The sequence below is a fragment of the Panicum hallii genome, chromosome 8 (assembly GCF_002211085.1).
Source record: "Panicum hallii strain FIL2 chromosome 8, PHallii_v3.1, whole genome shotgun sequence".
Classification (NCBI taxonomy): domain Eukaryota; kingdom Viridiplantae; phylum Streptophyta; class Magnoliopsida; order Poales; family Poaceae; genus Panicum; species Panicum hallii.
In genome coordinates this window covers 458,881-514,832 of record NC_038049.1, presented here as the reverse complement: position 1 = coordinate 514,832, position 55,952 = coordinate 458,881, and the positions used below count along the sequence as shown (strand labels likewise).

At 47.3% G+C, this 55,952-nt stretch overlaps 8 protein-coding genes and 4 pseudogenes across 16 annotated transcripts; 7 read left to right on the top strand and 5 right to left on the bottom strand.

Moving 5' to 3' along the window:
* Nucleotides 1-2,872: 2,872 nt before the first annotated feature.
* On the top strand, nt 2,873-12,652 carry LOC112902290 (regulatory-associated protein of TOR 2-like). Of its 4 annotated transcripts, none has more exons than XM_025971290.1 (24): nt 2,873-3,499; nt 4,662-4,764; nt 5,250-5,332; nt 5,430-5,588; nt 5,677-5,793; nt 5,919-6,076; nt 6,159-6,313; nt 6,432-6,576; nt 6,649-6,727; nt 6,844-6,945; nt 7,286-7,411; nt 7,543-7,626; nt 7,715-7,825; nt 7,913-8,266; nt 8,345-8,525; nt 8,633-9,244; nt 9,364-9,690; nt 9,786-9,909; nt 9,990-10,114; nt 10,192-10,331; nt 10,429-10,530; nt 11,200-11,285; nt 11,442-11,526; nt 11,642-12,652. In XM_025971290.1, the coding sequence occupies exons 1-24, from the start codon at nt 3,173-3,175 to the stop codon at nt 11,975-11,977; spliced, it is 4,221 nt and encodes a 1,406-aa protein (XP_025827075.1). In that variant the 5' UTR covers nt 2,873-3,172; the 3' UTR covers nt 11,978-12,652. The 4 variants fall into 4 exon arrangements, with proteins under 4 accessions (XP_025827075.1, XP_025827076.1, XP_025827078.1 ...); XM_025971291.1 differs by having other exon boundaries at nt 2,874-3,499; nt 9,789-9,909; nt 11,642-12,032; XM_025971293.1 differs by lacking the exon at nt 7,286-7,411 and having other exon boundaries at nt 2,874-3,499; nt 9,789-9,909; nt 11,642-12,032.
* A 25-nt stretch (nt 12,653-12,677) lies between these two features.
* On the top strand, nt 12,678-14,073 carry LOC112902292 (pentatricopeptide repeat-containing protein At2g38420, mitochondrial-like). The gene has a single exon (XM_025971294.1). The coding sequence runs from the start codon at nt 12,704-12,706 to the stop codon at nt 13,931-13,933; it is 1,230 nt and encodes a 409-aa protein (XP_025827079.1). The 5' UTR covers nt 12,678-12,703; the 3' UTR covers nt 13,934-14,073.
* Nucleotides 14,074-16,248: 2,175 nt separating this feature from the next.
* LOC112902961 (double-stranded RNA-binding protein 8-like) lies at nt 16,249-19,216 on the top strand. The gene is made up of 5 exons (XM_025972160.1): nt 16,249-16,405; nt 16,535-16,599; nt 16,686-16,951; nt 17,620-17,833; nt 17,939-19,216. The coding sequence occupies exons 2-5, from the start codon at nt 16,554-16,556 to the stop codon at nt 18,715-18,717; spliced, it is 1,305 nt and encodes a 434-aa protein (XP_025827945.1). The 5' UTR covers nt 16,249-16,405; nt 16,535-16,553; the 3' UTR covers nt 18,718-19,216.
* A 909-nt stretch (nt 19,217-20,125) lies between these two features.
* LOC112902516 lies at nt 20,126-21,055 on the top strand (annotated as a pseudogene).
* Nucleotides 21,056-22,317: 1,262 nt separating this feature from the next.
* On the top strand, nt 22,318-24,064 carry LOC112902515 (annotated as a pseudogene).
* Nucleotides 24,065-25,719: 1,655 nt separating this feature from the next.
* On the top strand, nt 25,720-27,066 carry LOC112901975 (annotated as a pseudogene).
* A 286-nt stretch (nt 27,067-27,352) lies between these two features.
* LOC112902857 lies at nt 27,353-29,510 on the top strand (annotated as a pseudogene).
* Nucleotides 29,511-29,579: 69 nt separating this feature from the next.
* On the bottom strand, nt 29,580-32,640 carry LOC112902859 (probable staphylococcal-like nuclease CAN2). The gene is made up of 8 exons (XM_025972042.1): nt 32,233-32,640; nt 31,895-31,950; nt 31,491-31,605; nt 30,673-30,860; nt 30,395-30,451; nt 30,143-30,302; nt 29,986-30,054; nt 29,580-29,908 (listed from the first exon to the last, which is right to left on the bottom strand). The coding sequence occupies exons 1-8, from the start codon at nt 32,551-32,553 to the stop codon at nt 29,798-29,800; spliced, it is 1,077 nt and encodes a 358-aa protein (XP_025827827.1). The 5' UTR covers nt 32,554-32,640; the 3' UTR covers nt 29,580-29,797.
* A 244-nt stretch (nt 32,641-32,884) lies between these two features.
* On the bottom strand, nt 32,885-35,636 carry LOC112903144 (cation/H(+) antiporter 15-like). The gene has a single exon (XM_025972359.1). It carries the CDS (start codon nt 35,415-35,417, stop codon nt 33,012-33,014), a length of 2,406 nt encoding a protein of 801 aa, XP_025828144.1. The 5' UTR covers nt 35,418-35,636; the 3' UTR covers nt 32,885-33,011.
* Nucleotides 35,637-39,474: 3,838 nt separating this feature from the next.
* On the bottom strand, nt 39,475-43,980 carry LOC112902545 (probable protein phosphatase 2C 73). 2 transcript variants are annotated; one of them, XM_025971669.1, is made up of 6 exons: nt 42,898-43,980; nt 41,932-42,318; nt 41,617-41,734; nt 41,298-41,521; nt 39,868-40,754; nt 39,475-39,803 (listed from the first exon to the last, which is right to left on the bottom strand). In XM_025971669.1, exons 1-5 carry the CDS (start codon nt 43,075-43,077, stop codon nt 40,341-40,343), a joined length of 1,323 nt encoding a protein of 440 aa, XP_025827454.1. In that variant the 5' UTR covers nt 43,078-43,980; the 3' UTR covers nt 39,475-39,803; nt 39,868-40,340. The 2 variants fall into 2 exon arrangements, with proteins under 2 accessions (XP_025827454.1, XP_025827455.1); XM_025971670.1 differs by having other exon boundaries at nt 39,873-40,754.
* Nucleotides 43,981-44,124: 144 nt separating this feature from the next.
* LOC112902543 (F-box/LRR-repeat protein 3-like) lies at nt 44,125-47,826 on the bottom strand. Of its 3 annotated transcripts, XM_025971668.1 has the most exons (9): nt 47,068-47,826; nt 46,498-46,626; nt 46,252-46,356; nt 46,039-46,166; nt 45,770-45,936; nt 45,564-45,693; nt 45,191-45,485; nt 44,849-45,100; nt 44,125-44,530 (listed from the first exon to the last, which is right to left on the bottom strand). In XM_025971668.1, the coding sequence occupies exons 1-9, from the start codon at nt 47,749-47,751 to the stop codon at nt 44,471-44,473; spliced, it is 1,950 nt and encodes a 649-aa protein (XP_025827453.1). In that variant the 5' UTR covers nt 47,752-47,826; the 3' UTR covers nt 44,125-44,470. The 3 variants fall into 3 exon arrangements, with proteins under 3 accessions (XP_025827453.1, XP_025827450.1, XP_025827452.1); XM_025971665.1 differs by having other exon boundaries at nt 45,770-46,166; XM_025971667.1 differs by having other exon boundaries at nt 45,770-46,163; nt 47,068-47,825.
* Nucleotides 47,827-50,617: 2,791 nt separating this feature from the next.
* Nucleotides 50,618-54,247, bottom strand: LOC112903089. Of its 3 annotated transcripts, none has more exons than XR_003230724.1 (4): nt 53,303-54,247; nt 52,956-53,074; nt 51,119-51,250; nt 50,618-50,971 (listed from the first exon to the last, which is right to left on the bottom strand). XR_003230724.1 is itself a non-coding variant. In XM_025972304.1 (3 exons), the coding sequence occupies exons 1-2, from the start codon at nt 54,119-54,121 to the stop codon at nt 53,027-53,029; spliced, it is 867 nt and encodes a 288-aa protein (XP_025828089.1). In that variant the 5' UTR covers nt 54,122-54,245; the 3' UTR covers nt 50,618-50,971; nt 52,999-53,026. The 3 variants fall into 3 exon arrangements, 1 of the variants encoding a protein (XP_025828089.1); XR_003230723.1 differs by having other exon boundaries at nt 52,999-53,074; XM_025972304.1 differs by lacking the exon at nt 51,119-51,250 and having other exon boundaries at nt 52,999-53,074; nt 53,303-54,245.
* Between the last annotated feature and the right edge of the window lie 1,705 nt (nt 54,248-55,952).

The window sequence follows — 55,952 nt, the reverse complement described above, 5'->3', positions numbered from 1 at the left end:
ATGCTTTCGTATATGAGTCCGTTCTGCACCAATTGTCACTCCAAACCCAAAGAAGACTTTGACCAATATTTCAAACCAAAGAACTTGATTTCTTCAATGGTACTTTGCAACCTTGCAGAGATTTTTAGAGTTACCTTACTCTAAAGGCACAGCAGACAGAGGATAACCAAACCTGACCCCGATGTTATTGACTATCAACATCATTAATCCAAAATTTAGGCAAAGTTTAAATTGCAGGAGAACATCAAGGTTAATGCGGGCTTTTTCTTTTACCAACATCAAGTGATCCCAGTTGATAAGCAACTGGATCACTTGACTTATCTGATTAGTTATGGAAACCAACACAGGGCAGTCTGCCATTGTCATACACAGATACACTGGTGCGGATGAGTGAGCAAACTAAATTAGTAGAAGAGCCTTCTGTCAGGAGCAGGTAATCACTGCAAGAAGGCTCTTGACTTATCTATTAAATTTACTTGCTGGTGCAGCGGAGCCTATCTGGATATCATGGCCAGCGGCACGCTGAGCTTGGTGGCCGTCGACGCAGCTGTGAACGAAGCCAGTCAGCCAGCGCCCCAGGCCATCACGCATCGCATGCGTGGCTTGCTCGCGACGCGCGAGGTCAACCAGCCAGCCCACGGAGCTCCTCTGCGGCCGCCTGTTCCTCTGCCAACTCCGAGTCCTCCGCTGATTGTGATTACTCCCTGAGCTCTCCGTTGCAACTGCAGGTCTCTCGGTCAGCAGGACGTCGGGTTGAACGCAGTCGACAAATATTTACTGAGAGGGCTTCTATGTATGGCGCCCAGGATTTTCAAACGCACAGGGGAAAACGCATGATTCTGACTGGTTGACATTTGCTCATCCTTAGATTGCAAGAAATTTGCCAATGGGGCGGAGTACAGCACAGGAAAAGGAAACATTATTAGATTCCCTCCAAGATCCATTGCGTCTTTTGTTCCAAAGGTACACATGAAAATTTTTCCTTCATTATGCATTACAAAAATCATGGCATGATTAGCAGCAGCAGCATGATAAAACATTGAATAACTAAGATAAACATGACAACTGAAGTTCAACATCATGGCAGCTGCAAGGCTCCAAAACATGTAACTTCACTGTGGAGAGGACTCTAGGTTCGATATACTTTCTGATAGCCACGACCGCTTTGTGACCTTCCATGAGAATATCCAAGGCCAGTAGGGAGTATTTGCCAGATTTGTTGGCAGAACCAGAGCATCTGACACAACTCTGAGGGGCTTCCAATGTCAAGCACTCAAGTGAGATTATAATCTTGTGAAATGTCAACTCAACCAAGCTCTTCGCAGAGCTGAATCATGTGATACTCACGCTGCTAAGATTGTGATGCTGCAGTTCTTGCATCTGCCTCAGATCCACAGGATCTGCAAAAATCGAAACATTCTTCATGTATCGCTGTCATACCTGTGATACAAAAGGACAGAATTAAGCCATATTTCTACCACAGATACTAATAATATCGTACTAGTACGAATGGCAACTCACATTTAAGTTGAAAGTTTCCAGAGAAGGAGCAGCATAAAAAAAGGAAGCTAAGGAAGCTAAGGACAAATAATCATAGGTTGGGTAAACGGGTGCTCCAATAAGAGCAATGCTCAAGTGCCCGAGGAAGAGGAATTTGCTACACAACATTGGTACATAGGCCCTCCGCATAAAGAGGTCAGATTAATTAGACCTGTAGTAGTATCATAAGATATGCCTATAACAAATTAACAACCAGCTAAAGTTCTCATACCTCTAATTTTGAATGTATGGCAAGAGCTTCAAGATTTGGCATGCTGGATGGAAGTCCAGCACAAGAAAAAAAACTGAACCATAGCAGTCCATGGTTAGGCTCTTCATCTGCAAAGTTTCTCCGAGTCAGCACGAGCATAAAAAATTGAACCAACATAGTTAACTATTGCACTAGTGCATTCTAAAATATTTCATTTAAACGTTTGCACCAATGCTACTTCTGCATTGCAACTTTATCACGACTCGCAAGCTCACCTTTGCAAGTATATATGTAATCAGATTTAGCTTCACACCAACGTGCGTGTGTTTGTGGACGTCTGAGTCTGTACTGTATTTCTAAAAAATATAGGTTATGTAGGTCGAACATGATTACCACATTAGTGATGGGTGAGAATAATCAGATCAGCCAATCTAGATTACCAGTGGTGCATTCCGGATGTGCATATTGACTGGGAGTTAGATTTTGGAGATCCCTTGCTACAAGCACGTGGCAAGTTACTAGGTATAAAGATTGAGGGATAAACTGAAGATTCCATGGTGTACATTGCCGAACCCTGTTCCTAGGAGGTGGTGTTCAATAATTGGTCAACCTAAGTTGTTTAATACAATTCTATGTTCTAAGAGTACTATCTTATCTTATATGTATATATATATATGTATATATCTTATATGTATATGTAAATTTTCTTGCCGGAGGTAGTAGTAGGTGAACCCTACATATTTGCTTTTATAGGTCTATTTGCTTTTGTTTATGTTTTTACTGCAAGTCAATTCTAACATGTGTATTTATTTTTTCTGTATATATCTGTTCGATAAATAAAAGAAGCCGGTTACATAAATTACATATAGCGTCTGTCAGCTCAGTCTCTCAAAAATGCTTATAAAGATAGGGCTGCGTGCGTATATTTATAAGGATGAGCATGCGTGTGTGTTTATAAAGGTATGCGTACGTTTTTTTTCTAAAATTGATATAAGACCTCTTATCGTGGATGAAATAAATGGGGGCGAAAACTGTAAAATTGGATACGCGTGGCATGCCAAAACTACATATACTAGTAGTGGAGAAAAAAAAACATGGGAAAAAGAGAGTGATTTTCCGGCGGCCCGTCCATCTCTGTGCTCGCCTCGCCTCTCGCGTCGTCGGCCTGCCTGCTTCCTCCCGCACCGCACCGGGACGCCGCTTCCCACCTCCTCCTTTTCTCTCTCCTCCAGCCGCGTCCAAACCCTAACCCTAAACCCCTCCCACCCCAACAACCTCCGCCCAATCTTCCCCGCCCCACTGACCACCTGGCTGCCCCCTCCCGATTCGCCAAGCTGGCCGGATTCGATCGATGTAGGTGACCAAGCTCCCCGACCTCATCATGGCTGCGGGCTGAGGGGGCAGGAGACACAGCAAGCGTCCATGGCATTGGGAGATCTCATGGCGTCCAGGCTCGTCCACTCCTCGTCCTCGCCGTCGCCGTCGCCGTCGCCATCGACGGCCGCGCCCACGGCGCCGCTGCCGAATCACCACCACAACCACGTCACGGATGACCTCCCCGTCGCCAACGGGCCGGAGCCCAGGAATGGGCTGGAACCCGCCGAGGTGGAGAAGCCGGCGCCCGTGGCGTACCTGCCCCAGGTGGTGGTGCTGTGCGAGCAGCGCCACGAGGGGATCGACGAGGCTGCGGCGGCCGCCGCCGGGCCCTCCACCAGCGGCCTTGTCTCCAAGTGGCGCCCAAAGGACCGGGTAATGGATGCGATCCAGTATGCAGATGCTCTTTCTACCGATTCTGCTATTATACTTGATTGTTTGCTGGATTCGGTGTGTTTCGGCTTGGGGGGATTCATAGGGTTGCAATTAACTGATTAAGCTTAAAAATGGTAAATTAGGGGGCAGCGGCTGGTCGGGTGAAGTTGTTATATAGTACCTGCAAACTCAACATCGTTAATCAAAATTTCCGTTACAAAAAACGATTTTAACTGCGGCGCTGCCAGATGTAATGAGACCTCGAAAGTCACATAATAAGTAATGACACGTTCGCTAGTCTTGCAAGCATGACAATTGTGATGTGGTGGAGTGAGTTATTGTTTGCCACAGCTGAGTATCTTCTGCTTCTGAGGTGTATCGCACTGATTGGCTTTAACAATAATTAATACAAAATGGAAATTGTTGTAGCCTGCTATGACATCAGACTCGTGCGCATTCTTAATTTTTTGGACCAGTTAAGCATAGCATGGTGATGACCAGTTTTTGACCAGTCTGTTTTTGGATACCAAGTAAACAGTGTTACCCTGGACTTGCCTAACAGGTCCTGTCAATGTTGTGATGATTATGGTGGCTTCCACATACCTACATATACAACAAAATGGAAATTGCAGAATCCTCAAAGTATTTTTGGGATCCAATAGTTGCTATTGCATTCAGAATGAATGACTTGTCTCCCTTCCAAGTGACACTACTTATCAGTGACTGGCATCATATTGTTAAAGAAATACTTGGTTGCTGGTTTACTGTTGGTGAAACTATAAGTTAAAACATGGATCATGTCGTTTAGTACCCATTGTGAAGCAAAGTTTGCTGCCCAAGTTATTAGTGCCACTGGAGGCTTAAAGAATGCCTATGTGATTCCACTGTAACAAAGCTGGCTTGTAAGCACACAGTGGTTTTAGGGATGCCACATTGTGCATATTGCAATTGCATGAAGCACCAGACCAGATGGGGCATCGGGTATTTATAGCTGGCATGCAATGGTTTGAGTGTTGGTCTGCAACATAAATTACTATGTCATTATGGAATTTATAGCTATTTAATGTTTTGTTTTGTCAGTCCATGAGATGATTCTCCGTGTTTTTTGTATGTTGTCCGCATGTTTACATGACATTTACTAATGATGATTTTGGTTGTGCAGATGAAGACTGGATGTGTTGCACTTGTATTATGTTTAAACATTAGTGTTGATCCACCAGATGTAATTAAAATCTCCCCTTGCGCAAGAATGGAGTGCTGGATAGGTAAATGTTTATTTGAGTGTATATTTTCAAATTTCTTATTAGCTGAGGAAAAACTACAGTTATCTGCATCTGATTTTGCCGATGATGTTTGTGGAATTGAGCTCATCTCTATGTGAATATGCCTTGCAAGTTAGGATGCACTAAAAAATGATCTGTTTTTCACCATTTGATTGAAACTGTGTTTTTTTTGTAACCTTTTGCATCTCAGTGCCAAATAACCATAGCAATGAACTGTCTGCTACCTACTGTTCCCATATGACATTATTTTGCTCCATAGTTTTTAGATCATTTTATGTACCAATCCCAGGGATGAAAATTGTATAACTTTGTAGTGCTTGAAAAATTATTTGTCAAGAAACTGGAAAATTTATTTACTAGATTTTAGACATGGGAATTCATATTGGTTGATAGTTTTGTACTTAAATACTGTTATTTCCCTCGTGAATTGCCTTGAGATCTGCTCATAGATTTTTGTTTCTTTTCAGATCCATTTTCTATGGCACCTCCTAAAGCCCTTGAAAATATTGGAAAAACGTTGCACTCACAGTATGAGCGCTGGCAACCTAAGGTGAGGAACTTGCTTTCCTGTTTAACTTCTGTGGTATTTTGAATTTTGATGTTGATGGTTTGCATCTTCATGTCCTAAATACTAATGTCGCTTGCAGGCTCGTTACAAGCTTCAGCTAGATCCAACTGTGGAGGAAGTTAAGAAGCTTTGTAATACTTGCCGCAAATATGCCAGATCAGAGAGAGTCCTTTTCCATTACAATGGCCATGGTGTACCAAAGGCTACAACTAATGGTGAGATTTGGGTGTTTAACAAGGTAAATGTTACTAAGACACTGTACTGATTGCTGCATGTACTTATCATAGGCGTCTTTCATGAAATGTCTTTTTTGTAATTTTTTGCAGAGTTACACGCAGTATATTCCACTTCCGATTACTGATCTTGATTCTTGGCTAAAAACACCTTCCATTTATGTTTTTGACTGCTCAGCAGCTGGAATTATTGTGAAAGCTTTTCTAGAGGTATGCTGTATGCTTATTAATTTATATCTCTTATTCTTGAAGTTGAAGGTAATCATGATTTATGTGTCTATTTTGTTCTTATTCCTGAATTGTCTAATTTACGTAGTGACTTTTGTTTACTTCAGCGCCTAGACTGGAGTTCTAGCTCCTCTTCATCTTCGCAGAAGGATTGCATTCTTCTTGCTGCCTGCGAAGCACATCAAACTCTTCCCCAGAGTGCAGAATTTCCTGCTGATGTGTTTACGGCTTGCCTCACAACACCCATCAAGATGGCACTGCACTGGTTTGTTCTCCCTCTCTCCCTCTCTCTCTCTCTCTACTTTGCATTTTGTGCTTACATGGGGCCATGCCTATAAACTATGCAGGTTTTGTAAGAGATCATTACTCCGTGGTTCTATGGATCATTCTCTTATTGACCAAATTCCTGGAAGGCAAAATGACCGTAAAACTCTTCTTGGAGAGCTGAATTGGATTTTCACTGCCATTACAGACACTATTGCATGGAATGTTCTTCCTCATGGTACGCCATCTAGGAGATAGATATAATCTTTTTGAGAAAAAAGAAAATCAGAGAAGATCATTTGAGTTAAAGTAAATGTCTGGCTGTATTGGGTTTATGACAAAGTTTCACTGTGCAGATCTGTTCCAAAGGCTTTTCAGGCAAGATCTTCTGGTTGCTAGTCTCTTCCGTAACTTCTTGCTTGCTGAGAGAATCATGCGATCCGCAAATTGTTCTCCAATTTCTTACCCGTTGTTACCACCGACACATCAACACCATATGTGGTAGCTAACCTGACTAGTCCTTATGTTTTTGCATTAGCTATTTTGTGCATTTTGTAACTAGTGAAATCCCAGGGACGCATGGGACATGGCTGCTGAGATTTGCCTTTCCAAGCTTCCTCAGTTAATTGCTGATCCAAATGCAGAGTTTCAGGTTTTCTACTTGTTACTTAGCCCTTTAAGAAATACATCAGTTGTTTAGTATTATTTTGCCATTTGAATATAATCACTTCACTATATCCAATTCATTTGTCTGCTAATTCAAACCAGCCGAGCCCTTTTTTCACGGAACAACTGACGGCTTTTGAAGTGTGGCTTGATCATGGTTCTGAGGACAAGAAGCCCCCTGAACAGTTACCTATAGTTCTTCAGGTAAGACATTTTTATGTTACAGTTTCGTAAAGGTCAGTATCATTTGTAAAACCCAGTCTAACTCTGTTAGCTCTTTAGGGTGTGATTGGTTACTTGGTCTATTTCTGGCCTGGCTAGGAGTTATGCAGGGCCAGCCCAAGCCAGGCTTATGTAGTATTTTGTGGGTTTGTTTGGTTGGCTGCATATCTTGTATTGGCCTGCATAAGATTTTGTTTGAATGGCTGCATTGCTTCCTAGGCTGCACAGTTGTAGCTAGGCTGGGGCCAAAACTTGGCCATCCGGGGTGCTGTGCAGCCTGCACAACTGGAGACGAGCCTCATTTGCGTTTCCCACTATGCAGGCCGTACAGGGCCATTTGCACAATCGGAGCCTGGCTAACAGGCCTATTCAGGCTACCAAACATCCAAGCCTGCACTATGCAAGCCCGGATAGGTCCTTATGCAGCCTACCAATCACAACCTTAGAAGTACCTCATTTCCTTTCTCTTCGCTTCTATAATTTTAATTTAGTAAAATGTTTCGCATGCTTTCCCTTAAATTATCCTATCTACTATGTTTCTTTTCCCATTCCTTTCTTTCTTACATCAGTTTTGTGCAGGTCCTGCTTAGTCAATCACATAGATTTAGAGCACTTGTTCTGCTTGGAAGATTTCTTGACATGGGACCATGGGCAGTTGATTTGGTTTGTACTTGAGCTCTTCTGCATGTACCTTTTTACAAGTGCTTGTTATTTATATTCTATGCCAAACCGTTTCGCCGCATTCTTTTAGGCCCTGTCTGTTGGAATCTTCCCTTATGTGCTCAAACTGCTTCAAACAAGTGCAATGGAGTTGCGTCAAATTCTTGTGTTCATATGGACGAAAATTCTATCTCTTGATAAGGTATGCACTCTTGTTTGGAGTCTTGTGAAGTTCCTTTGTATTGTAAGGATCAGGTGTTTAACCTATATACTTTTCCCCAAATGGCAGTCGTGCCAGGTTGACTTGGTTAAAGATGGAGGACATGCATATTTTATCAGATTTCTTGACAGTTTGGATGCTTACCCAGAGCAGCGTGCAATGGCCGCTTTCGTTTTAGCAGTTATTGTGGATGGGCATAGGAAGGGTCAAGAGGCCTGTATTCATGCATGTCTTATAGATGTTTGTCTGAGACATCTGCAACCTGAAAATCCTCATGATGCACAGACAGAGCCTTTGCTTTTGCAGTGGCTTTGTTTATGCCTTGGCAAACTCTGGGAAGATTTTCCTGAGGCTCAGTTACTTGGTCTGCAATCAAATGCACCAGAAATTTTAATTTATTTGTTATCGGAGCCACAACCTGAGGTACAATGCCTTCATATTTCATCTGTTCTTTCCTTTGCTTTCTTCACAATATATTTATTAAATATTTGGTCTTGCCAGGTCAGAGCTTCTGCTGTTTTTGCACTTGGGAATCTCCTGGATATGGGATCAACATCATCAAATGGTGTTGATGATGATTCTGATGACGATGAAAAAGTAAAAGCTGAAATAAATGTCATTCGAAGCCTTCTGCAGGTCTCTTCAGATGGTAGCCCCCTTGTTAGATGTGAGGTTGCTATAGGTATGTGCATTAGAAAAACTATATCGTTTTTTGTAGGGCACCCTTTTATTATGTTGAACATAGAATATTCTTTTTAACCTTTTTGAGTTGATCTGATGTTTTTCCAGCGCTTACTCGTTTTGCATCTGGTCACAATAAGCATCTCAAATCTGTTGCTGCTGAGTATTGGAAACCTCAAACCAATTCATTGCTGAAGTCACTACCATCACTGGCCAATATAAGTAGTCCAAACAATATCTACAGTCCCAACAACATCCGACAAGGCAGCAGTGGCCTTGCTTCTCATATTGGTCCTGTGCTAAGGGTTGGCAGTGATAGCAGTGCCACTGGTCGTGATGGAAAGGTTTCTACGAGCAGCCCGATTGCAACAAGTAGCATCATGCATGGCTCTCCCCAGTCAGATGATTCTTCCCAACACTCTGATTCAGGCATATTACTGAGGGAGAATGCAAGTAATGGTGGCCTCAGCTACACTAGATCGAGGCCTGTTGACAGTGTCATTTATTCTCAATATATATCAACTATGTGTTCTGTTGCTAAAGATCCTTACCCAAGAATTGCAACTATTGGTCGGAGAGCACTGTCCCTTATAGGTGTCGAGCAAGTGGTCATGAAAAATAGTAGATTTAACAGTGGAGGTGCACATCAAGGAGAGACATCTGTACCTCCATCAAACTTTGGAATGGCACGCTCTTCTTCCTGGTTTGATATGAATTCTGGTGAGTTTTACTCCCTCACTTTCCTTGCTGTCCTTGGAGGCCGGAATACCTCAATATTGTGCGCTGGTTGTTCAGGGAAAGACAATAATTATTGAATTGAGTCTTCGAATATTTTGCAGGAAACTTCTCAATTGCATTTAGGACGCCTCCTGTTAGCCCCCCTCAACATGATTATCTTACAGGATTACGCCGAGTGTGTTCTATGGAGTTCAAATCACATCCTATGAATTCTCCTGAGGGCTTAGCTGATCCCCTTTTAAGCTCTGCTGCGACTCCCAGTAATGCTGAACTAAGCATACTTCCCCAATCAACAATTTACAACTGGAGTTGTGGACACTTTGCTAGGCCACTTTTAACTGGTTCTGATGATAATGAAGAAGCCCATGCTAGAAGAGAAGAGAGAGAACAAATTGCACTAGATTGCATTGCTAAGTGCCAGCGATCATGTACGTGGCCTACATTAGTCGGCGTTACATTATTTTTATTGATATTCTTGCTTATTTATCTGTTTTTTAATTATTATTGTGGGCCCTGGGAATAGCAGCTTGCAAGATGACAAGCCAAATTGCTAGTTGGGATACAAGGTTTGATTCAGGTACAAAAGCAGCATTATTGTTGCCATTTTCTCCAATCGTCATTGCAGCTGATGAAAATGAACAAATAAGGTGAAATTGTTATTTCAATTAACGATCCTGGTGCTTGAAATGCACTACTGCAGTTGTGCTAAAGTTCTGTCTCATGTCAGAGTGTGGAACTACGATGATGCACTACCAGTGAACTCTTTTCAAAACCATAAATTGTCCGACAGAGGGCTATCGAAACTCTTGCTTATCAATGAGCTTGATGAGAGCTTGCTTTTAGCTGCCTCAAGTATGCATCTCTTCTCTATGCTTTTCCTTGTATACTTATATCTTCTATCATTGCATTATCTAATTTTCATGTTGCAGGTGATGGAAATGTACGTATATGGAAAAACTTTACTCAAAAGGGAGGACAAAAACTTGTAACTGCTTTCTCATCGGTTCAGGGTCATCGAGCTGCTGGTCGCAGTATTGTGATCGATTGGCAGCAGCAATCTGGTTGCCTGGTAATATTCTATTATTTTCCCATTGGTTCTGTAATTTTATTTTATGTGCTGTAGGCTGTTCTAATACAGGAACTTGCTTCCTTTTGTTGTTCAATAGTATGCATCTGGTGACATGTCTTCCATCTTGGTATGGGATCTTGACAAGGAACAACTTCTCAGCACCATTCAGTCATCTGCTGACAGTGCAATTTCTGCCCTGGTAAGTTCTTGTTACCATGTGCTATATGAGCAATCAAATATTAGTTCAAGTAACTTCCTTTGTTATTTGAGTAGGCTATTTTGCACTTCCTTACTGAGGAAATAACCATAGATCTGTGATTCTGTGTTTACTTGATATTCCTGTGCTATATTAATCAATAACTTGCAACATTATCGTGTACCTGTATTTGACTGCTAGGCACAGTATCATATAATTCAGGGTTTGTATTTGATAGTTACATTGACAACAAAATACATGTAGTAGTAAAGAGTTGAGGTACACTATATTAATGCACATGCACCCTCCTAGACTCCTAATTGTGTGCAGTTGAAATTGCGAGGTTTTATGAGTGGAAGTGGCTTTTGGTGTTGCTTTCTGTATGATTGTCAACTTGTCTCAAGTAGGTTGAACAATGTGAGAAGAGGCAAATATAGGAATTTTCCAAAGGATTTTCTCCTGTTGTGTCTAAAACTATGTTTTTTTACTAACAAAAAATAAGTACTGTGCTCCAGTGTAATGGTTTATCAGCTTATCTTGTTATTCTCCTATAACATATTGAAAGTTCTCAAGAACACATGTATTTTCATTCCACAGACATGAAATTTTATGTTAATCTTGTTTGCATTATCTGTTCTCGAGCATGACCTTTGCTTGTTGCTTCTGTTTCAGTCTGCGTCTCAGGTCCGCTCTGGACACTTTGCTGCTGGTTTTGCTGATGGTTCTGTCAGGATATTTGATGTTCGCTCTCCTGATAGGTAAGTACAATAGCATCTACATCCTCTGTCCTTTTGCCAGCATACCATGCAAATGTTATATGTGCCCTATCCAATGTCAAATGTCATCCTTCCTCTTTCTTTTCTGTCAACCTATATCATTTTTTTTACTCTGAATATTCTTTTCCTATACTGTAGGCTGATCTATATGGCAAGGCCACATGCCCCAAGAATGGAAAAGGTTGTGGGCATAGGGTTTCAACCTGGGTTTGATCCATACAAGGTATGTACTACCACTTCTTTGCATTGCTATGTTTTCTATTCTCAGCTGTCAAAGCAACTGCGGGCTTGCTCAAAGCTTTACAAGACTCCCTTTTCTATCATCTATGGTATCACAGATTGTAAGTGCATCTCAAGCTGGAGACATTCAGTTTCTCGATGTTAGAAGGGCAGCAGAACCCTACCTGACTATTGAGGCACACAGGGGTTCACTTACCGCTTTAGCTGTTCATCGGCATGCCCCAGTTGTTGCAAGTGGCTCAGCCAAGCAGATGATTAAAGTGTTCAGTCTTGAAGGAGAGCAGTTGACGATAATTCGCTACCAGCCATCATTTATGGGCCAAAGAATAGGCAGTGTAAACTGCCTTTCTTTCCACCCGTACAAATCACTCTTGGCCGCTGGTGCTGGTGATAATGCTCTTGTCTCTATCTATGCTGAGGAAAATTACAAGTAAGATGAGGTCGACATCCCTTGACATGCATCAACAATGCAACCAGTAGGCCTTATCTCTTTGGCCAAGTGATGGGTCCACACCAAGGTCCAGCTACAAGATCCAAGATGATGTGAAGCCCGGTCACCGACAACATGGTGGTATATGACCGGAGCTCTCGGTTCATATTGCCTGTTGGGCGACGTGTGCAGTTTGTAAGATACAGCGAAGCCAAGATTCATTAGCCTCCTTGCAGAAGGTTTGTGAACCCCTACCCTGGTCCTGTCAATGAACTTGGAGGCTCACCCCAAATAAATTAATCATACCTAGGTTAACCGAAATGTAAATAGTCACCTCATTCGGGTTGTCCGTTCCTTTGCTTTTACCAACTGTAAAAAGGTTTGGAGATGGTTGATACCATAAATCAGGTGTGGTAGGGGCTGCTGCTGCCTGGGTTAAGTGGGGTTGTGCTGTGCATATGGGCCCAAGGTGGAAATAGAATGCATGCACATGTCTCCGAATAGATAGATGCATTTGTCCAGCTAATATAGCACTAGATGGGGTTGGTATGGCCTGAATGAATGTCCTCGAGTCACTTGCATTCAGATTGCCCTTTTGTAAATTACGGATCGTGTTTGTACAGTTGTCAGCTATCTGGTCTTGAGCCAGTGTAATGTGTGCGAAGATGTGTTTTCCTGAGGCCCTTGTGGTGTGTATATATATAATACATGGGGCTAGTGCTTATCTGTGATGATTGATCACTGGACCCTTGAGTGGACTGATAGAAAGGAGATGTATGTCTCTTGGCTCTTGGTGAGTGATCACCAGGCAGGTCCGGCCCATTGGCATTGGGCTCGCTTCAGAATTCAGAGCCATCAGGAACAGAAACAAAAAGGCTCCGCGTCATCTTGTTTTGTCAGAAACACGAGCAGAGTACAAGCTGCTGTGCCTGCACAAGGGAAGATGAGGCACGACGTAGCGCCGCCGGAAGCCACCGGCCACCACCACCGCCTGCTGGTAACCCTCGCTCGCCATGGCCGCTTCGCCGCCGTCGCCACCCTCTTCTCCACCGCCCGCTGCACGACCCGCGCCCTCAACTCCCTCCTCGCCGCGCTCTGCTCTTCCCCGGCGTTCCTCCGCGTCGCCCCCTCCGTCCTCCTCCGCGCCGCGCCGCACGCCGCCCCCGACGCCACCACCTTCCGCATCCTCACCTCCGCGCTCTGCCGCGCCCAGCGACCCACCGCCGCCGTCGACCTCCTGCGATGCATGCCCGGCCTCCTGCTCGACCCGGACCAGCGCCACTGCCGCGCGGTCCTCGCCTCCCTCTGCCGCTGCGCCCCCGCTCGGGACGCGCTAGCGTTCCTGGACGACATGCGCCGGTGGGGCGTCTCGCCCAGCCGGTCGGACCACCACGCCGTCCTCGACGCGCTCCTGCGGGAGGCGATGGTGGCCGAGGCGTACGAGGTCGTGGCGAAGCAGATGGACGCCGACGGGGCGCGCCCGGGTCTCCCGGAGTTCGAGCGGGTGCTCCGCGCCTTCCGCGAGAACGGATCGTTCGACGCCGTCGAGGAGGCGTTCGATGAAATGCTCCTGCGGGGGCTCGTGCCGGGCGCGCGCGTCTACGACGTCTACGTCGGCGCGCTGTGCGACAAGGGCGACCTGGCCGGCGCGCGCCGGATGCTGGGGTGCATGGAGCGCGCAGGGTGCCCGCCCGGCGTCACGACGTTCGGCGTCGTGGTCGCCGGGTGCGTGGCCGCTGGGGACATGGACGCCGCGAGGGAGGTGGCGCGGGAGGTGGTCAGACGGGGCCTGCGGTGGGATGCGCCGGCGCTGTCGGAGCTGGTTGGCGCGCTGCGTGGCGGCGGCCATCTCGCGCGGGCGCGGGGGCTGCTGCTGGAAGTCCTGCGTGACGGCTGCGCGGGCCGGTTGGATGCGTCGGCGTTTGAGCAGCTCATTGGAGGGAGAAGGAGCGTTGTGTGACAGGCCACGAGGGTCCATGCTCGGAGGCCGCCGTAGTGACTTCCTTCAGCAATTAGCAATAATCCCCCGCAATTAGCAGGCCTGCTGGCTGCTGTTGTGCATTTATATTTTGAAAGAGAGTTGTTGTGCATTTACAGTAAGCCCGTGCGTGCATCGTGGCCGCAGCTCCCCGCTTCTTCCATGACTACGCACAATTTCTAATACCTGAACATCACCGTTCGGTGGGACTTGCATTTAAGCACTGCCGTTCAGTTGAAATCCCTACCTATAAAAATGCTAGAGCCAAACACGCACAACCCCTATGCCACCACAAACTTCTCTGCTGGATCCATCATCGCGGCCGTTCTATCGGAATGAGTAAGCTTCCCCAACATTTTCTTCCCCTCTAACCCAACCATCTGATTCTTGCCAGTTTCGCTCAATTTCTTGGATGATCTTTGCTAGTACCCAGTCACTTCATACAGCTACATGTTCGTCCAGAAGGTATCTTAAATATTTTTTAAGTAGTTTACGCCGTTAGTGTCTTTCTTTTCTTTACAGGTAGCTTGTTAATCCATCCTACATAGTGGCGGATCTGAACTTTAAACTTTAAAACTTGGGTATACATGATCTTTAAAATTAAATATTTTTCTAGTACTTAACCATATTCTGAATAAAAATTATTATGGTTTAGTTTGAAACATATATTATTTTACGAGCTAAAGAAGCATTACTTAAACATACATCCCATTCCTCTTTAGGCAATAGCTTCTCAAAAATAAATAATAAAAATTTTACATATCTTGTGCATGTTCGTTTAGTAGTTTGAGTACTTTATTTATAGATGATGTTAGTTGTTATATAGCTAGCATATAAAATATCTATCAATGTAATATTTTGCTCCACTATATGATTTGAAGTATTTCAGGATATGTTTTCTAATACTTAGGTAGAATAAGATTCTTTTAGTTGGAATAATTTATTATGACCCTAACAAATATGCCTGTGTGTTGCTACAGGTGATACTATGAAGCATTTATTATCCTTATCGATTTAGATATGATTACGATATAAATAAATTTTGTATGACAACATCTCATTCAAAATTCTTTCAAATAAAATTTGACCTCTAACACTTCTTAACACTTTCATACATGCTACCCATCCTCCTTCATTAAAAAATCTTCCTCCCATTCTTCACGATGCTGGTTGTCACGACCTTGACTTTAGCAACGATGAGGGTGCCCACCGTATTAACATGCGTACTCGTCCCAACACTACGGTCTGATGACTTGCTAATTTACACTTGCTGACCTGCTAAGTATTTACGGTTCACCCCTATCCATAAGTAGGGTTAACAGAAAAGCTCAAAATTCACGAGCTATTTATATTTGACTTGCTAAAAAGTTCAATTCAAGCTAATCTATATTTGCAATCAAGCCAAGCTTGGATCTAACCTGCAGCTCGTGAGCTCCAATAATCCGAGATTGACGTTGAAACTCGAGTATTTCAGTTTTACGTGGCATGTGCATGCACCCTGCTACCTCTATTAATTAAATTTGCAACCATCAAAAGTTAAAATAATATAGCTAGAGGCTATAGTATTGCATTAGCTAGCGAACTACTGTGCTGCACAAGCAAAATAGATACAATATAGTATTTCTATCTTGGTACAATGATAAGAAGAAGAACCTTGTGTATCATCTCATTAACTACGAGATTAACTACGACTTGTTATTTTTGATGTTATTATTACATACACTAATCTTTTTTCAAGAGAAATCACTTTACACGGAAATCGAACGACCATCCATACTATTTTCAAGATACCAACTTAAATGAGACTATCAAAATAGAATGATTCAATTTTGAAAATAGGACTATCAAAAGAAAATAGAGGGAATAAAACTAAATATCTAAATATGCTTCTCTTTTCATTCATTTATCGAATTAAATGCGTTTAAATCTCAGTGCGTAGTTTTATTATACTATTACAAACGACCATGAAAACTTGGTAACCGAACTGATGAGTGTTATATGGATGAAACTCTTCTCACATGTACGGCACTCTTTCTATCTCTTCTCGTAATAACTCTGTCATATCAGCAATAACATTTAATATCTATAAAATTTCTACTAAGACCACCTTTGTACGTACGTCTTGTATCGCTACGGTAAAATTGTTCTTTTATACTCTCGCAAATGTTAAACGTCTCGGGCTCGGATCAACCTCGGCTCGGGATCCTCCAGCTTTAGTGGCAGGCTCGCTCCGTCGCTCGAGCTCGGCTCATAGACAGCCCTGGGCTCAGCCGCTCCCCGCTCAGGGCCTGAGGTTCCTCTCCTCCCTCTGTTTCTTAAACCTTTCCCTTCTCTCGGACTCTCTCCTCCGTCCTCCCTTGCTCTTCCTTCCCTGGCGGCGACGACTGGGCGAGCGGCGGCGCCATTTGTCCTGTCTTCGCCCAGCCCTTTGCCGGCGACGAGCGCATCCTCCAGGTATGCCCACCCCTTCTCTTTACTTCTGCTGTGCGAGACGGAGCACCCCAAACCCTAACAAAAGTATTTATATTCGGATCTGAATCCAGTTACAATATATTACCTACTAACTTCGATTTCGTTTGCAAGAATTATCGGGTGTACACCCATGTCCTATGCTGGGTCCGCCCCTGATCCTACCGGAGGCTTCCAGGGTAGTTCATTCCAAATTTCTGTTCTTTTTTCAACAACATTGCAATACTGCCGTTTTCTTAGTTGCTGTATGCTTGATTTCGCACAGGGGTTGAGAATTGCTACGTATTCAAGAGCCGCCTGCAAGAGTACACGCAGAAAGCTGGTCTCCCAACCCCTGAGTATCATACCCTCAAAGAGGGCCCGTCCCATGAACCAATATTCAAGTCCACAGTGGTTGTTAACAACACCAAGTATGATTCGCTGCCTGGATTCTTCAGCCGAAAGGCTGCAGAACAGTCGGCCGCTGAAGTTGCGCTTATGGAGATAGTCAAGTCTGTTCCAGCAACTGAAACTAAAAGCATCCCAGCAGTAGTAAGTTACTCGTTTACGCAGATATTGTTGCTAAGGAAGTAGAGATTCTAAGTTTTATACAAAATCAGCCTCCAACAAGAAAAATCTTTTCATTCCATCAACTTCAAGTTATATGTGAATGAGTGGCAATCTGCAATCTTTTGTCCTTTTGTGCTTGGGCAAAAACGAACTGACTCATTCACTGTTGTATGCTGCCTAGAACATGTACATGCTTCTTTAAATTACATATGTTTAGCCCTACTTAACTTGCCATGGTGAAGCCTTCAGGGAATGTATTGGAAGACTGCTAATAAAATGTATGTTCCTTGCTGTTGTTAGCTTTTTAAGTAATGTCGATTAGTTCAATTGTGGTCTTCTAAGTTCTAACAGCACCTGAGTACAATCATGAAAGTCTGTTTTAGGTTTCATGGCATTTCCCCAAATTCAATATGTTATTCCATCTGATTGTAACTATTGAAGCTCTCGGTTATGCTAAGATATCCTCTAAATATAGTAGGGAATTAGTCAGGAAGATGCTTGCGAATTTGTTCTGCCCAGTTTGTGAGCCATGCATATAGCACATGGTTTCTAGATAATCTGAATATATCATATAGTCCTTAGAAGCATAGCAGCGCAGTACCTCTTCTTGACTGTCATGTTGCTTTGATACATCTTACTATGCTTTGCAGCAAGAGACTGGCCTGTGCAAGAATCTTCTTCAGGAGTATGCTCAGAAGATGAATTACGCCATTCCATCTTATATTTGCTCTAAGCAAGCTTCAGGTGTAGCTCCTTTCGTATGCACTGTTGAGATTGGTGGCATACAATACATAGGTGCTGCAGCTAGAACAAAGAAGGATGCAGAGATAAAAGCTGCCCGAACAGCTCTTCTTGCAATCCAGGGTAATTTTCTTATTATTCAATCCAGAGCCATTCGGTATGCAAACATTATCCCTCCTTTATGGATTTGTCTTGGATTGGGCCATTAATGGGCAATGTTTTGTGCAGGTCAATCAGAAGGTTGTGCAAATGGTGCCATGAAGTACATTGTTGTTCCTGGACAAAGGCAAGTTAAGGAGACAGATAAAAAGCCAACTGAAACCCCCAAATCACTTAAAATCAAGAAAAGTGGTGGAAAAAAGAAATGGAACAAGCGGAAATTCATGAGGAAGACCGACCAGATTGTTGATGCTGAAAAGGATAGGACTAGGGAGGCTGGGGATGTTCATGATTCTGATGTCCCAATGCAGGCAACTATAACAGAGGAGCCATGCAGGGACAGTACAATGCTGCATCCTGACGAGGAAGCTAGAATATTGGAACAGGAGCTTCTTAGAGATATGACAATGCTGCAAGCTGATAAGGAAGCTAGAAGTGTAAAGCAGGGGCTTCCAACGCTTCAACACCATGAAGAAGCTAGAAGAGTAGAACCTGACTTATCTAGAGATGCTGCAATGGTTCAATTCAATAAGGAAGTTGTAATGCTGCAATCTGATGAGGAAGCTAGGATAATAGAACTGGAGCCACCCAGAGATCCTGCAGCGGCCGAACCTAATGAGGAAGCTAGATGTGTGGAACAGGAGCCACTCGATAGTGCTGAAGTGGTGAAGCCTAACATGGAAGCTAGAGTTGTAGAGCAGGAGTCAGTGAGCGCCTATGTAGCATTGCAATTTAAGAGGGACGCTACAGATGTGAAGGAATCACCAAGCAATACTGCAATGAAGCAGCGCGAGGAAACAGAAACTCCTAAGCAAGAAGCACATCAAAGTGGTGAATTGGTGATGTGAAGGAGGAGCCACCAAGCAATGCTGCAGTGATGCAGCGTGAGGAAACAGAAACTCCTAAGCAAGAAGCACCCCAAAGTGGTGAATTGGTGGAATCTAACTAGGGATGTATTTCTAGAGAACAGCAAATCTTCTGAAAGACGACCAAAATATAAGGGATGCATTCATTGCTGGAGGCAAATCAGTCTGCGGGAGATATATGAGCATAAAATAAATTGTAGTGGTTGACTCCAATTGTAAGGGCCTTCCTCCAATGATAATAGTGTATCGACACGCAAAAAAAAACTGAGTTTTCCAGTTCAGAGATAATTCTGTGAAACAAAAATAGATGGGAGCTTTTGAACCAACGTAGTTAATTTATGGTTGCCATCATTGGCCGATTGCATTCCTGATGAACTATGTAAACCAAGCTACTTAGTTTATGGTCAGATTTTCCCTGTCATATTTGAACGGTTGAATCGCATGATCTGTATTTACATGCATTATGCACCAAATTCCTGAACAGGTGATCTAACATGTTCTCAAGAGTAGTTGTGTGTGGCTGTCTGCTATCCAAATGCTCGGCAAAAAAAGTATTCGCTATTCACATTCACTGCAATACAAATGTTGCTGCCCCTAACGTGGTTAGTATTCTGTTGTCAGCACCAATTACCACACCTCGTATATATGTGCAACATCTCTGAATGGCTAAATCCCAACGCTGCTGTAACCTTGCGCCTTCTTCTGCACTTGATTCTCAGACATCCTCCTCCTGGTGTCATCTGCAGACTGCTGTTCCATCTTCAGCATAGACGTGATAGCGACACATACGCTGAAGCATCTTAGGCCGAGACTGCCGGTCCATCTTCAGCGTAGACCTGATAGCGACACATACGCTGAAGCATCTTAGGCCGATAGATGCATTTGGTAAGTTTCGGTAACTAATGATAACCATTTGTGATTAACGTGTATTTTGAAGCGGATATCGAATATTGGTTGTCGCAAATGAAATATGAAAGAAGACCTTTCAATTTGCATGGAAATGCGTGTCAAGGGCTTGGACACCTCTCTAGTGTCAAGTGTCATAAGGACACTAGATTTAGTTTAGGTTTTGTAGCTTTTAGCCTTTGACCGTAATATTAAGAGGGGCTCCTAATTAGTAGCTTGACCTAGTGAAAGTTGGCCTTGAAATCATGCATACCTGCTCAAGCTCAGTCCTAAACAACACATAGAAATCGAATAACACTTGGAAAGCAGAAGAAAATCGAAGAAAAACTCAATTCCAAGCTCATTGCAGAAGCAGTTGACCGATTAAACCGACGCATGGAGTTTGTAACGCGTCGGTGTTTTGGACACATGGAGTTTGTAACGCGTCGGTGTTTTGGACAGTGCAATCATGCAGGAAACTTGCCAACTTCATTCCACGCGACCAATGATGCAAATATTCCCAATACAGTTACGTTGGGATACTGCTTCTGCTTCAGTGGAGATATATGGTTATATCGCTACGCGTGACACTCGAGACTCGTTACGCAATTATACATATTTAATCGGAGTAGGGGTGATCCCATCATATATGCTCTTAACTCAAATTTCACAAATGCATGGGCATATTTCTATATAGAAATAAATACTATTTCTAAATAGTTACTGAAAGAAATAATGATTTTACAGGATGAGGTATCGAGCACTGGCGGAATGCAATGGAGGCGAAGTTGGGCTCCGGCCCCCCTTCCTGTGAAAACTCTCTCTCTTGTATGGCTCCATGCATGCATGCATCCATGTAAATGTGCTCTCTACTCTTAGCAGCCATTTTAAATTAGCCCCCTTGAATTCAGCTCACGTTCCGCCACTGGTACTCTGCTGTCCTAATAGAGTATGACATGAGGATCGAGAAGAAAGGAGAACCGGAAGCAGATGAGAGTGCAATTAATCGATGGAGTATCAGATTTCGATGACACCATCATGCAAACCGTTCTTGAGTCGTATTGATGGTGTCGGTGGCGCAGTTGACATAACATTAGCTATGTTTCACAGTGCCGTGGAGGCAACCATACAAGTAGTTCATCATCGGAATGGTTTCAGTTTGCTTCTTAGTTCTTCTGTTAGCGGACTAGAGAAAGAAACCCAGCTGTTTCATGGCATTATTAGTGAGCCACGTGGATTAAGAAGGTTTGTGGTTGCTGCGGTGGTACAAAATACTTGGATGCATTTGAAGTTCAAGTTTGGTGATGAAAGAGGAGGCGTCATTGATGAAGTTGAACGCTGTGCTTCCTTCAAAGCAAAGAAGCATGGATATGACAGTCAACAAATAAAGATTGTTGAGGCCTCTATCATGGTTAAAGTAATTTGGTCGGCTTAGTGAATTTCGAATCAAGCAACTATTACCGATCTTTATATTCTGGTTGCAAACTATGCTGAAAACTGTTCACACGGGCGAGCTTTATGGTGGACGTGTGGAGCTGCGATCCCATTGATGGTGGCTGAGGCAGTGAAAAGCGAGGAGTAGAGCCCACGACATTCGTGATGGTGAAGGGATGCTGGCAAGGGTAGAGAAGGTGAAGTGAAGGCAATGGTGGCTTGGCCAAGGCACAGAGCAGCAGATGACATGAGACTGATGCTTCCTTGCTCTGGTCTGTTTTCTGACGGCCATATGATTTGCTGCGTTCTCGAAAAGAAAATTAGCCGGATAAGAATATCACTATCAGCACCCGAATTTTGACCATCCAAGACGCCCAAGATTGATGGCGCCATTAGCTGATTTTATCCCTGATGAACTATGTGAACCGAGGTAGTTAGTTAATGGCCAGTTTAGTCATAGATGAGCGGTTGATCTGGTTACTGGATGTTGTCACTCATTATTTGAATTTCTCTTATCCCAAAATATGATTGCACAGAAAAGAAACAGAACAGTTTCCTTTCTGCATTAGCATGCATTATGTAGCAAATGCCCGAACAACAGCTGATCTAACATGTTTTCAGGAGTGTTTATGTGTGGCTGTTTGTTATGAAATGCCCGGTAAAAATCATTATTATTCACATTCACTGCAATACAAAATGTTGCTGCCCCTTCCCTAACGTCGTTATTCTGTTTTCAGCACCAGCTAGTACTCCTTCAATATATGCAACATCCATGAATGGCTAAAACCCAACACTGCTGTAAGCTGGCAACTCTTGCACTTGATTCTCAGCCAGTCCCGGTCTCCTCTCCAGACTGCCACTCTCCATCTTCAGCATAGACACTCGACAGCGATACATAGGCATCATCACTGCTCGGCACTGAGCATAGAGACAAGCAGCCCGAGGGGTCTTTCTCTGCAAAGCTTGCTCGGCCCGGATACAGGCCGACCGGCGCCGTGCGCGCGTGGAGCTGCGAGGACATGGATGCATGGTGGGTGGGTGGAGAAGGCGAAGGGGATGGCGATGGCGAGAGGCACAGAGCAGAGCAGCTGCTGACCTCCGTCCGTCTCCAACTCCAAGAAGAAAATGAATATGAGCACCCGAGTTTGACCAAGGAGACGCCCAAGATTGATGACGGCTTCCATTCCATCCCAGGACCATCTCCATCTCCCTCTCCACAAAACCAGCACAGAAGTTGTCGTTGCTAGATGCTAGCGTTTCGCCATGGCGGCCCTTGCCGTTGCCAGCTCTAATGACAATGCTCCAACCACCGGCGCCGCCGCGCTGCTCTCGCCGATGCTCCTCAACTACCGGCGGCCTTCCACGCCGCCACTCGCCGACGCCGAGCACCACCTCCCCAACACGCCGCAGCAGCACGTGCACTGCCTCGGCGAACTTCCATCCTTCCGCCGCCAGAAATCCGGCAACGAACCATTCGCCGGCCGTGTCGTTCTGGCCGTCAGCTGGACCTCTGCCAGCCGGACGTGCAAGTAGTGGCTCAAAAATCCCACGAACATCGCGCTGCTGCTCTGGCTGCTCTTCGTCAGCATCTCCGGCGGCATGTTGGTGCTCCTCCTCTTGGGCCTGTTCGACGGGGCGTTCCCGGCGCCGGCGGAAAGGAACCGCTGGATCGAGATCAACAACCAGGTCCTCAACGCACTCTTCACGATCATAAGCCTCTACCAGCACCCCGCGCTCTGCCACCACCTCTTCCTCCTCTGCCGCTGGCGCCCGCACGACGCCGCCGAGCTCCGCGCCGCCTACTGCAAGGGCGCGCCGGCGAGCGCGTGCACATGGCCGTCGTCGTCGCGCTGCTGCACCTCACGGTGGTATGCCAGTACGTGCTCTGCGGTCTCTACTGGGGGTACACGGTACACCAAGGCCACCAGGCCCGAGCTCACCGAGGACGGCTTCTTCGTGCTCGGTGTCGTCGCGCCGGTCGCCGCCGCCGTGTACACCGTGTGCAGTCCCTTGGGCAAAGACGGCCAGTGCCACGAGCTCGCCTGCTCCAATTCAGCCGCGGAGACACAGTCACAAATGCACCCCACCCCCATTGGGCACGTCGTGACCGAGCCCGAGTGGGCCGGCGGCATGTTGGATTGCGGCGGCGACACGTCGTCGGCCTGGTGCCTCTCCCTGCCGTGCACCTTCTGCGTGTCGGGGTGGAACATGGAGAGGCTGGGTTTCGGCAACGCGTACGTGCACGCCGTCACGTTCGCGCTGCTGTGCATGGCGCCCCTCTGGGTGTTGGGCGTCTCGGCGCTGCACATCCGCGACTACGCCATCAGCGACATGGTCGGCGGCGCCGGCGTGGTGCTCTGCGCCTGCGGGCTGCTCTACGGCGGCTACTGGAGGATCCAGATGAGGAAGAGATTCGGCCTTCCGGGAAGCAGGGCGTGCTGCGGCTCAAAGTCGCTGACGGACTACGCGCGGTGGCTCTTGTGCTGGCCGTGCGCGCTGGCGCTGGAGGTGCGCACGGCGAATCTCTACCACGTCGACGGCGAGATCCTCTACTCGAAGGTGGCTGACGGTGGCCACGAGGAGAGGCAGCCGTTGCTCCTCGCAGTGTCCAGTGATCATGACGACGTGTTGTTGAGCGCAACTATCACGGTTGCAAATGGTCCTCTGGTTGTTGTTCATGACGAAACCACGACAATGGCTCCACCGGTTCATCAGGTTGCAGTGGTTCAAATCGAGGATGAAAAACCTGAAGAATGCAGCGTTTCTCTTCATAGGGAAATGGTCAACTCTTGGATACCGACATCTGTGCCGCCGGGGGAGGAATATGAATCTTTGTCAGAGCCGAGCCAAGCAATGGTGAATGATTATGACCATAGATTATCATCTGCTGGAAAATTGGAGGCGTGGCGCGGGGGGGGGGGGGGGGGGGGTGAAGGTGAAGAAGCTCATCAATATGGTGACTCTGGTGTCTCGGCTCATTCTTTTGTACACAAGGGGAATTGTTCTCTAGCTAGAGAAGCAGAAGGAATCGGACATGTAGCTTAGGATTTGCATGAACTCTATAGATTACTCCTACATGTTTCCTATTTCTCCACTCCTTTTTATCTTGGTGAAAGCAGGATTACAGGAAATCGGTTTGTTATGGAGTTCATTGGTGTGTATATACTAAAACACATACTTTTGTGATGTATGAGAGTATAAACCCCAACTGCAAAAAGGAACAAGTAAAAAAGACATTTTTTAAGTCTTCTTCTGTCTGTTTCAGTTTAGTCAGTGAATGCGTATTGTGTTTCAGAAACTAATTTTAAAATGGCGCGACAATCCTCAAGCATATGGATTGCATGCCTGAAAGCATAGATGAAGGCCAACAAGAAATAGCAATGGTTTATATCACTTTGTCTGTTCGTTTTATCACTACATTGAAATGGCAGGGAACCTAATAGAGGCGAATGATCAGGGTAGATAATCAACCTGAATTCTTCTGTGTCTATTCATAAATCTTTGAAGAAAAAGCAGAACGGCATACACGAGAGTGTACCTATGCAGAAATACCAGTCTTTCAGATCCCGGTTGGCCGCCTATTTTTATGAACCTCTGGAATCTGATTACCATGGTTGTGCTGTTTTTTTATCTAAATCTGCGGACCATCTTTCAAAAAAGGAAAATCTGAAGACCATCAAATTAAACAGCATCAAAGTCTTACATGGTGTGCTGAAAGCACCTACTACATGTTTCCTCTTTTTTTTTTTGCCGTCCATATTACATGTTGTCAAACTCGTTTTTGGCGTACTGAGCAGATTCAAGTATTCTTGATAGCATCAACAGTAATCATGTGAAAACCACAAGACGCAGTCACGCAGCTTAGGGCCTGTTTAGATCAGTTTGTAAAAACGCAAAAAAGCTGTAAACGCAAAGATGCCAAAGGAATCTAGCTAATTTGAAGTACTAAATGAAGTCTATTTACAAAACTTTTTGCATGGATGGGTTGTAAATCGCGAGACGAATCTAATGAGCCTACTTAATCCATGTTTTGCAACAGTGATGCTACAGTAACCATCCGCTAATTATTGCTTAATCATGGATTAATTAGCATCATTAGATTCATCTCGTGATTTACAACCCATCCATGCAAAAAGTTTTGCAAATAGACTTCATTTAGTACTTCAAATTGGTAAGATTTCTTTGCAAAATTTTTTTTGCATTTTTGCAAACTGATCTAAACAGGCCCTTAGTCCAGTCTGAATGGCCGTCCTGTGCAGCCTGAACAGAACCTTGTCAGCATGCCAAAGTTGATTCGCTGGAAGTCTCTTATGATTGCACATCAGCAATGCAGGAATCGGTCCAATCCATTCACTGTGCCCGGCCGCCCGCCTTGACTTTTTCCAGTGGTGAAACCTTCTGACCGTTTCAAGCATCAGCAACGAGACCAAGATTTCTGTTTCAGCAGCTACCTGCCAAATTTGTCACTTTTTCACTCTTGTACTGGAAAGAATGCGCACCGAGCTAATCCCTTTCCTTACTTATAGAATTTCAAGCACCGTGTACAGATTCAGATCATATATTGAAGCTGGAGGGATCTCCCCCCACACAGCACTGACTGTCAAGGAGAATTTTGGAACAGCAATACAAAACAAGAAGATAAAATTGCACTTTTGATTACCCACCATGGAATCTCACGAGACATCCATGGAAAGCCATGGCGCCACTGCCACGCAGAGGCACGGCAAGGAGAAGAAGGAGAGGTTCCTGGACTGCCTCAGGGCAGCTCCATCCAAGAAACTATGGCTGCACCGCTTCAGCGTCACCACCCTCCGCGCGCGCACCGTGGACTGGCGCGCCCTGCGCGCCAGGTGCAAGGCCTGGGCGAGGCACCCCACGAACGCCGCGCTCCTGGTGTGGCTCGCCTTGGTCGCCGCGGGCGTCGCGTTTGTCTTCCTGCTCATGACGGGGGCGCTCAACTCCGCCGTGCCCGACGCGTCCCGGCGCAGGCGGTGGACGGAGGTGGCGAACCAGGTGCTGAACGCGCTCTTCACCGTCATGTGCGTGTACCAGCACCCGCGGCTCTGCCACCACCTGGCGCTCCTGTTGCGGTGGCGCGACGCGGACGCCCGCGAGCTCCGTGGCGTGTACTGCAGCAACGCCGGCGGCGCGCGGCGGGAGCGGCTCCACGTCGGCGTCGTGCTGCTGCTGCTGCTGCACGCCACGTGCTTCGCGCAGTACGCCTACTGCGCGCTGTTTCTGGAGCTTCACTGTCCAGACGCGCCCCGACTGGGCTGTCAACCTGTGCATGGCGCTCGGCCTCGGCTTCCCCGTCGCTGCCGCACTCTACATGGTCTACGGCCCGCTCGGCGGCGGAAAGTCGGTGCTCCGGGAGTCCAGCGACGAGGCGGTGCTGGCCCTGGAGGAGTCGACGGCCGTGAACGCGTCGCGGTCGCAGTACAGCGGCAGAGTGGTGGTGACCAAGGCGGAGTGGGCTGGCGGGCTGTTCGACCTCGCCGACGACCCGGCGGTGGCGGCGCTGTGGCTGACGTGCACGTTCTGCGTGTTGGGTTGGAACATGGAGCGCCTGGGACTGGGCAACATGTACGTGCACGTCTTCACGTTCGCGCTCCTCTGCGCCGCGCCGGTGCTGGTGTTCGCCGTCGCCGCGCTCAACATCCACGACGCCACGCTCGGGAGTGGCTTCTGGCGCGCGCAGATGAGGCGGCGGCTCGGACTGCCGGCAGACCGCTCCGTGTGCGGTGGCCGGCCGGCGACCGCGGACTACGTAAAGTGGCTGCTCTGCGCGCCGTGTGCGCTGGCGCAGGAGGTGAGGACGGGCAACCTGTACGACGTCGAGCAGAAAGAAAAACCAGCAATGGCGCCTCTGGACAGGGAAGGGCGCGCCGTGCCATGGACCGCTGGCAATGCCGTAGCCATCGATGCACCGGCGGTGCCGGTGATGATCACCACCACGTACAAGTAGAGGGATTGATTTATGTGCAGACTCATATACCTGGAGGAATGTTTAAGATAATCCAATCAAAATTGTATCTTGAGAATGCTCCCTCCTCCATTGTGTAGTGTAGGTAGTTTTGTTCTTCTTTTAAAAAAATAATGAAACTTCTCAAATTTCTAAAAAAGTATACCAGCATCTATAATTTCAAATAAATACACTAAAGACATATGTCATGGTTACTAATCTTTAAGTGCAAACTTTAGTCAAAGCTAAATATATTTGACTTAAGAGATATAAAACTAAAACGACATTCAAAACTTGTGGATCATGTCCAAGGGAGGAAATTGCTTTTAACCGTTTCCCTGCGAAGGGGAAGCATCCCGTTCATGTCGGACGCTGCCGCCGCAGTTGGCCGCCTCCTCACCGGCGTCCTGCGCCCTAACAACCACCTCCCACCGCTCACGGTCAAGCTCCTCCACGCCCGCCTCCTCCGCCTCCACCTCCTCACCGACCTCTCCCCGCTCCTCCTCCGCGCTCTCTCTTCCACCGGCCTGCAACTCCACGCCCTCCGCGTCCACTCCCTCCTTCCCAACCCATCCCACCTCATCTTCCCCGTCGCGCTCAAGGCCGCCTCCCGCCTCCCCGACCCGCTCTCCGCCGGCCTACAACTCCATGGCCGCTCCCTCAAGCTCCCCTACCACTCCAACCCCCACGTCCTCACCTCGCTCCTCAGCCTGTACGCAAGATGCGGCCTTTTGCACGACGCCCAGAAAGCGTTCGACGAAATGTCCCACCCCAGCACCGTTTCGTGGACCGCGCTCATCACCGCGTACATGGACGCGGGGCGCGTCCAGGAAGCCGTTGGAGTTGCACGGAAGGCGTTTGCCAGTGGCATGCGTCCTGACAGCTTCACAGCCGTCCGTGTCCTGACTGCATGCGCTCGCGTCACCGATTTGGTCACCGGGGAGGCAGTGTGGAGGGCGGTGGAGCAGGAGGGGATCGCAGGGAATGTGTTCGTGGCAACTGCGGCATTGGACTTGTATGTCAAATGCGGGGAGATGCAGAAGGCAAGGGCGGTGTTTGATAAGATGCAGAACAAGGATGCAGTAGCCTGGGGTGCTATGGTTGGTGGATACGCATCCAATGGGCATCCGCAGGAGGCTCTGGAATTGTTCTTTGCAATGCAGGCAGAGGGAATGATGCCAGAATGTTACACAGTGGCCGGGGCACTCTCAGCATGTACAAGGTTAGGTGCTTTGGATTTGGGACGGCGAGCAGCCAGAATGGTGCACTGGGATGAGGGTCTTGACAACCCAGTCCTGGGGACTGCACTGATCGATATGTATGCCAAGTGTGGGAGCACAGGTGAGGCGTGGATGGTGTTCCAGCAGATGAGGAAGAGGGACATCATTGTTTGGAATGCAATGATCTTGGGGCTCGGCATGACTGGCCATGAGAAGATTGCGTTTGCACTTGTTGGTCAGATGGAGAAGTCAGGTATGACACCGAATGATAATACCTTCATTGGATTGCTCTGCAGCTGTACGCATACTGGCCTTGTAAAGGATGGGCGGCGGTATTTTCATAACATGACTCAGTCATACTGTATAAGCCCAAGGATTGAGCACTATGGTTGTATGGTCGACCTGCTCAGACGTGCGGGGTTGCTGGAGGAGGCTCATCAGCTGATCGAGGACATGCCAATGCAGGCAAATGCAGTTATATGGGGGGCACTCCTTGGTGGTTGCAAGATCCACTGTGATGCTGGCCTTGCTGAACATGCATTGAAGCAGCTCATCCTGCTGGAGCCATGGAATTCCGGAAACTATGTCATGCTCTCTAACATATACTCTTAACAGTGGAAGATGGGAAGATGCGGCAAAGCTCAGGTTGGAAATGAAGGCAAGGGGGGTTGAGAAGGTCCCTGCATCTAGCTGGGTTGAACTTGATGGTAAGGTCCACGAGTTCCATGTCGGAGATAACTGACATCCCCTCTCAAATAAAATTTATGAAAAGCTCGATGAATTGGGCATGGAAATGAAGATCATGGGTTATAAACCGACTACTGAGGTGGTGATGTTTGACATTGAAGATGAAGAGAAGGAGCACACTCTAGTGCATCATAGTGAGAAGATTGCCATTGCATTTAGCCTTGTCACCACTGAACCAGGCGAGAGCATAAGGGTGACCAAAAACCTCCGAGTTTGCAGTGATTGCCACTCCGCCATCAAGCTCATATCTAGGATAACCAATCGTGAAATTATTGTTCGAGATAACAATCGATTTCATTGCTTTAGAGATGGCCATTGTTCTTGCAATGACTATTGGTAGTAAATACAGCTTGTTGCAATTTTGAGCAGCATGAGAGTAGGGAGCATCTCTATTTTCATTTGATGTAAACCTGTAGCCAGCTAGAGTTGTGATTGAAGCATAGCAGTGGCAGAGTATTAGGCAGGTTGATTATAGTTCATTTTCCATTCAATTGTTTCTGCTGAAAGGAAGGAATACGTTCTGTTTATTTGCTCATGTGTTTTATCTGTAATGTACCTCAGATATCAAGATGACTAAATGTTGATCGATATTCCAGTTTCCTTCCTTCATCCAGATGTCAGATAGTGCCAGACATCATTTTTGTTTTTGTTGCAAACAATGAACACCTGATACTTATTTGACAACAGTTCATCTGTACATTCCCAGATTCACACTAAACAAGCACTTCTGATGCACATACGTTCATTTGCATCAAGCTGTACAAGAACCTCACCAAGAAACTACGTGTCTATCAGATCATTTGGTTCAGCCCCATTAGTAGACCTGAATGTTTGCGTTGCGCTGGTCTCTTCTCCAATCCCACGGCTTCTCAGGGTTCTCTGACGCAAAAAGCCCTCGACGTGCAGCTCTTGCCTCTCTTTCCCACTACAATATCCATACACACATAATTCTGAATTTGGAAATTCTGGGCGTTTAGGTACAATGGAATCTCAATTTCTTACCTGCGCAAATTCTGGACGCTTATCGTAAGTCTTGAAATGCCATACATGGCCATTCTTCAGCATTTTCTCCTGTAAACTCCAGAAACACATTGTAAAGATAAGAACTGAAGCAATACAATCATAGGTTATGTGAGCTACTAAATAGTTTATGCTTCACCTGGATGAACACACCATCACAATATATGTCACCCACGTAACGCCCAAACTGGTCCTGCCCATACACATAAATGGTGACCCTTTTCCCACCAATGAGTTTCACCAGTGCGTTCTTCGATTCGTTCCCATTAGCCATTTTAAGCTCCGGTGCATCAACGCCCCTTCAAGTCATGAAATAAAGAACATATATGCCCTTGAGAACAATATTTCCGATATTGTTGGGTGTACGAGTTCAATTTAGAGCAACAGATACCTCATTCTGATTCTGTATTTCCTTGCAAGTATCTCTTCGCCTGAAATGGTTATTATCCTGCTCATCGAAATTAAGCTTAATAAGTTGCGCATTTGGTGATTCCATAAAAAGTAAAAAAATGCTAAACTAATATGACATTTTTATCCAATTTTCAATTGAGACCCAGTTTATTATCCAAGTAACTGAATGTATCTCAATTTTAAAAAATAAAAAAAACCTTCAATGGTTATATATGGATTTATGATATATAAAGGATTGTAAAGGTTCAGTTTGAGTACTTATATCCTGCTTTGTTGAGGCTCCTTAGAAGAGCATCAGCCTTCTGGTAATCCCTATCAGTGCGTGCTTGAGCCCTTTTAATCACCATCTCATGCACTTCCATCGGCACATTTGCAGGCTCCCGTGGGTCGGCTGTGCCAACATAGGCACTAAAGCCATCGCCATCTCCAATGCACTTGTTGTTAACCTAATAGCAGTAGTGATAGATGGGGACCATCATTAAAAAATGTTTATAAAATACATTGTTCATTGTTCAAAATATGGCATTTGCTGGTAAAGAGTTTTGCATGGAATGGTTGATCATATCTGACCGGCAAAGTGTTCAGCACAAACTGTACACCCTCTGGCAGCGAGGATGGATGGTGGTCTAAGGATGCTGATGCTGCCGGGAGTAATGGGATCGGGAGGTTGTAAAATGCAAGAATAGCCTGAGGATAAAAAACGCTTTTTTGTATGGAATGAGTTGGACATATGCAGTCATTATTAGTAACATTGATAATACAATGCAAATCGTAGTGAACTTCCTAGGGTTTCTAAGCTTCATGCGTGGTTATTCCATTCATTTCTAAGCTTCCTGTGATATCAATTTTATGATAACTCATATATTATTGAACTGATCTTTGGCCAAAGTGTTTACTTGGACAGTTAGACAACACCTTGTACCAATGAAAGGAGGATCCCTCTGATTTGTAAAATAGGTTGACAAATTTAGATGGTCTGCATTTTAAACATATATCGCTATTGCTAATCAATGCATTATTCCTGTACGGTCCCTATTAATATTTCTAAGTAGAAAAAGTGGGAAAAATAAGTTTACCTCTAAATCAGCTCTCTGAATCCTGCTTAGGGCTGTTGCAACTAGTTTGGCAGCCTCTGCTGGTGTTTTCAGTGGGGAGCTCGAGTTCTTATATGCCTCCAAGATATTCCGGTACCTAGTATTGTGAGAATTAGATGACCAAAGCATTCATTAACTTTGTCCAATGGACAATCAAGTTGTTCAGCTCTGTTTGTCCTGCTTATTTTACTTCTGCATGTTGAAGCAAGAAGCATGGCTTGTTCTATGCTTGGATGAGTGTATATGGACAACCTTGGGTAAGAAAACTCAAACAGCATTTGAATTCGGGGAGGAATTAAAGCAACACTGACATGACGTCAGTAGGTACACCAAATGTACTGTTATTAAAAAAACAAGTGCATTGGCTTTTTGAAAGTGCTCCCTACCATTTAACCTGTGCTTTTTTGGATGATGTAACATTCTGTCCGAGCGCTTCAGGTACCTGAAAATATGACAAATAAAATTTATTTACTGTGTTTTCATCATTGGAAAACGTGCCACAGGATTTTGGGAAAATAAGGCTGTGAATTTGCCATGATGAATCATCAAAATCTTAATATCTGCAAGCGTTTTTCATAGAATATGCTAGTGGTTGCAAGGTCGCTTTATTACCGCTGCAGTTCAGTCGTTGCTAGCACACATATCCACAGAAATGTTAACAGAATCAGAGATCAAAAAGTGGATCAGAACAAACTCAGAGGTAAGCTGATTTGCACTACGTTACCATGGATGTGTATTCGAAGTAGAGGATGTCCTGAATCAGGGAGGCGACGTCGTGATGTACTAGCCAAGAGTCTTGTGCAAGCTGATCCACCCAGCCGCTCCCGCTCTGGAGCAGGTCGTCGGGGTAGTGATCGTCGTCGTCTCTCCCCGTGAAGCCGATTGCAGTCTGAGAGGCAGCTGCTGCAGGCTCATTCTCCCACCTGCCGATCTGCAGCTCGTAGCGGGGCCTGGAGGATGGACTGTAGCTGTAGTAGGGGTAGTAATCGTCATCACCGTTGTCTCCTCCTCCTCCCGCGAAGCACCTTCTCAGGATGTTTCCCATGGCCTGGGAGGAGATGGATCCCTTCCTTCCTTTTCCTTCTTCGAGCTCTCTCCTCTCTTCTCTTTGGGTCACTCACTCTCTGCTCTGCAAAGCTGCTGGCTGCTGCCGCTTCCTCCACTTCACTTGTAACTAAAGCAGGTGAGGGAGGAAGGGGACCGGCCAGGCCGACTACAAGTGGACAAGAAAAGGAAACAAGTAGACCTTCATTTCATTCAGGAGAATGACCGGCGCAGACCAATAGGTCATTGACTTGAGACGACCATTCGGTCTTGCGTGCTTTTCTCCAACATTCCACAAAATCTTGCTTGAAAAACCAAATGCTACTGTAAAATTGATTTCGTCTGGATTTCCATTTGGTGTAAAACTGTATGTAGCCAGCATGATCTGATTACAAGAACAAAGACAACAATTTTCTTCTCAAATCAAAATTAATTAACACCAGTGCAGTGCGTCATGATCTAACAGGCTGGGGCGTTCTTGACCGGCTGCTGCTGGATGACGAGGATGGAGACCCTTGACGCGAACTCGGCGGAGGCCAGCATGTCGCCCAGCACGCCCAGCTCCGGGAACTCGCTCCAGTCCGAGAGCCCGCTGGTGAGCGCCGCCGATCCCTCTAGGTCCTTGTCGTCCCCGCCCCGGCGGCCCACGATGAGCAGGTCGAACTTCTCGCTCATGGAGCGCACCACGGAGGCGGTGCCCTCCGCGTCCTCCACCGTCTTCTCCACGTACACGACGCGGTCGTTGTCTCGGTGCCTGGTCCAGAACTGGTGCAGCACCTCCTCGTCCCTGGCCTCGTCGCTGCCGCCCATCCCCACCCAGTTGCGCAGCTTGAACCTCACCACGGTGAGGGACATGTTCCCGGCGTCCGGCATCCGCGCGGCGTACGCGAGCGCCTCGCGGTCGTCGGGCCCGCCCAGGAAGTAGAGCGCGGCCCTCTGCAGGAGGCTGTTGGCGCTGGTGGCGCAGGCGGAGCCGGCGGCGAGGCCGTGGTCGACGAGGATGGCGACGGAGCAGGGCGCGTACTGGAGGACGGCGCGGTTGATGGAGCGGATGGAGTTGTTGGCGGTGCTGCGCGCCCCATCGGAGGACTTGTGGAAGGGCAGCAGGATGAGGTTGGCCTTGCGGCTGTGCGCTAGCGAGCACACGTCGTGGTGCATCGAGCTGTAGGGCGCCTGCGCCACGTAGGGGCTCACCGTCACGGCGCCCGGCGCCGCCTGCTGCTCCAGGTGCCGGAACGCGTTCATGATGCGGTCGCTGCTACTGCTGCCGCCGCCGCCGCCGCTCTTACTTTGGCGGTGGGGCTTGAGCACAGAGGCGGCGCGGCCGACGAGCTCCGTGAGGTGGAGCACGATGAGCGACACGGGGCTCTCCCGCGAGGACCCCGCCGACGCCTCCAGCAGGTCGATCAGCGGCGCCGCGTGGTCCTCGCTGTAGAGGCAGGTGAGGAGGCGGAGGTCGGCGCTGGGCCGCAGGTCCTCCAGCGTCCGGCGCTTGGCCCGCATGAACTGCCCCGCCGGGTCGTACAGCAGCTTGATCAGCGGCGTCGACACCGCTGTGATGAGCACCATGGACAGCGTCAGGATGCTGTAGTGCTCCGCCGTGGCCTTCATGGTGTCGCCCCAGTTGTTGATGGCCGCCACCTCCACGATGCCGCGGATGTTGAGCATCAGCGCCAGCACGATGGCGTCGCGGAACGGCATGGCGAAGAAGAGCCCCGCCGCGACGCAGCCCACCAGCTTGCCGGAGACGCAGAGCCCCACGAAGAGCTCCAGCGCGCACCACTTCTCGGAGGTCTCCTCCTTGGTGAGCTCCGCGAGGTCGGTGCGGTAGCCGGAGAGCGCCATGTAGACGGGCAGGAAGAGCGCGATGAAGAAGGAGTCGAGGCGCTCCGTCATGGTGGCGCCGATGGGCATGCCGCCGGGGAGCGCCAGCCCCAGCATCATGGGCCCGATCATGTACTTGAACCCGATGGCGTCCGTGACCAGCGCCGACAGCAGCGCGGCGATGACGACGACGACGAAGGACCCCTCGGAGAGGAGGGACCCCGCCGGGGTGCGCTTGTAGGCGATGTAGCGGCCGGCGGGGCGCGCGACGAAGCCGACGAAGAGCACGAAGGCGACGAAGGAGGCGAGGATCTGCGCCGTGAAGGCCGGCGACTTGGCCTCGGAGACGAGGAAGACGGCGGCGGAGCAGGCGCGGAGGAACCAGGAGGTGACGTCGGTGATGAGCGAGGCGGTGAGCGCGATGCGGCCGAGGTCGGTGTTGAGGAGGTCGAGCTCGGAGAGCGCGTCGGCGATGACGGGGAAGGAGGAGAGGGAGAGGCGGACGGCGAGCTCGGTGATGAGGGAGGAGCCGCGCAGGTCCTCGGGGAGCGAGGGCTGGAGGGCGTGGAAGACGGGGAGCGTGACGGCGAGCGGAACGAGGGAGCCGGTGATGCCGACGGCGACGGCGCGTCCGCTGGGGCGGCGGAGGAGGCTGAGGTCGGTCTTGACGCCCATGGAGAAGAGGAAGAGGATGAGGGCGACGAGGGAGACGCTCTCGAGGATGTAGGTGCCGCGCTCGGAGAAGAGGACGCCGCGGAAAGACTCGCTGCGGCCGAGCACGGTGGGGCCGAGGAGGACGCCGACGAGCATGTGCGTGACGAAGCGGGACTGGCCGAGGCGGCGGAGCAGGAGGTGGGCGGCGGCGGAGAGGACGAGGATGACGGAGACCTGGACGAGGAGGAGCGGGAGGGAGAAGCGCAGCGGCTGGTCGCCCAGGAACATGCCCTGCGAGTTCACCAGGTTGTTGTCGTAGCACGCCGCCGCCAGCGGCTTCACCGTCGGCTCAAGGGAGCCCGACGAGAGGTTGGCAACCTCCGCCATGTGTCCTTGAATTGAATTGAATTCGTCCTCTGATGCTATTTACAAGGGTTTGGATGCTATTGCTGCCTGCTAAGTGATCATCCCTTCCGATCCATTTGCTTCTTGGCTTTGCTCCCCTGTTTGTGGGCAATGCGCATCAATCAGTGTGGCTGGCTGCGAGAGACTGAAGGACATGACAATGAGAGGCTATTTTTAGCTGTGGACGGGAGGGATAATAGACACACGAGTCTGATGAAACAAGATTACAAAGGCAATAGCTGTTCTGAAAAGCATTGCCTGGCTTGTTCAGCAACACCTCCAACACTCTCCTCAAATGCGATAAAGAATTTGAGGATCACTTTCGCCAAAATGGCCCCGGAAGAAGTTTCAGATGCAGTCCTTCATAGGAAAGGCAAGAGCAAAGTTCCAAAGGCCAGCCAAGCCCCATCAAAAAACTCCAAGGCCAAATCCAAGAAATCCAGTGCAGATGAAGACACACCAAGAAAGAAGTCCAAGAAGAAGGCATCTGGCTTCATTCATTGGGTCTCTCTTTTTGTCAAGACCTGGTTTAGTTACATTTGAAGTGTCTCTGGACATGTTTTTAATTATGCTCATCACAGTGAACTGTCAGTCGATTTGTGTCAAGTTGTTTGGTTATTGGGACACTTTTATGTCAGAACTTGGTCAAGTTTGTGTCTATTTTGTGGCTGCCCAGTTTTATTTGCCTTTTGTTGTGCATCTGGCTTTCGATCTTTTCTATTTAGTTTACCATGAATAATCACTCTCAGAATAGATCATGGAAAGTCCTCTCGTGGAATGTCAGAGGCCTTAATTCGGAGCATAAATGGAATGCAATTCGTGATAAAATAGTAGAATCAAAATGTGACATTGCTTGCCTCCAGGAAACAAAAAAAGATGTTTGATTCAATCTTTATCCGGAAAATCTCTCCAGCAGCTTTCAATAAATTTTCTTTCCTACCTTCAAGAGGGGCATCAGGGCGCTCCATAGTCATCTGGAAAGGGAACATCTTTGATGGGGACGCAGTTTTCACCAAGGAATATGCACAGTCAATCATGTTTACATCTCTGCTTTCTGGAGCTTCATGGCTACTCACAATTGTTTATGCACCATGTACTGATGAAGGAAAGAGGATGTTCACTACATGGTTTAGAAATATTCAAATGCTAGATAATGTAGACTGGTTGGTGGTAGGAGATTTTAATCTTATCAGGAAAGCTGAGGACAGAAATAAACCGGGAGCAAATGCAAATGAAATCTTCATGTTTAATGAAGCAATTAGTGCACTTGGTTTAGTAGAGATTTCTTTAAAAGGAAGAACCTTTACATGGACAAATAAACAAACCCCGCCACTGCTGGAACGCCTGGACTGGCAGCAGCTAAGATTATCATGGCTAAGTTTAAGAATCTGAGAAGAGTACTCAGATCATGGCAGCAGCATATCTCCAGCCTTTCTCTCTTGATGGAAAAGATCAAAGTCCTACTGCAGTTCAAGGAAATTCTGGAAGAATATAGGGATTTATCTGTTCAGGAATGGAATTTTAAAGCAATTCTAAATGAAAAGCTGTCATCTTTGCTAGATCAGCAAAGAATTTACTGGAAGCAGCGAGCCAATATTAAAAGTATTAAGTTTGGGGATGACAGCATAAAATTCTTTCATGCAAATGCAACAATAAAATTCAGAAAAAATTCTGTAGCATTCCTTCATAACAGTAATGGGGAATTGATTTCAGAACATTCAGGAAGGGCTGACCTTCTTTGGGAGGCATATAAGGACAGACTTGGAATTTCTGAACTTGCTAACATCCAATTGGACCTGCAGAATCTCTTGGAAAGATCAGTGGATCTTCAGAATCTAGAACTTCCTTTCGCAAAAGAAGAAATAGATCAAGTGGTCAGATTGCTGCCATTAGATAAATCCCCAGGCCCAGATGGGTTTAATACTAACTTCATAAAAAAATATTGGCACATCATTGCTCCTGATTTCTACAGATTGATGGAGGCTTTCTTTGAAGGTAATCTTTGTCTGCAAAGTATAAATGGGTCTTTCATTGCACTGGTACATAAAAAGGGCAATCCTCTAACAGCATCTGATTTTAGACCTATTTCCTTGCTCAATTGTTCCATCAAGCTTATCACCACGATTTTAGCTAACAGGCTCTAGAAAGTGATCAGAAGCATAGTTCATCAGAATCAGTATGACTTTATCAAATCTAGGACAATTCAAGATTGCCTAGCTTGGTCTTTTGAGTACTTACATCTTTGTCATAAATCCAGAAAGGAGCTGGTCATTCTCAAATTGGATTTTAAAAAAGCATTTGACAAAGTAGAGCACCAGCTAAAGCTACAAGTAATGAAGCACAAAGGCTTTGGCCAAAAATGGCTGCACTGGATGGAAATGATCTTCCAGTCTGGGACCTCTTCAGTCCTTCTAAATGGAGTGTCCGGAAAAGTGTTTCACTGTAAAAGTAAGACAGGGTGACCCACTCTCTCCCTTACTATTTGTGCTCGCTGCTGACCTCCTTCAAACCCTGATTAATAGGGCTAAAGAGCTTGGACATATAAGTTTGCCACTGCCAACAAGAGCAGGAACTAACTTCCCAGTCATCCAATATGCAGATGATACACTAATTATAATGGAAGCATGTGAAAGTCAGTTAACTCATCTGAAAGAATTACTAGATGCATTTGCATCTTCGACTGGTCTAAAGGTTATTTTTTCAAAGTCTGTCATAGTGCCCATTAATACTAACCTCCCTTGCCAACTGTTTGGGTTACTCTACTGGTTCCTTGCCATTCACTTATTTAGGCTTGCCACTGGGAACAACAAAGCCAACAGTGCAAGCGTTCATGCCACTGGTGAAGAAATGGGAAACAAGACTTCTAGTCACTTCCAACATGCTATCACAAGCTGGAAAATTAATTATGGTTAACTCAGTCATCTCTTCACTTCCTACCTTCATGATGTGTTCAATGAAATTGCCACTGTTGCTTATGGAGAGGTTCAGATATCAACTCAAAAAAGCTACCAAAAGCAGCTTGGAAACTAGTCTGTCTACCTAAAGAGGAAGGAGGTTTGGGAGTTCTTGATATCAGAACTCATAATGATGTACTTTTGCTCAAAAGCTTACATAAATCCCATAACAGAGAAAATCTGCCATGGGTCAATTTGATATGGGAGAACTACTATAAGAATGGCAGACTTCCAAGTGTAGTTAAGAAAGGATCTTTTTGGTGGAGGGATTTACTTAAATTATTGGACCTCTATAAAGAATGGCATCAGCATACTCCATGTATGGTTCTACCATATACCTCTGGGATGACATGTGGGATGAAGTTCTTCCAAAGATTACCTTTCCTGAGCTCTACTCATTTGCCCGGAACAAAAACATCACTCTGCAGAAAGATAAATTTTTGCAGGATCAACTGCATAGTATATTTCACCTCCCACTTTCTGAAGAGGCTTTTGTGCAATTTCTAGAGCTCCAAAGACTATTGCTCAATCTACAGAAACTGCAGAGAAAGATACATGGAAATATATTTGGGAATCAGCAGAATTTTCCTGCTCGAAGGCATACAAGCACTTGAAAGGACATGTAGATATTCACCGTGCATTCAGGTGGCTTTGGAACTCATCTTGTCAGTTAAAGCATAAAATCTTCTTTTGGTTGATGTTACACAACAAGCTAAGCACAAGAGGTGTTTTGAGAAGAAGGAACATGACTCTAGAGGATTATAGTTGTGCTATGTGTGATCCTGGAGCAGAAGAGACAGTGGAGCATCTCTTTTTAAAATGTTCATTTGCCATTAAATGTTGGAGCACGTTGGGCCTGAATAGTGTCCTTAATCTAGAACCTCTACAGATATTGGAACTTTTCAGAAACAGACTGCGGGTACCCTTCTTCATGGAGATTTTGATCGTTATGTGTTGGTCTATATGGATCTCGCGCAATGCTCTCATCTTTGAGACGACAGCAAAAAAATGTTAGAACAGTCCAAATCAATTTTAAAGCTGCATTTTCTTCAGTAATACATAGATCCAAGGCAAAGAATATACAAACCATGACAGCTTGGCTCCATATATTTGTAATATAGAATCTTGTAACTTTTCTTTATTAATATATCCGGTAGGGATCTCCCCTCCTGTTTTCTAAAAAAACAGAGATAGATGATGCAGATTCATGCTTGTTGCTTGCTAACAGCTTTGTGCTGCTGCTGCTGCTGATGATGATGATGAAAGCAGCTCATCCGATCCTTTAGGGTTCAAGAACTCGACGTTCGTCGCGTCATCCGGAGGACATGTATGCACGCGGTCGGACATCGACACGCCGGCGGAGGACGATGCCGGCGGCGGTCGTCGTTGGCCGTCGCCCGCGCAAACGGGGCCTCTACAAAAAAGGAAAGGATCGGGCTCGGGTAACTGGGCCTCATATTGGTGTATCGAATCCTGACCATACTCTTTAGATCCGACGGCTCTGGATAGCTCAGCCCGGACGGTAAATGAAATACCGTCCAGGGTCTGGACGTCTCGCCGGCTCGTCCGCGCTCCGTGTCAGGCGACCACACCGATGCGGCCAAGTAAGATTACTTCACCGGCGAGGTGTTCTCCGGCTAGGAGCGTGCGAGGGTCCTTCTCGATGGCCGTCGTGGCTGATCGCACAACAAACAAACCGCCGGCGATGGTTCTGCACCCGCACAACGCCGCCGCCATCTCCTGCTGAATCATGCTGATGGTTTTGCAAGCGAGCTGATGAATCTCGAGTTACAGCATGCTGCGTCGTCGTCTCAGCAGCAGTTAGGCCTACCGCTCCACCTCATCTCAACAAATTGAATGCGACGCGGCATCATGTCAATCCAATCCTAAAATCATTTCTGCCAATTAAAAGCTCGCGGCCATTGCATGCTCCCACCATGAAAAAAAATCATCAATCCCGGTCGTCGTCGTCTTCATCCATCAGCGAATTCGACGACCGCCTCCGCCAGCTGAGCACGCGCCCGATCCGAGGCAGCCTCATCACCGAGTTCGCCCGCGCCACACCCTCCAGGGCTCTCCACACCGTCGTCCCCTCCTCCGACGCTTCAACGCCACGGCCGCCGCTCACAACCTTGCGGAAGCTCCCCGTGAACGACGATACGGCCTGAGGCGCCTTCTCGTCGGGACGAGAGGCCGGCCTGTTCAAGAAGAGGCACACCACCGCGCAGTCGTCCACCATGGACGTCGGGTACTTGCGCCGCCATGATCGGACCGCACGGTCGATCAGCTGCCTCGCGGCCTTGGAAGGGTCGCTGGCTGAAGACACAATCTTCACCACCTCCTTGTTCGACAGCACGTCCCAAATCTGCATTTTTTTTTTCATCATCATGCTGTGCTACTATAGTCTAGCAATATTTTCTGTATTCTCTAGACAAATCAGATGTATAGAATAATGATTAAATAGGTGACGGTGATGTATTGGTTTCAAGCGTACAGTTAGCAGTCGCTTTTAATTTACCATAAAGGCTTTATCCTACTACTTAATCACACTCAATTTGTAGTAGCCCTGAAAAGGTGCAGAATGGAATCTTTCCTTTTTTTTAAACAAGGCGGACCACTGAAAATGGCTACAGAAATGATTTTCCAGCTAGCGTAAAATAGAACTTTTTTTGCTCATGCTAGTGTAAAAACATATTGTCCGAACAAATCGTTATCAGCTAAACCTATCATGAAATAAATCGATGACAGAGAAATGTCACTTTCAGTTAACAGTTTCTGTTGTCAGTCTAATCATAAAAGGGATTTATGCTATTTTGTACCCAGAACATTTGGAATACGATTGCAAAATTCTTCTTAAAATGAAGTGATGGAAATCTGAAATTGCCAATCAAATAAATGAATTTATTACCCCATCAGTTGCAAGCACCAAGAACTCGTCCTTTTCAGATAACTTCCTGTAGTAGACTTCAGGTGTACAGATAAGGCCATGGTTCTTCAGGCAGAAGTCCCCAAAGGCCCTTGCCATGGCAAGGCCTGGTGCATCCTGGTCCGGCAACCACATTCTGGGCACGTCTGGTTCGTCATCCATGGCGAAAACTCGCCCCTTGCAATTCAGAATCCTTGCGAGTTCACCTATCGCCAGTGCACAACAATGTACAAAATGCAATCAAGAAAGATACACACATATTTCAAGAACTGAGAAATGAGATGTTTAGATGCTAGCTCACTTGGAAGATCTGGCTTCAAGTCAGTGGTCAGTTGGACTGCGATCATACGGTCCTTGCTGTCCCGGGTACAAAGAACAGCACGCGAGTCACCCAAATTGGCGATAATCAAGTGATCACCCTTGACATGAGAAGGATAATTGGGGAACAGAATAAGATTTATACTTTGGTTATGTTGCTCTATGGATAATTGGGAATACAGTAAATAAAACAGGGCTTCCAACCCAGCTGGTTCAGTTCCTGCTCTTTCAGAATCCTAGTTTTACTGTGCACCAAAACTAGTACAGGATTACTGAGGGATAATAGTAGCATTAGTACCTGCCTAACAACAGTGACTGCTGTGGTGCCACTGCAAATGCAGTCAATTCCTGAATGTTGCCTGAGCTCCTCATCCACCTGATCAAATGCCTTCATAAATATGTTCTTCCAAGTTGACAACAGGAGCTTCTCATCGGTTGTATCATCACTAAACGAGGTGGAGTCTGACTTGTCACAGGAATTCAAATCTGTATTGCTTGAGTGGTCTTCTTCAGTTGTGAGCTTGGAAGTATGGGTTGAGGGATCTTCTTCTTCAGTTTTCGGCTTCAAAGCAGAGGATAGTTTCAAGGGAAGGGTGTCGCGGACACGGCGAGCAACTTGTCGGCCAAGAGGGCCATGCCCATCAAATACCCCGCAGAAGATGTGGCCTTTGTGGCCAGCAAAGTCCTAAGCATCTTGACACAATTGTGACACATGAAGATTAATCGAATTATTGTGCAAAAAGAGAAAGGCTAATGTACTTGCATTGGAGATGCTAATAATGTAGTACAAGATATGGAGGTGAATTCAAACATTCAGGACATTGGTGGGCAGTAAAGGTAGTGAAGTACATAACTTGAGGCAAATTTTAGTTTGTAAAAATTCATTTTTTGATTGCCCCCCTCCCTACATATTTCATTAGGCAGTAAATTTTAGTGAAGTACTGGGTAGAGAAGCTTGCAACAGCACCCAGAAACACAGGTGGTTGGAACATTAGGAGCATTTCAGGTTGCAGTAAGTCGAGACGGATCCAAAGGTGCATTGTTGTTAAACAATAAAACAAAGTTGCGGATGCAATGGTGTGGGGGAAAAAAGAGGGGAAGATTTGTGGATGCAAGTTGCAGTGGGTAAGCAAATTAAAGTTGGCATGGTAACAGTAGCAGCACCATGCCTTGCGGCAGCTTGTGTGATGCGAAAACGAGACGATACTTACAAGGAGGCCAAGGGACAGCTAGCTAGGCCCTCTGGGAGGTAGAGAGAAGTCACCTGGGAGACGGTCATGGCGTCCTGGTTGGCACCCTTCCATCCTTGCTTGGTGTGCATGGAGACGGCGGCGCTGGTCCAGAGGTGGTGGTGGAACAGGTCGTCGTGCATCCATGGGAATCCTTGCTCGCCGTCGTCGAGGTCCCCTGCTGGTGCCTTGGCCTTGCTGCAGCAGATCCCCATTGTTGCTGTTGGCTCTCCTCCCTCTCCCTCCTGTCCTGTCCAAGGAGCAGCAGGAGCCTTGCTTGTTTAATGGAGGGGAGGGATGTATCTCTGGTTGGTTCTCAATGTGGGTGGGGTCTCGCATTAATGAGGACGGGTAGGGAGTAGTGAGATCATGGAACGGACGGAATGGTGGCAAGGCATCACGGACGACGGAACAGGCGGGCATACAAGGCTACCAGGGAATGGATGGAGGCAATGGCAAGGAAGGAAGAAGGACGTTGCAGTGCAGCAGCTGCCATTTTCCGGTGGGTACGATGTTGAGAGGCTCGCTTGAACAACGCTTCAGGCAATTCATTCCCCTGCCCTGCCGGCAGTCCAGTCCTCCTGAAGCATGCCAATGGAGATGCCATCTCCTGCATTACTAGTTCTACTACTAAAGAACGGCAACGGATCGGAGCATCGTCCGACATCCAGCAGGCACCAGCCATGGTCGTCAGCTGTCACATGATGCCTGTACACCATGGTCGTCAGCTGTCCATGGCCGCCTACCTACCTAGCTGTCTCGACCTGCTTTGCCTAATTGCATTGGCATTGCACTTGCGGCGAGAAGCCTGCTGTGCTCTCGCTCCCTACCTTTCCGTGCCACTCTGCCTTCACTTCAGTCTGTGTGCTTGAGTTCCATGAATGGCAAAACCAATTTCCAACAACACCTCCAAACTTAAAGCATGTCACATGTGCCTACTCCTACGACTTCATTTTCAATACTTCCGCACAAACTACAATACCCTCGAGACTCATTCATACATCTGGACTGTGCAAACCTCCTCTGGTTTGCTGCTGCTATTTGATGACTCCACATTCTTTTCCCCTCCAAAACAGACTTAGTAAGCAGAGACAAGACATCACTTCAATACAAATAGGCAGTCAGGCAGATACATCCACAAGCATGTTTCAGTTTCGATTCCAAACACACGTAAGCCACTTAATTCCAGCATTCCAACCATCATGCACCGGTCATGACCATCACACAAGCAGTTGAAGCCATATCATCACACAAGGCTCTCATCACCCAAACCTTCAATATCAATCTCTTCCATTAATCTCTATATGCTGCTATACATATACAACACAAGAACTTCCTGATTTTGTTTGACAAAATTTTGACCTACTCCCTGGTTTGGACACTTAACCAAACAAAAGCTACTCTAGTCTAGTATACAACATCAGCATACCTCTCTTCATACTGAAGTATTGTCACAGTACCTCGCCAATTACTCTACAAAAATTTTAGCTCGTTCCTTAGGCTTCCCTTCTTGTGACTGTTGCTTCCAATAACGAAGCCAGCCAAGAATCCATCCATCGCCACAGCGCATGCCCTTTGCTTCCCACAATTGCCACACTTCAGGCCTTCTCATCGTACAAGAACATCTTGTGACTGCTGCTTCCACACATCACAAGGTTCCACCTCAACCTGCACAAGACCTCACCTATTGTTAGACACTTTGGCGTTCACAGGTTTGTAATTTTACTAAACGCAAATCCATCCAATGCTAAAGCTAATAAGAGGGCGGTGCTATGTTCATTTATTTTTCAATACTATCTAAAACAAAAGGCGAAGACACCACAATAAAGGGGGGCATAACCTCCTTGACGGTTAAACATAACTGCACAGAATAGTTTCATAGAACTAGTTTTTCTCAAGTTGACACAGTCTTGCCGGTGTGATGGACACAAGGATCCAACATAATTCAGGGACATACAGGCAAGGTAAAAGAACAATGCACAATACCTTAAATGGTTTATTGATCCACTGGAAAATACAACCCCGCGCCTCAACATTTTTGAGCATATGAGGAGGCATCATGGATTTGAATGCTTCATGAAGCTTCACTTTTGTCAAACCACCACAGACCATGAGAGCAGCTGTCAAGCCATTAGGTGTAATACCCGCTAAATGTACAATGGTCATGTTCTGCAAGCCACATATGCTAGAAAGTGAAAGAAGTCCAATGTCGGTGACCGAACAGTATGACAAGTTTATCTGCGATGAGACATACATGCTATCAGCACAACTGAAAGTAAAAACACATGGTACTACTAGATTTCAGTTTACAGGAGAAAGAGCTAATACCTGACGGAGGCTATGAGAGAACTGGGAAAGGTAGAGCATGCCCACATCATTAATCTCAAAGCATTTCTTGATATCAAGCTTGGAAAGCAGCCTGCAACCCATTGCTATTTCTGAGAGCCCAGCAGATGAAACCCTGGGGCAGCCACGAATCTCCAATGTATTTAGCTTTGTGCATTTTGAGAGGGACATCAGTGAACGGTCTGTTATTTCTGTACAGTAGGATAGATTGATAGATTCTAGCATTGGACTGCCTTGAGCAATCTGAATAACCCCATCATCACTAATGCCTCCACACCTGAAACAGAAACTACAAGTCAGCTTCGCGAGAAAACAAACCAAAGAAAGAAAACCACAAGGCACATCTAGTAATGACCTGTACAAATCAATGTCTCCGAGTTTTGGGCAAGATTTTCCAATGTGCGTCAGACCTTCATCACTTATCCTCAAGCAAATACCAATTTTTAGGCTCGAGAGATTGCTGCATCCGGCGAGAGCTTTCAACCCTGCACAAAAAATATTTATAGTCAACTTTATGTCGATTTGACAAAAAAGTATGTCAATAGCCAGTTCAGTAAGTACCTTCATCATCCAAATCACTGTCAGTAAGGTCCAACTCTTCCAAGTGAGAACAGTTCTTCCCGATCAGTTGGAGTGCTCCACTTGAAACATGGCTACAAGACTCCATCCTCAGAGAGATGAGGGAAGTGCATGAACTAGTGATGGCAGCTACTGAAACATCAGTGATACTGCGACAACAAGTGATGTCCAGCTTCAGCAGGTTCTTTAGTTTTGACACAGCAAAAGAGAGTTCAGTATCTGTTACTCCAGAGCACTTGCTCAGACTTAACTCCCTGATCGAAACACAAGAGCTTCCAATGGCTTTTAGTCCATCAGCCATGAATTTGCAGCCTTCCAGCTTCAGTATCCGCAGTTTAGTAATCGTTTGGAGGCTTCTCCCCATAGAAGGAGTAACCTGCTACAGGAAGGATGTAAATTAAGCTTCAAGGGCTCAAGTTATGCCCAGATGATACAACAATATGACTAGATGATTAGCTACTTACAGGACAGCAGTAGGAAAGATCCAGTTCCAATAGATTTGGTGTTGACTTCACCATGGATGAAACTCCCACATCAGTGACATTCTGACAATGAGACATATTAAGAACCTGCAACGGTGCAAACATGCAAGGTCAGTAAGCAGAGTTTTGTGCTACTATCAAACATATGTTTTAGTACAGCATGACTGGTTCAGATCAGGCATCTACAAAGTTCAGAACCTAATAGTGTCAACATGACTACTAAGACACCTGTAGTGATTTACTGCATTCTTTGTCAAGACTACCAAGAGCATCATCATCAATTCCAATACACCCCACCAGTGGCAACACCTGGAGATTGGGTAGCTTCATAATGGCAAGAAAGCTCTCTTTTGTGATCTGCAAGAATGCAAGATATGTTTCCATTAGTTGAGCACGGTATGATAGGTGCGTCTGGTTGGTACTCACGGGAGTGCAAGAGAAACTGAATCTGTAGCCACACAAAATGTAGAGACGAGAAGACAAAATAAATTGGGTACCCAAAATTATGATCCTTTGTTGCATAGATCAATTGCTATGTATAGATAAGAGCACTTGCAGATCAATAGTACGATACATACATTGCTGTGGTCCAATACCCTAAGCACACTAATTGAAGCCAGTAGATTTAGCAAGGGGAAAAAGAAAACAAAGTACTTGTAGTCTGATGGATTAAGAGGGGAGATCCCATGCCTTGATATCAAGAAAATTACTGTAGGAGGAAGGAATCAAAGACAGAATTTTCCGCCGCCTTGATCCAAGCAGAAAGGGTGAAGAAATCAAGAAAGCTGCGGCGCTCACCATGGTGTAGGAGAGATCCAGGCTGGTGAGTTTCTTGCACTTGAGGGCGAGGAGGTGGAGCCCCAAATCGGTGAGCCCAAGGCACCACTTGAGCGAGAGTTCCCTGAGGTCGGGGCAGCCGACGGCGACGCAGCCGAGCCCCATGTCCGTGAGCGGCTTGCAGCGCGAGAGAGACAGCCTCTGGAGAGTCCGCATCCGCGCCACCTCGGCCGCCGCGGCGTCCCCAAGATGGACCCCATTCGAGAGGTCGAGGTCGGCGAGGTCCGGGCAGGCCCCGGCGAGCGCGGCGAGGCCCGCGGCGCCGAACCCCCATGAGCGGGAGAGGTCGACGGCGCGGAGGGATGATCCGGATGGGGCGGCGGCGAGGGCGGCGTCGGGCACGCGCGCGCAGAGGGAGAGGTCGAGGCGGGAGGCGGACGGGTAGCGGGCAAGCGCGGCCGGGATGAGGTCGGCGCGGAGCGGGCGGAGGAGGCGGCGGTGGCGGGACTCGGCGGCGTGGCATGCGCGGGAGGCGAGGGCGAAGGACTTTAGCGCGCGCGGGTCGGCGGCGGCGACGCGGTCGAGGACGAGGAAGAGGAGCTCGTCGGCGAGCGAGTCCAGAGGGGGCGCGGTGGCGGAGGTGGGGCCGGGAGCCGGGGAGAAGCGGCGGCGCTTGTTGTTCCGGTGGGCTGCCGCTGCGGCCATGGGCGATTGATGTTGGTGGATTCTTGGTCTGAATCGGAATGGAGGGAGGGAGGCGGAGAATGATGGCCAGGCGATGACGCAACAAGAATAACTAACCAAGGAGAGAAGATGTGATGCCGAGAGTGCCCCTGGAACGTGTTGTCCTGGGCGCGGCGAGTTGCGCGTGTGTTTTCCCATGTTTGCCCCTAGGCTCCTGCAGGTTGGTCTGCAGTCAGTGGGGGTATTATGGGAAATCGACAAGTGGCATGGGAATCTGATTGGAGAGAAGGTACGGTACGGAGGGCGTACCTGCGGGGGTAGAAGTGGAAAAGGGGAAAAGAGTGAGGGAGGAGTGGAGTGGGGAAGGACGATGCGGGGGAGGACGAACGAGGACTGCATCGTACAGCCTGCGAGTGCGGACGGGTACGAAACGCCAAGCCTAAACATACCGGGTGCTTGGTGTACCCGTGCCACCGACACGTGGGCCCCGCGCCTGGGACTCATTGGAATCAGAGCGTGAGTAGAGCCGGCGACGCGTGCACTTACTCTAGAGAGTTGCTGACTGGTCCCGGCCTCCCCGGGGGCGGGGGCGGGGGCGGGGGCGGCTCGGCGTTCCCCGTTCCGTTCCGTTCGTGGTGTCTTTGTCAGCGACACGCAATCCCGTACCGTCGTGCCCACCGTAGTAATTTACCAGGTTCTACCGGTACGGACACTAGCTAGCCACAATAATTAATTAATTAATTCTATCGGGTTTGGACCGCCGACCAGTGAATTTGTATCCGCACGTCCGATTCAAATGGTATGTAAGGAATACACAGAAGGTTATACCGGTTCAAGCGGAATATCCTTGCGTCCAGTCCGAGCTGCTCGTGTAAGCGAAATATCCCTACGTCCAATCCGAGCTGCTCGTGTTCTTACACTGGTTTGCAGTAGCGGTTACAAACGGACGAGAGAGGGAGCGGACTCCTAAGTCTCTGGTGGCCAAGTGTCGCGTGAGCGTATGAGTGTTTGAGTTCGGTCTCCCCCTTTACGGGGTCCACCTCTTCCTTTTCATATGCCAAGAGGTAGGGTCGGATACATGAGAGAGAAAGGCAGAGAGGGAGTAGGTCGCCGGGATCCCGCTACTCCTCCTCCCTCCCTGCGTGTGGACCCCGTTGGCCCTGTAGATGATGATGGGGTGTCCCTGCGCTGCTCCATGGCGCGATGCGCGACGTGCGTCTCAACAGGACGGGTGGCGCGGGATCCGACGTGTTTGGTGGGCGATGTGTGCCCTGACGAGACGGGCAGCATGAGCCGCCGGCGCGTTCTATGGTTTGACCCCGACGCCACGGATGACTATGGCTTGTCGTAATGGACTGTCCTCTCCGGAGGTCATGTCGAGGCACGCCCTTACCTACCCTCGCGCCAGAGGTCTGACCCCGGTGCGACCTGTCATTTCGTGAGACCCTTAGGGCCCCACGTCTCTGGGCGGGTACAGCCGAATCCGTACCCTCAGGGTCAGGCGAAGCGGAGCTTCCCTACAGGATCGGGCGAGGTGGAGCTTCTCATATAGGGGTCGTGCTAGACCATGCTCGCATCTTAGGGTTCAGGCGAGGCGAAGCCAGACCTCTGGTGGTCAAGGGAGGCGGCTGGTGCCCTTCGTCTAAGCTTGGTATTGCGCCCCTTCTTTTAGTGGGCCGTCCGTGGCCACATCATAACTGCTGAGCTGCATATTTTGAGAGAGCTAATACGTAGTTAGCTTTCTAGAAAATATATTTTGGGGATCCTTGATATTTGCCCCGACACTGTCAGAGGGCTAAAAATTCACACAAAATGAAAATAAGCCAACCCGACCCTGCCACGTTCCACGGTCTCAATCCAGTTGTATTTTCCTCTTCTTCGTTTTTATTTTAAAAACCTTAATATGTTTTATTCGAGACCTTAGTAATAATTTTGATGTGCTGGCATGCTTGGATTTCAGTAGTGCTTATATGCTGCCGTCGTAGAGAAAAGTACAGTATATATGAAACGTATCATATATATGCTTCTTTTTTTAGCTAGGTAGCAGCATAACTAGGAAGGACAGTAGCTGACGATAGATGTGGACAGAGGAATTAAAAGAATGTTAGGTATTTGTCAATTACAGACCTAACTGGAGATGAGATGGTTCCACTTGCTTCCAAAAAGATTGGTACTCGAATAATAAGCTCTGGACCGTTCACAGTGACTGTTGGGCATCTAGCAAAGGCAGTTTTTTTGTTGCACATACCTAAACTCTGTCCATTCGGGCGGCCTTGTTTTGTGTTTCTTTCTTCAGTTTGAGTTTGAAACATTGGTTGACGTTGGTGGTGTGCGGAGCCGTACCTAAAAAGGACGACCCACTATGATCCGATGAATATGATGTGATGATCAGCAGCAGCAGCCCAGTCGTGACCTCACCCTGATAAGCAAAGAACTCACCTTGCTCTTCCTGGGAAGGCTCTATCTATTCTGGTTTGCTTTGCTTGGTGGTGCCAACTGCCAAAGTGCCAATGCCAAGGCAAGGCATGATGATCCATCCAGCACATGATGCCCGTCCTCCCTCCCTGCGCCTACCAGCACTCCAGCAGGCATCGCAACCTCCACCGCAGCAGCACCCTAGGCATCGTCCTCCATCCCTGAATTATCATCACAAGTCCTGGGCATCTTCCCTTCTCTTTATAAGTTCATTCTTCACAGAAAGTCACCGACCCATCAGTGTCTTATTCTGGGTAGTTCAACTCTCTACTGTAGTACCGTAATAAGCATCTCTATGACATGAAATCAAATGAAATATATATATATATATATATATATACACTCTACTGTACTGTACTGTACGTGAAAGCATAGCATGGAGTGAGCAAACTAAAGCTCTTTTCCTTTCCAATTCTTCAGCAACGACCGATAGGAAAGCTCCAACAAGGATTGCATTGCATTACATTACTCAACTCCATATAACGCTGATGCTTCATGCATCAAACTTACTTACACCAATCTGCTCCCATCAATGACGCCACCACCACCATACACAAAACCGTTTCTGCCCAACACATCTTGCTCTATCATCCATCCTCAGACGCCATGCACCTTCTTCCACACAAACACATGCTCTCCACACACACTCCACCATCCCTAGTCCCTAGTCGATGCATGCCAAGTCCAATGCACACATTCAGCTCCCAACTTGGAGGACAAACCTCTGGCATCATATATGCCTTAGAGGCGCATAGCATCAGTAACCCTGCAAAACGAGATGAAAAAGTCACCAGCAATTCGGCACATGATGATTCATAATGACAACAGGATCCAGAAACTATCAATACTGCTACTGCCAATGACCACCCGGGCTGCCGACCACACGTGACACAAGTGACGGTATCCAACTTACCTTCTACTGAAAAGTTCCCATGGGGGGATGAACTCGGTGAGAAGCAAATTCTTCTGGCAGGGTGCCGGGGAGGATTTCAAGTATCATATGGCCAGTTGGGAGTCGCTTTGTAGGCCAAAAGACCAAGGTGGCCTGGGCATCATCAACACACAGATCATGAATGAATGCCTCCTGACCAAATGGATCTGGAAGATCTCTCGGGGCTCTGATGATACTTGGTACAAGTACTTGAAGCAAAATACATGCCGGATGGGGACTTTTTCAAGTCAAGGAGCAAAAGGGTACTTCTCAATTTTGGCAAGGGTTGCATAAGGTTAAACACCTATTTAAATGGGGTGCCGTGCACAAAGTGAAAGATGGAGGGCTAACCAGCTTCTGGGGGGATGTTTGGTTAGGCCATGCTCCGATTAAGACTCAATTCCCAGAACTGTTCTGTCTTTGTGAGGATCCCTCAGTGACAGTAGAAGACTGCTGGGACGGGGGTGGCCTGGGTCGTCTGCTTTAGGAGAAGCTTGTCTGCTAGGGAAGCAGTGAGCTGGGAGAGCCTACTGCAATTACTACAAGAGGTTGTCCTCTCTGAAGGCAGAGATGAGATCCCTTCGGCCCTAGATAGTACTAAATCTTTCTCTACCAAATCTTTGTACAGATTTATCACGCACAGGGGTGTGTGTGTGGCTGAGGCGGAGAATATTTGGAAAACAAAACTTCCCCTCAAAATCAAAATCTTCTTGTGGCAGTTACATCATGACAAGCTGCAGGTAGCCACCTCGCTGAAAAACAGAGGGTGGAAGGGTGCCATCTCCTGCTGCTTATGTGGCAAACCTGAGTTGGCCCGACATGTGTTCTTTGAGTGCTCCCTTGCGAGATTTGCCTGGGGCTGTCTCCGGGATGCGCTCGGTTGGGACCGCTGTCCCATGTCAGCTAGCGACCTGCTGGGGGACGGGTTTGCTGCTGAGTCCAAGGTTCCGAAACATGTAAATTTGTTCATTTTTGAGGGGATGTCCTGGGCTATTTGGAGGGCTCGCAATAAGATGGCTATTGAGAAATCTTTCCCTAAAACTCCTTTGGACGTGATCTGGTCTGGTATTTCCTTTGTGCAGAAATGGCGCTTGCTGCTGAATGAGGCGGAACAGACGGAGATCGATGGGCTGGGAATGAAGATGAAGACATGGCTAGACAACTTCTTGCCGAGTGAGGCTCCAGTTTCTGATATAGTGGAGTTGTAGCTTTCCTTATGTGTGTTCCTGTTCTTCTCTTGTAAACTGGGTTTCCCCCAGCGTTGTACCTAAACCTTTTGCTTTCAAGAAAAGCCGAGCTTTGCTCTTTTCAAAAAAAAAAAGTGACGGTATCTAACAAAGATCAAAAATCTAACTACCATGTCCAGCTACCACATAATAAAACGAGTTGAAATCTTAACACGCAATGCACGGTTTCCAACTTGTAACACAGCACATATAGCAGCGACAAAATCTTAACACATATAGCAGTTGAAACAGATCAACATGCACCGGCTAGCGCACCAAGAGAGTGAAGAGAGTGGTGAACTAAAGCTTTTTCAGACAGCATAGCTGATGCTTCATGTTCTTAGCTTTAGAATAATGTAGCTTTGCAACGGGCTACTTTAGTAGCCTATGTTTCTATGTAATTCCTATCTACAGTAGTAATATGAAGGGCAGTGCCCCTCCCATTTCCCATAAAAAAGTATGTTATTGTTATTTTCAGAATCATTTGATTACTATACCAAAAGCAGTCAGTCACAAGACAGTACGGTCACATAAAAAAACAATATATGAGTGAAACTTGGAACTAATAATGAACAATTCAAGCCATTTCAAACCTGCATGACATACAAGAAGAACCCCTCAACTTGCGACACATACCTTAATAGGACCAAGAAACACTTTGGTCCTATTCCATTCCTGCACATCTGAACCTCAGCAGCAGGTTCCGATTTTCCTACAAACATAATATGAACAAAAGGTAACAAAATCAACTTCAGAAAGCAATTCAAGGATAGGGTGAAAGAACATATTATGAATAACTGATGAACATATATATCCCTCATCTACTACTAGGCAGTTTTAACCAATAAGCCAATTACACACAAACGCAGTTCTGCAAAAGAATCAATTGATGAACAGTAATAGCATAGAAGCAAGGATTGCACTGATTTGTGAAACAGACCTGCTCGAGAACACGGATATTGCTGTTCTCCACCTCCCTGGCGAGCTTCTCCAGGTTCCTGAGCATCCCCGCATACATGTCATCCATCTCCGCCGCCTGCCCTGCCGCAGAGCCCAGGAGCCCTTGCAGCCTCCCGATCCCAAACCCGTCGACCATTTCATCGACCGCCTTCTGCTCTCCAATGGTGTGAGCGTGACCTGCGGCCGCAGGCGAGGATGGCAGGCAGGGCATGGGAGACTCTGGGGAGAAGGCGTGGTATTGGTCCCTGAATCCGGGGCCGACGTTGACGACGGTGAGCGAGGCCGGGACGAGGCGGGAGGCGAGGAGGAGGAAGGCGCGGTAGTCGTAGGAGTGGGTGGAGAAGTTGGGGGAGGCGGAGGGGGAGACGAGGATGAAGAGGAGGGGGTGGGCGGTGGTGCGTCCTTGTAGGGTCTTGGAGAGGGAGTGGGCGAGAGCGAGCTCGCGCATGGAGGGGCGGAGCGCGGTGCGGCGGCGGGAGGAGAAGAAGCCGACGGCGGCGGGCGCTGGCGCGGAGGAGGGGTCCGAGGAGGGGGGGTGGAATCGGCCGAGGGGATCTGAGAGGGAAGATGGGTGGGAGAGGGAGCAGTGGCCCGAGACGGAGATGGTGAGCTCGGGGGTGGGCGGGGCGGTGGCGAGGTCGTCGTAGTCGGAGAGGGCGGCGGGCGGCGCGGGGAGGTGGGAGGCGCGGCCGAAGAGGAGGCCGTCGCAGTCGCCGGTGGCGGCGGCGCAGCGGTGGAGGAGAGCGGCGAGGGCGGCGCCGGAGATGGAGAGGTTGGTGGTGCCGTCGCGGAGGGCCATTGGAACGATCGATCGATCGACCTGTGTCGTGGTCTGCTTGTGCTCCGGCTCCGCGTGCGGACGTGCCGTCCTACCCCTGCCTGCACTGCAGTAGTAGCAAGGAACACGAACAACCCCGCAGGCAGTGTCGGCCAAAAACAAAACAAAAAAATTAGCTACGGTGAACCAATCCTCATGCCGCCCACCACCAACGGGCCATATGTGCACAGAAATTTCGATCCAATTCACATCACTCTCGTCTTTTGACCCTCAATTCGCAAGTCTTTCATAAAAAATATTGCGAATTCTTTTGATTTGGTTGATTTCTTCTCCTTTCTCAATTTCTGTCATTTCTTTTCAGTTTATAGATCAAATGAACGGACCATTTTACCCCAAACATGGTCGATCCGACCGGACTTTTTGCATTTTAGCCTTTTTTTTGAAAAAAAAACCTATATTTGAACTCCTGGAAAACGTATTTTTCGAATTTGAACGCAGGGTCCCGGCGCCGTGACTAGCAAGAGTCACGGCGACGAGGTATCTAGCTCAGCTGCCACATGCCCACCCACCTGGCGCCGACATGGCCCCAAGCTTGGCGCCATGGGTCGTGGTGCCGAGCTCGGCGCCGCAGATCATGGCGCCGAGCTGGCTACCATAACGCCGCCCCTTTCCCTGTCCGAGCCTTCATCCCATATTTCTTACCCCGTCTCGGTTTTTCTGTCTCTTCCCCCACCCGTCCAACCTCATCAATCGACATATTTGATCTTGAAAACTTTGATTCGATCCATAGATCTTTAAGAGCAAGGTACTCTTTCTCCCCTCCTCAATTTTTACGTATTGATTTGATCTATATTATATCTATTATTCAGTGTAATTGCTTAAGGTTTAGAGTTTAATTATTAATATATGTAATATGCAACCTTAGATGCGTAGGCGCGGTTAAATCTAGTAAACCAAAGGTGATGACTGGAACAGCCTTCATCCGTTTGCTGCTGCCTAGTGGTGTTCCTGTGCCGATGTGCTTCTGCGGTGATCCTTGCAAGGTAGCCCAGTTAGACGAAGCGGAATCATATAACCAGATGTATTGGATTGTGTGAAAATTATGCATTCGACCCTACTCCTCGTCAGATTCACATTGGGTTGCTGGTAAGAATATTTATTTATTTTTATAATATTTCACTGTCATATAGAATCATGTATGCCTCATGAGTAGTAACAGGTGTGTATCAATTGAATGTTTTGCAGACCCCTACCCCGCTTTATGACTTTGAGCAGTGGATCGACACTAAGATCAAAGAGGAGAATAAGGAGTATCTGCGTAGAATAAAGGAGTGGGATACAGAGCGGAAGGAATTGTTGGAGCAGAGACGGCAAGAGGAGGTAGCAGAAAAAGAGCGGTAAGAAGAGCTGGAAAGGAGGCATGCTGCTCAGCACAAGGAGGAGAGGGAACACAAGCTGAAGCGTCTTCGCCGTGCGAAGACAGCAATGGAGGAGCGAAGACAGCAATGGAGGAGAATCCAGATACATTGAGGAAGCTAAAGTGGCCTTGTTGGACTCAGTAGTATGCAAGATTTGCTAGTTGTATAGTTTATTCAAGTAATAACTTTGTCCTTGTATTCTCATGTACTTGACTTTTTTTGTTGTCATTTATTGCATCTTCCATGACCTCAATTGGTAATGTAATGGAATTAAGACTAACAAATTAGTGCATTACATAATTGAACACGCACAACATATGTAGTGGCATGTGAGGACTGGTACGAAACAACAGCAAAGAGATCCTGAACTAAACCTAACATGGCTTAGGTAATTAAATAAAACAATAAACACATGGATGTAGTATGTGAATAAG

What these genes read in the sequence shown, in the direction of transcription:
- LOC112902290 (XM_025971290.1), top strand. Translation starts at nt 3,173, where the DNA reads ATGGCATTGGGAGATCTCATGGCGTCCAGGCTCGTCCACTCCTCGTCC. An exon ending in ATCCAAATGCAGAGTTTCAG is followed by an intron (nt 6,728 to 6,843) that starts GTTTTCTACTTG and finishes AATTCAAACCAG; the next exon opens with CCGAGCCCTTTTTTCACGGA. An exon ending in GACCATGGGCAGTTGATTTG is followed by an intron (nt 7,627 to 7,714) that starts GTTTGTACTTGA and finishes GCATTCTTTTAG; the next exon opens with GCCCTGTCTGTTGGAATCTT.
- LOC112902292 (XM_025971294.1), top strand. Translation starts at nt 12,704, where the DNA reads ATGATTGATCACTGGACCCTTGAGTGGACTGATAGAAAGGAGATGTAT.
- LOC112902961 (XM_025972160.1), top strand. Translation starts at nt 16,554, where the DNA reads ATGTCCTATGCTGGGTCCGCCCCTGATCCTACCGGAGGCTTCCAGG. An exon ending in TCCTACCGGAGGCTTCCAGG is followed by an intron (nt 16,600 to 16,685) that starts GTAGTTCATTCC and finishes GATTTCGCACAG; the next exon opens with GGGTTGAGAATTGCTACGTA. An exon ending in CTAAAAGCATCCCAGCAGTA is followed by an intron (nt 16,952 to 17,619) that starts GTAAGTTACTCG and finishes TATGCTTTGCAG; the next exon opens with CAAGAGACTGGCCTGTGCAA.
- LOC112902859 (XM_025972042.1), bottom strand. Translation starts at nt 32,553, where the DNA reads ATGGGAAACATCCTGAGAAGGTGCTTCGCGGGAGGAGGAGGAGACAAC. An exon ending in ACTTCGAATACACATCCATG is followed by an intron (nt 31,951 to 32,232) that starts GTAACGTAGTGC and finishes TCATATTTTCAG; the next exon opens with GTACCTGAAGCGCTCGGACA. An exon ending in AGCGTCCAGAATTTGCGCAG is followed by an intron (nt 29,909 to 29,985) that starts GTAAGAAATTGA and finishes TGGATATTGTAG; the next exon opens with TGGGAAAGAGAGGCAAGAGC.
- LOC112903144 (XM_025972359.1), bottom strand. Translation starts at nt 35,417, where the DNA reads ATGGCGGAGGTTGCCAACCTCTCGTCGGGCTCCCTTGAGCCGACGGTG.
- LOC112902545 (XM_025971669.1), bottom strand. Translation starts at nt 43,077, where the DNA reads ATGGGGATCTGCTGCAGCAAGGCCAAGGCACCAGCAGGGGACCTCGAC. An exon ending in ACGCCATGACCGTCTCCCAG is followed by an intron (nt 42,319 to 42,897) that starts GTGACTTCTCTC and finishes CAAGATGCTTAG; the next exon opens with GACTTTGCTGGCCACAAAGG. An exon ending in TGGTGCTTGCAACTGATGGG is followed by an intron (nt 40,755 to 41,297) that starts GTAATAAATTCA and finishes AAAAAAATGCAG; the next exon opens with ATTTGGGACGTGCTGTCGAA.
- LOC112902543 (XM_025971665.1), bottom strand. Translation starts at nt 47,751, where the DNA reads ATGGCCGCAGCGGCAGCCCACCGGAACAACAAGCGCCGCCGCTTCTCC. An exon ending in TCTCTCATAGCCTCCGTCAG is followed by an intron (nt 45,101 to 45,190) that starts GTATTAGCTCTT and finishes GTCTCATCGCAG; the next exon opens with ATAAACTTGTCATACTGTTC. An exon ending in GGATCAATAAACCATTTAAG is followed by an intron (nt 44,531 to 44,848) that starts GTATTGTGCATT and finishes GGTCTTGTGCAG; the next exon opens with GTTGAGGTGGAACCTTGTGA.
- LOC112903089 (XM_025972304.1), bottom strand. Translation starts at nt 54,121, where the DNA reads ATGGCCCTCCGCGACGGCACCACCAACCTCTCCATCTCCGGCGCCGCC. An exon ending in ATATCCGTGTTCTCGAGCAG is followed by an intron (nt 53,075 to 53,302) that starts GTCTGTTTCACA and finishes TTATGTTTGTAG; the next exon opens with GAAAATCGGAACCTGCTGCT.